The following is a 62,855-nucleotide window of genomic DNA, read 5'->3' as shown; positions in this document are numbered from 1 at the left end:
GTTTTTCTTCTTAAATCCATTAGCTACTTTAAAATATTGAAGAGATCCTATTAGCTCATCAATCTTCATATTGGGGATGTCTTGTGCTTCTTCAATCGCACTCACCTTCATATCAAATCTCTTAGGTAGAGATCTGAGAATCTTTCTTACGAGCTTATCATCAAACATCTTTTCCCCAAGTGAGTCAAAAGAGTTAGCAATATCAAGAATGTTCAAATAATAATCATGTATGTTCTCATCCTCCATCATTTTTAGATTTTCAAACTTGGAAGTTAGAAGTTAAAGCCTTAACATTTTCACTTCATATGTACCTTCGTGTGTAACTTTGAGAATTTCCCAAGCATCCTTATCTATAGTGCATTGCTTGATCAATCTAAACATGTTCTTCTCCACTCCATGGAATAAAGCGTTTAAAGCCTTCGAGTTATCAAGAGCTAATTCATCTTCTTCCTTGGACCACTCTTCTTCTGGTGTCAGATCAGCTGTCTTGTTTCCATCTTTGTCAAGCACAACAGGATGTTCCCAACCCTTGAGAACTTATTTCCATTTCTAGTTATCTATGGATTTGAGGAAAGCACTCATGCATGATTTCCAATCATCACAGTTGGAGCCATCCAACAAAGGTGGTCTGTTCACAAATCTTCCTTCCTTGTCCATAAGGCCAGAAAGTATCTTCCCTGTACCTCACCCTAAAAAAAGGAGAGTTCCTGCTCTGATTCCAATTGAAATTCTGGCACACTAGCAACCAAATGTTCTATGCGATGTTCCAACACCAAAAACAGATTACGGATGTTGAATGTAATGTTTAGAACATTGTGCTAACACTAAATGAAAATTAACAAGGAAATTAAATAACAGAAAAATAAAAGGCACAAGAGAATTGTTAACCTAGTTTGGTGTCGTATGAGGTAAAATTGGTTTAAATCTTGCGAGCAATGAAAACTTGATCTCACCAATGATCCAAATGTATACTTTGACACTTAAATTTCTTTTCGATAGAAGATCGATAGTGGAAATTGAAAGAAGTATAACCTACCAACATAGGAAAGAGTTCCTTATCTGCTAGTATTGTATCTTGTCAAGAGTGTGCTTGATGCTAACACTTGACCAATAGATATTGAGTTAATATTTGATTGGCTTTTAGTGCTAGTGGGAGATTGTTGGAATAAGCCCTAATAGCCAATCTATATTGATTGGGTTTGGCTTTGTATCATGATATTGATATAAATATATATTGTGAATATATAATAACAAGGCATTTCTTTATTGATTTTGTTTTGTTTCAAAATAATAAAGTCCCTAGAATAGTTAGTCCGTTTAATGGAACATTAAGTATAACTTAATTGTGAGACCCCATTAAACATAAGGAAACTATTCTCAAAGTATCCGTAGTCAAGCTTTGTTGAGAAGTGGGATATCATTAAAGCATAGAGACTATTATGTAGGTAGACTGATGATCACATCTCACAGATCATGGATAAAGAGTTATCAAGTCTTCACATAGATATAAATATTAGGAGTAATATTTATATTGGATTGATCCGCCATGAGAATACTACATAGTAAAAGTTATGAAAAGTGTCATAAGATATTCTCATAGTGATAGTGGTGTATTCCACCCTTCGACCTGAAACCACTATGTACCCCAGATGTTGGAGTCGAGTGCTTTGTCACCATTCAAACGTTGTCCGTAACAGGATGACTATAAAGTTGGTTGATGGGTACTCCATGAATCATGCTGAGGGACATGAGTGACCTAGATGGAATTTGCCCCTCCTACATAACAGGAGAAATGTCTACGGGCCCAATATTGAACTAGACAAGGATGACACGGTCTATGCATTGTGTTCAATATAGACATGAGGGCAAAAGGGTAATTATACACATGATCATTATCACAGAAAGGTTTCGTCAGATCACATGTCATTCTCGTCACTTGGGTAGCAGTGATGTGTTGCTAGATACCGCTCACTGTTTATAATATTAAATATGTGATTTAATATTATTGCCAACGTTACGGGAACCTATAGGGTCACACACAAAGGACAGATAGATGAGAGAAATAAATAAGTAAGACTTATTTATAAAATAATAAGTGAGACTTATTTATAAAATAATAAGTGAGACTTATTATTAATTAAATAATTAAATATGACTTTATTATTTAATTTACGAAAAATAGAGAAACGCGGTCCACCGTAAGGTACGGCGTATTTAAGTGTTGTCTTGTTGTCCACACAAGTGATTCTATAAATAGAACCCTTGTGTTGAAACATTACTAACTTTTTGTGAGTGCTTAACCTAATTCACAAAAGTTGTGAAACCCTAGCCGCCGCTCTCTAAACCTTGTTCTCTCTGAATCTCCGTTGGAATTGGCTAGCACCGGTCATCGGAGAAGTTCTGTTCGTGTGGACTGAGTAGAGGCATCGCTGCTTTGCTTTGCTCGTGATCAGAAATATTTCTTCTACAAAGGTTCTGCTCTTCAAGAGGTAAACACATGAATCTTAAAGTGTTTAAGTTTCTGTTTGATTTGTGATTAATGATTTAATCAAGATCCGTTTCAATGGGATTTATTCTATAAAGAGGATTAAAATTTTGAAAAACCCCTCTCAAAATCCCTTCAGGATTGTATTACAGGTTTTGAAAGAAAAGAAGTTGTATGCCAAATTGTCAAAATGTGAGTTTTGGTTAAGTGAAGTAAGTTTCCTTGGTCATATTATTTCTGGTAATGGTATAGCAATTGATCCGTCAAAGGTTGATGCGGTATCACAATGGGAGACTCCGAAGTCGGTGACTGAGATCAGAAGCTTATTGGGTTTGGCTGGTTATTACCGCAGGTTTATTGAGGGGTTTTCGAAGTTCGCACTTCCGTTGACTCAGTTGACCTGCAAGGGTAAGACTTTTGTGTGGGATACTCAGTGTGAGAGTAGTTTCAATGAATTGAAGCAAAGATTGACAACTGCTCCTATTTTGATTTTACCCAAGCCGGAGGAACCGTTTGTTGTTTACTGTGATGCGTCTAAGCTGGGCTTAGGAGGTGTTCTGATGCAAGATGGCAAGGTGGTAGCATATGCTTCTAGGCAGTTAAGAGTTCATGAAAAGAATTATCCTACACAAGATTTGGAGTTGGCTGCGGTGGTGTTTGTTTTGAAAATCTGGAGGCATTATTTGTACGGTTCCAGATTTGAGGTGTTCAGTGATCACAAGAGTCTAAAGTATTTATTTGACCAGAGGTAATTGAATATGAGGCAGAGGAGATGACTTGAGTTGTTAAAAGATTATGATTTTGGTTTGGATTACCATCTTGGTAAAGCCAATGTAGTTGCGGATGCGTTGAGGAGGAAGACCTTACATATGTCTGCGTAGATGGTATGAGAATTTGATTTGCTAGAACAGTTTAGAGACTTGAGTCTTGTTTGTGAATTGTCACCTCAGAGTATACAGTTGGGGATGCTGAAGATTAACAGTAATTTCTTGAATAGTATCCGAGAAGCGCAGCAAGTGGATGTAAAGTTTGTTGATTTAATGGTTGTATGTAGTGAAACACAGGATAGTGACTTCAAAGTTGATGATTAGGGAGTATTGAGATTCAGAGGTAGAATTTGTATTCCTGACAATGAAGAATTGAAAAAGTTGATTTTAGAAGAAAGTCACAAGAGTAGCTTGAGTATTCATCCGGGAGCTACAAAAATGTACCACGATTTGAAAAGCTATTTTGGTGGTCCAGTTTGAAACGTGACGTAGCTCAGTTTGTGTATGCATGTTTGTCTTGTTAGAAGTCTAAAGTTGAATATCAGAAGCCTACAGGGTTGTTGACACCGTTGGATGTACCGGAGTGGAAATGGGATAGCATTTCTATGGATTTTGTGACGAGTTTACCAAACACTCCGAGAGGGCATGATTCTATATGGGTTGTGGTCGATAGGTTGACAAAGTCGACACACTTCATTCCTATTAACATCAGTTATCCGGTAGCTCAGTTGGCTAAGATTTATATTCATAATATTGTGAAGCTACATGGAGTTCCTTCGAGTATTGTGTCGGATAGGGATCTGAGGTTCACTTCTAGGTTCTGGATGAGTTTACAGGACGCTTTGGGTTCGAAGTTGAGGTTGAGTTCGGCTTATCATCCTCAGATAGATGGTCAGTCGGAGAGGACGATCCAATCATTGGAGGATTTGTTGAGAGTGTGTGTGTGCTTGAGCAAGGTGGAGCTTGGGATAGTCACCTACTGCTGATAGAGTTCACATACAATAACAGTTACCATTCGAGTATAGGTATGGCATCGTTCGAAGCTTTGTATGGTCGGAGGTGTAGGACTCCTTTATGCTGGTTTGAGTCAGAAGAGAGTGTGGTGTTGGGACCGGATTTGGTTCATGAGACTACAGAAAAAGTCAAGATGATCAGAGAATTTATTATGGAGTTTAAAACAGTTATTGTTTAATTTCTTTCCTATGTATCAAATTTAGAATATTGTTGTTGTAGCCCTACTTATGTTAGATTTTATGATGTTAAGGCTTTCATGCTAGGAATTTATTATGGAGTTTAAAACAGTTATGAATTGTTGTTTGATGATAATCTTCCGCTGCGGATTTAATGAAAAATTCGAAGGATGTTTAATTAAATAGATTTTTATATTCTATTTAAGATGATTATTATAAATGTGTTGTGACATGCCCGTTTGGGGTTTTACTCTGATATTGAATTATTATTATTTAATTGATTTTGGGAAACGGGGTGTTACATATATTCTCTGAATGTCTATATATGCGTTTATGTGTGCTATTCTGCATTTATTTTGCAAATATGCCTCATTATCTGTTGTTGCATTTATTTTGCAACTAATTATGTGTGTAGATGTTGTCATTGATGTTGCAACATCTTGATGTTGTTATGAGAATCTGTTCTCAGTATGTATGGTTTGTACCTGTTCTATAAAATGTTGGAACATGTCTGTGTAACCTTGATAGGTTTGCTAGCTTAGGTCTAGCTTAGCTCTGCTAGTTGGTGAATATTCCCTGAAAGATTTTTTCCCAGGATCTGAAGTATTCTTTTATATATGCATTAGAAATTTGTGTGTATCTTTCATATTCATGTATTCAGGGGGAGTAATGGAATATTCCTATAAGTTGCCACTCATAGGTTCTTATATTCAGGGGGAGTGATACTTCTATGTGTGCTTGTGCGAGATTAAGCTGGTTGACAAGATACTAATTGTGATGTTTATACATCCAAGTCTGTCACTTATAAGTGTGGGAATTATTTTTCTCTTACTTCTATATGTGGTTGGTGACAGTACTCTGTAGACATCCATGTCTGTCACTTGTAAGTGTGGTAATTGATTTTTTTCCTTTGCTTCTTGGTTGGTTGGTGGCAGTACTCTGTAGGTATAGGAAATTTATTTTTTCCCTTGCTTCTATGTGTGGCAAGAACTCCTGTCTTATGTGGTGAAGGATGTTGGAACATCCAATGTGTAGGGGAACTTATGTTTCCTCTCTGTAGCATAGGAATTTATTTTTCCTTTGCTTTTGTGAGACTATGCTAATATTGTATCCTCTGCTGCATGTCTCTAATAAGTGTAATACCTCTACAACTGAAGCTGTAATTGAAGATTATGTGAGGTATTCTTGTATGCACACTTTTGATATCTCTTTAGTGATACTATCATGTTACTCCTCTTTCTTAAATATTTGTTCGTGATGACATGAGGAAGTGTATCTAAGGTATCCCTTTATATTTTGTGTGCTAGTTGTTTCTTCATACCTATGGGTACATGCTACTTGGAGAAATGGTATTATGTATCCCTCTTCTTTTTGTAATTGTCCTTAATTTGTTTTAGCCAAAAAATTTCCAAAGGGGGAGATTGTTGGGTATTTGTATTGGCTGCATTATTGCTAAAACAAATATCCTTATTTGTGTTGTTGGAACCAATGTTCCAACATGTGTTTAAGCATCTCTATAAGATGTTGCATACGATGTTCGAACATCCCGGCACTGTTCAGTGTGCCTGGGTTCATGCCTATTTGTACGCCCGCTCTTTATTGTTTAAGGAAACAATATTTCCTTATCTTATTGACCAAGCAACGCACATATCTTTATAGAATCAGCTGTGGAATACTTCTAAAGTAGTATTTATATTTTAGGAAATATTTGTTATTGGTTGGGGACGATCCTAAAGATGTTCCGACATTTTAGGACTTTCCATATTTGTTTATGATTGTTGTTATGCAGATTAGCTGAACCGATCTGCTTTGTGCTAAAGTCCAACTAAAGTATTTAGCCCAAGCTGCTTCAGTATATAAGGGAGACTTCAAGACCTAATTGATCATTCAAGCCGACATTCTAAGAGGTTTGGGTTTTTAGGGTTTTGAGTCTACATGTGCTCTACTCTTTTATCATTTGTGATGCAAGTTTAGAACCTTTATTGAGAGCCTTTCTCGTATCGTCTGTGATACATGTTTAGGACTGTATGTTGAGTTTGATACTCATGTGTACTACACCGAAGTTGTGAAACAGACCACCTTTGTTGGATGGCTCCAACTATGATGATTGGAAATCACGCATGAGTGCTTTCCTCAAATCCATAGATAGCAAGACATGGAAATCAGTTCTGAAGGGTTGGGAACATCCTGTTGTGCTTGACAAAGATGGAAACAAGACAGTTGATATGAAACCTGATGAGTCATTTATATGCTATTTTAATATGCTTTTTAGTTTAGTTTTATTTAGATTTTATATAATTTTATATTAGTATTATTTCCTTTTTAGGATAGTTTACTTTAAATTGCAATTTATTATATTTCAGGGAAGAATATTGGATGGATTGAGTCTTGGAGCAAAAGAAAGGGATTTGGAGCAGATTGGACACGAAAATACGAAGATTGGGAAACAAAATATATCTCCCACAAGTCAGAAGCCTGGCACGGCCCGTGCTAGCCTTGGCACGGCCGTGCCACCCTCCAGAGACCTTTTGCTGCTTTTGCTTGGACTCCAAGCTATTCTATTTTGGCGCACAATCTACCGAGGAATATTCTTAGAATATACTTGCTTAGATTTTAAGTCAATTGTGTACTATAAATAGAGTAGCTAGCCATCACAAATATTCATCTTTTCTTGGAATGCAATATGTGACAATTGTTTTCTAATAAAAGTTCATTTACTTTGTTGTTATTTACTTTTATGCTTTCTCTCTTCTTCTCCTTGTCTACGATGAACGTCAGTGAGTAGACTTCTCTTGTCTTGGGATTGTTGGATAAGTCTAATGACATAATCCTAATCAAACCAAGCTCTAAACCTTAATCTTATGTAACCCTAATTTCTTATCTGAATTCACCGTCTTAACTTGGATCAACCATTATCAAACTGTGGAAACGAAAGTGGAGGGTTTGATAATTGTTTATCCATTATTCCAAATATCAATTCATAAAACGAAAGTGGAGCTTTGATATTCGAACAAGTGAATTCAGACAAGGATTGCAAAGTCAGCGAAATAGGCTTTGCAATCTTTGAGACATATAGTTTCGATTTTCAAGGGAACTAATAACAATCAAGTCAGCGAAATAGGCTTGGTTGTTAGAGGAACCAAAATCTAATAGTAATCAAGTCAGCGAAATAGGCTTGGTTGCTAGAGGAACATAAGAGAAACTGTCTTGAGAAATTAGGTCTAACATAAGGTTATAAGTTTAATAGTTTGGTTTGTGAAGGACTTGTCATTAGGATGAACCAATGATTCCAAGGCTTTTATCTTTTCTTTTATTTTCTTATAATTAAAAATCCAAACTTTTAACCTTTGAAACTTTCATCTAATCATTATTGAAAGTTAATTGAATTCATAACTCCCTGTCGGAACGATACTCATATTTTACTACTTCGGTAAGACCGTGCGCTTGCGGTTTTATCTCATCAAGTTTTTGGCGCCGCTGCCGGGGAGTTATTGTAATTTGATTAACTTTTTAATAGTGGTTAGTCTAAAATAATAATAATAATAATAATAATAATAATAATAATAATAAAATAATATAAAAATATATATATAAAATAGTATATATATATATTTATAAAATATTTTATTTCCTTTTTCTTACCTTTTTTATTTTTTTATTTTTTATATATTTATAATATATTTTATTTCCTTATCTTATTTTGTTTTTATTTTATATATATATATCTCTCTCCCTCCCTTTCTCCTTATTTTTTATTTTCTATCTTTAACCGTTTTGATTTCAGGCATGGCTCAAAGACAATAATAACGACATGGATGAGAAACGTGCTCTCAAAGAGTATGCAATCACATCTTCAGATGAGCCGTACGATGCTATTGTGTACCCAACGGTTGAGGGTAGTAAATTTGAAATAAAGCCTGCACTTATTTACCTAGTGCAGCAAAATCAATTTTTCGGATCACCCACTGAGGATCCGAATCTTCATGTTTCAAATTTTTTAAAACTCAGTGGAACTTTGAAGGCAAACCAAGAGGCTGTAAGGCTGCACCTCTTTCCTTTTTCCTTAAGGGATAGAGCTAGTGCTTGGTTTCATTCATTGACTATTGGTTCTATCACTTCATGGGACCAAATGAGGCGAGCTTTCCTTGCCCAATTCTTTCCCCTTTCTCAAACCGCTCAATTCAGGACGAGGCTTTTTCAATACACTCAAAAAGATGGTGAATCTCTTTACGATGCGTGGGAGCGTTTCAAAGAAATGCTTAGGCTTTGCCCCCATCATGGTTTAGAGAAGTGGCTAATTATCCACACCTTTTATAATGGTCTTTCGTATACCACAAAAATCTATGTTGATGCAGCTGCAGGTGGAGCTTTGATGAATAAAACTTACACAGCAGCATATGATTTGATCGAGGGCATGGCACAAAACCACTATCAGTGGACAAGTGAGAGAGTCATCACTGCTTCTTCACTCTCTAAAAAAGAGGCAGGTATGTACAAAATTTCCTCCCTTGATCATCTAACTGCTAAGGTTGACACACTGACACAAAAATTTGATACAATGAATACTAGTGTTGTCACACCTGCTCCTGTATCACCTCCTTGTGAAGTTTGTGGTGTATTTGGCCATATTGGCATTGATTGCCAACTAGGTAGTGTTGTTAGAGGTCCTGAGCAAGTAAACTATGCTCAATATAATCGAGGGTTTAGAAACGACCAATTTTTTTATCAAACCCCTCAAAATCTTTTTGGACAACAAGCAACACCACCCAATTATGCAAACAACCAAAGAGTCCCTCAAAAATCCAGCTTGGAACTTTTAATGGAAAATTATGTTATAAATCAATCCAAGCAGCTCCAAGAGCTTAAAAACCAAACAGGATTTTTGAATGATTCTCTTGCCAAAATCACATCCAAGGTAGACTCCATAGCAACTCACAATAAGATACTTAAAACCCAAATCTCTCAAGTGGCCCAACACGTGACTACTTCCTCTCAAACCATCGGGATCTTTCCAGGTCAAACTGAAACCAACCCCAAAGGCCATATAAGTTCTATTATTCTTAGGGATGGTAACCAATTAGAGGACCCCGTTGTGAAAATTAAGAACAATGAGGGAGAAATAGGAAGTGATGAGCCTCAAAGTGAGAAAACTATAGGAGAAAATGAACAGCCATTTGTTTCACCACCTCATGAGCCTAAAAATCCATTAACACAAGGTTTTGTCAAATCAAAGTTAGATGACGAATTTAGAATTTTAATTGAAATACTTCCAAACAAATTGTCATCTAAACTTAAGAATCTAGAAAGTTTTCTCATACCTTGTGTCATAGGATCCAAAAGCATTGAGAAAGCCATGTGTGATTTGGGAGAGAATGCCAGGTTGACGCCACTATCCCTTTGGGAAAGATTGGGTATAGGGTAGAGAAACCTCTTGAACGTCAAGCTAATGACTATAAAGAAGCGCTTCGTGGGAGGCAACCCACGCTTTTAACTGCTTTTGTTTTGTTTTTGTTTTTTTTTTAAGTTCTTTTGTAGGTAATTGTCCGAAGGTGATTCAAGAAAACGAGAAAATTTTGAGGCCCCATGTCCAGAACCTTGGCACGGCCTGTGCTCACACTGGCACGGCCGTGCCAGACCTTGCTACCCAAAAACTGACCCACAATCCAGAAATTTGGCACGGCCCGTGCTAAGTTTGGCACGGCCGTGCCCGATCCCAGGTTCAGTTTCATCTAACTTTTCATCTTCTTCATCCCCCATTCTCAACCACTCACATCCCTCATCCTCCCATTTTTATCTAAAACCTCCATAACCAAAAAACCTTACAAACTCCATACCTCCCTCAAAACCTCACCAATTCTCAAAATTTCTTCACCCCATCAATCACAAATACCATCCCAATCATAACACACCATTCCAAAACAACTTTCCTCCATCCCTACCAACTATCATCAAACTCGTAGCCCCCATTCACCTACCTAAAAACCCACAAATTCTTCACCAATTCACCCAACCAACCTTTTCCACCAAAAACATTTCCCAAAACCCAACCTTCACCAAAACACAAAAGGTCAACCAAGGTTAAGGATTAATGGTATCTAGGAAAGGTGGAGCAAGCTCTTCCGGAGGACCACAATCAAAGAAGAAAATGCAAGCCAAGAATCATGGCATAATCTTCAAGGACACCAAGCAAAGGGACAGGTACATGAAGAGCATAATCAAGGTGACGAAGAAGGTGCACACATGCACCATGAAGAGGAGCCCCATGACCATAACGACAACAATGAAAGATGGGCATGGATGCAAACCGAGGTACAAAGGATAAGCACCGAGCAACAAAGGCAAGGTGTTGAGTTATCCGGGCTAAGAAATGATGTCCTACGGGGCAACCGCATATCCGAAGAAAATAACCAAATGCTTCGGAACATGATGCAACTCTTCAACCTCCAAGGCCCTCCCTATGGACCTCAATAAAAACGTGAGCTTTCCTCTTCCTCTTTTTCACCTTATCTCTTTAATCTCTATCTCACTCTTCTGCCTCTCCTTCTCTTCTACTTTTCTTTTATCTTGAATCATTGAGGACAATGCTTCTCCTAAGTGTGGGGGGAGCCTAATAAAGTGTCTTTAGTCGTAGTGTTTCCAAACTCCCTTGAACTTTATTCTTTTGTTTTGTTTTATTGTAAAAGGCATGGTTAAGTAGCCAATTTTTATTGAAAATATCATGACACAAAAATTTTCATTGTCTCCTCTTATTTTGTTGCTTCTTGTACATGAAAGCAAACTCTTGTGTTTTAAGTCTTCTTGATATACCCACATCTTGTTTTAAAGTGAATAAAATTCTCCAATGAAAAAAACACAAAGTTGCTTCCCTTGAGTAAATGTATGAATAGGTATTTTAAGGAAACGCGTTTTAATCTTAGTGGTGCATTAACCTTTAAAGATTCTCAAAATGCCAGTAGTATAAGTTAGTATAAGGGAGTTCATAAAAAGCCAAAAAGCCAAATAAATTCCAAGATCTCATCATTGAATCTAGATTGGGGAAGGAGGTAGGCCCTCCGACTTCCTACGTGAAGATGATTGTTATCTTAAGGAAAAACTTTAAAAAGCATCATTGAATCTAGATTGGGGAAGGAGGTAGGCCCTCCGACTTCCTACGTGAAGATGATGTTTTAAGGGATACCATTGAATCTAGATTGGGGAAGGGGGTGGGCCCTCCGACCTCCTACGTGAAGATGTTGTTCCTTAAATAAAGAACTTAAAATGTGCAAATGGCAAAGAACAAAGATTCTCAAATACTCCCATCTCTCTTATATGAATTATAGAAGGAATCTTTCTTGGTTGATTTAGTGCTAGGATTAGACCATGTTTCCTCATAATGCCTATCTTATACAGGAGCAAGAAAAGGGTTGGACTTCACACACACACTCACTTGAAACTTGATCGTTGGGTTGAATAAAAATTACAAGAAATGCTTGAGTTTGTGATTAGTGTACATTTGGGATTTAAGCCCTTGAGGAGACATGTGCTTTAATTGAAATTGTCATTTGATATAACTGTTAGTGCTACTATGTTTATGCCTTTTGCTTGAGGACAAGCAAAGATTCAAGTATGGGGGAGTTTGATGAGTCATTTATATGCTATTTTAATATGCTTTTTAGTTTAGTTTTATTTAGATTTTATATAATTTTATATTAGTATTATTTCCTTTTTAGGATAGTTTACTTTAAATTGCAATTTATTATATTTCAGGGAAGAATATTGGATGGATTGAGTCTTGGAGCAAAAGAAAGGGATTTGGAGCAGATTGGACACGAAAATACGAAGATTGGGAAACAAAATATATCTCCCACAAGTCAGAAGCCTGGCACGGCCCGTGCTAGCCTTGGCACGGCCGTGCCACCCTCCAGAGACCTTTTGCTGCTTTTGCTTGGACTCCAAGCTATTCTATTTTGGCGCACAATCTATCGAGGAATATTCTTAGAATATACTTGCTTAGATTTTAAGTCAATTGTGTACGATAAATAGAGTAGCTAGCCATCACAAATATTCACCTTTTCTTGGAATGCAATATGTGACAATTGTTTTCTAATAAAAGTTCATTTACTTTGTTGTTATTTACTTTTATGCTTTCTCTCCTCTTCTCCTTGTCTACGATGAACGTCAGTGAGTAGACTTCTCTTGTCTTGGGATTGTTGGATAAGTCTAATGACATAATTCTAATCAAACCAAGCTCTAAACCTTAATCTTATGTAACCCTAATTTCTTATCTGAATTCACCGTCTTAACATGGATCAACCATTATCAAACTGTGGAAACGAAAGTGGAGGGTTTGATAATTGTTTATCCATTATTCCAAATATCAATTCATAAAACGAAAGTGGAGCTTTGATATTCGAACAAGTGAATTCAGACAAGGATTGCAAAGTCAGCGAAATAGGCTTTGCAATCTTTGAGACATATAGTTTCGATCTTCAAGGGAACTAATAACAATCAAGTCAGCGAAATAGGTTTGGTTGTTAGAGGAACCAAAATCTAATAGTAATCAAGTCAACGAAATAGGCTTGGTTGCTAGAGGAACATAAGAGAAACTGTCTTGAGAAATTAGGTCTAACATAAGGTTATAAGTTTAATAGTTTGGTTTGTGAAGGACTTGTCATTAGGATGAACCAATGATTCCAAGGCTTTTATCTTTTCTTTTATTTTCTTATGATTAAAAATCCAAACTTTTAACCTTTGAAACTTTCATCTAATCATTATTGAAAGTTAATTGAATTCATAACTCCCTGTCGGAACGATACTCATATTTTACTACTTCGGTAAGACCGTGCACTTGCGGTTTTATCTCATCAAAACCAAAAGAAGACTGGTCCAAGGAAGAAGATGAATTAGCTCTTGAAAACTCGAAGGCTTTGAACGCTTTATTCCATGGACTGGACAAGAACATGTTTAGATTGATCAAGCAATGCACTATAGCTAAGGATGCTTGGGAAATTCTCAAAACTACACATGAAGGTATATCTAAAGTGAAAATGTTAAGGCTTCAACTTCTAACTACAAAGTTTGAAAATATAAAAATGATGGAGGATGAGAACATACATGATTATTATTTAAACATTCTTGATATTGCTAACTCTTTTGACTCACTTGGGGAAAAGATGTTTGATGATAAGCTCGTAAGAAAGATTCTCATATCTCTACCTAAGAGATTTTATATGAAGGTGATTGTGATTAAACAAGCACAAGACATCCTCAATATGAAGGTTGATGAGCTAATAGGATCTCTTCAATCTTTCGAATTAGCTAATGGATTTAAGAAGAAAAACATAGCTTTATTTGCTAATACCGATGAGGAAGACGTTTAATGTGAAATGGAGACTGATGAAAGTGATTTAGATGCAATTATGCGTCTTGGTAGAGAATTTAACAAATTGTTGGAGATGATTGACAAAAATTCAAGGCCAAATGTTCATAACATCTCGTCCAACATCAGCAGAAACAGTGAGTCTCAAAGAAGGGATAGAATTGATGAAAATTCCAATCATGTGACAACATTAACAGGAAGACATGACTCTGACGAAGAATCAAGTGATGAAGAATTAACTTATGAAGAGGTATCTAATTCCTACAAAGAGCTTTGTGCTAGAAGTGTAGAGGTGATTAAGTCATAAATGGAGCATAAGAGAATCACAGCTCAACTGCAGGCTAAAAAGAACAAACTATTGTCAGCTAATTATGACCTTCAAAATGGGGTAACTATTTGATCTTCCAAACTAGAGAATTAGAAGAAAACTATCAATGATTTTTTTTTTTTGGAAAAAGAGAAACTTGTGTCTATCATCACTGATTTGCAAGAGGAAAACACCTTGTTAAATTCCAAATTAGAAAACATGACAAAATTTGTTCGGATGTTGAATAATGGTTCTAATGTGTTAGATGAAATACTGCAACTTGGGAAGACATCTGGAAATATGAAAGGAATAGGCTTTGACAATGGCACTGTGAACAAAGAGATCAAAATTCCCACAAAGAAGTTTTTTTCCTCCAGAAAAGAAGACTGAGTTTTTAACGCTAGATCACATGTGTAACATTCCGTTTTCCCAACTTGAAATTTTTTACATAATAATCAGAGTATTCAACTTAAACAGGATGTCGCACTTCTTTAAAAGATAAATAGAGGAAAATTACTATTTATTTAAACATCTTTCATCAATAACTCAAATTACATCATAGCGGAAAAACATTTCATTATTCAACAAATGGCACTACGGCCTAAACATAAACAACTTCTTAAAAATCCCATCTCAATGGTTCATCAATATAATTCATAATAATATGTAACAAAAGGAAAACAATGCAAAGATCCTCATCCCATTACGTATCAGAGCGACCCGAAGACGACGCGTGAGAGAGTCAACTCACATCAACAGATAATCCTGGTTATCTGCACGTTACCCACGTAGAGGCAACATTCAAACAGAAGGGGTGAGATTTCACATTCAATAATAATAAGCATATAATTCTTTAAAAGAATTTGACAACACATAACAACATCTATTCATCATTAGTAAAACTAATAAACACTAATTTAAGTAAGAGAATTTATCAACATAAACAACAACAATTAAACAATGTTAATGCTTCACATAATTCCAACTATAAATCATCAATTAACTTCAAATCATCATTAACAAAGCTTCACATAAACAACATAAAAAACAACAATAAATAATATTGATACTTCACATAATTCCAACTATAAATCATTAATTATTTCGACAACTTGACAACACGACGACAACACCGACAACTCGACATCAACGACAATGCAATGACAACAACATCAACTTGACAAATGCAATATGCATGTGGTACCAATCAGGGCATCAATCCCTCAACTTAATAGAGCAAATAGGCTCACAGGGCATCAAGCCCTCAAGTTTAATGAGTATGCATGGACTCAGCAACCAACAACTTTAACAACTTCGACAACTTCAGCAACTTATACGACTTCAACAACTTAGACAACTTTAACAACTTATACAACTTTAATGACATTGACGACAACAGCGGAAACGACCTCGCATCATAATATCATAATTCATCAATTATAAACAACATCATGTAACATCATTTTCATCAACATATACCTTCATATAATACTTCAGCAATCATGAACAACATCATATACATTCATATGCATCAACATATGCACTCATATAATAATTCATCAATCACGAACAACATGATATAACATCGTATAATAATTCATCAATCATGAACAACATCATATAACATCATATTCATCAACATATACATTCATATAATAATTCATCAATCAAAGATATTCACGTCAAACCGAGATAGATTCATCACAACATATGTTAAATACTCTTAAACACCTTAATTGAACTCATAGTACACAAGCTTTGAAGTTTGGAGACAATCCATAAGTTTTGGATTGACTTAGAAATAGTTATGCAGAATTTTCATAAGATTTCTCTAAGACTTCCTTGGAGTATTTTCATCATAACTCGAAAAACAAAAACCATTATCAAGTCAAACCAAAGTCACTGGAAAGCTAACACAAATATCTACAACTTTCATGTTTACAGCAAAGGCCAATTCAAAACAGAAATGTGGGAAAAAGACGCAAGAACATGAAACAGGACATGCTGTAAGAGAGCAACTCGGGAAAACCCCATTTTTCACCCCAAATTCCCAAATTTCATCTACCCTAATCAAAAATTTGATAGGAAACTTAACATATGATTATTCTACAACCTGAATAACAATTTTCACCATGATTCATTGGATTACCTACACTTCAACAATCAAATTGAAATTCAAAACCTAATTTCATTACCAACAAAATTATCAACAACTACAAGATTAAACTCTTATTTCTATAACATCAAAACTATCAACAACTACAAGGTTAAACCCTTATTTCTATAACATCAAAACTAATAACAACTACAAGGTTAAACCCTTTTTCAGAATTATACAACTTAGAATTAGAGAAAGTTAGTCCCACCCTTACGTTAGATTAGATCATCGGACTCTACAAGATTGCTCCTCTTCTCACAAGATTCTTCTCTTCTATGACTTCTCACTTTCTCCCTTTTTCTCCCAAAAGTAGTTTCTACGTATTCTCTATTCTGACTTTCTAACCTTTCTTTTTATAAACCTAACACATTCTCCCTTATTCCAAATCTGCCCCTCACACCTCAATATTCTATTTTACCCCAAATAACAAATATATCTCTATAACAAATATATTTCTACACCAGATAACATATATATTTCTACACAAAATAACAAATATATTTCTACAGTAGATAACATATATATTTCTACACCAAATAACAAATATATTTCTACACCAGATAACATATATATTTCTACACCAAATAACAAATATATTTCTACACCAGATAACATATATATTTCTACACCAAATAACAAATATATTATACTAATAAATACCAACATATAACATAACAAAATATCACTCATCAAAATAAATCGACTAAATTATAAAAAGACATCTAAACTCAATAAAATAAATAAATAATAAAATAGGGCGTTACAACATGCCTCAATATTCTATCCAACATCTGAACCCCCAACCAAGAAACAAAAAGAAATCACCTTGGATATGTCATCATTGTGGTTGCTAGTGCGGAAAAATTTCAAACTGTGGATGGGTTACCCTATGGAATGCATCTAACTTCCATTTTTCAAAAGGAAAATGTGCCTCTTGAGGGTTGAAAACGCAAGCTTGATTTCATGAAGTTCACATCAAATACTTTAGGTCAACTACGCATCACCATTTCAAACATGCCATCTTCCACAACCTCTGGAACTTCTAGGTCTGTTAAGAGACCTTCTAATCAGAATGTTCAGAAAACCAGGAAGAAGAGATAGGTAGAGGAGATCAGAGATAAATCTCTTGAGAATGCAGAAGTCAGACCTTCCTCTCCACCAGCTTTGGACCTCTTCTCTCAAGTCTCTAAACTTGCCAAGGAGATTGTTAAAGAAGGAAGCTGTCAATTGAAAGCTTTAATTGGTGAATGAGTGATTGAAGATGATGCTCAGAAGCATAATGATGCATCTCTTCCATGGGAAGCTGAGAATGTTAAGGTTGTTGAGGCTCATGAAGGTATACCTCAAACTGCTGATGAAAACTCTCTTGATCAAGATCAAAGAGTTGAAGAAAGTGTTGAGAAGGATGCTCATAATGTTGTTGACACTCAGGAAATGGCTATCTTTTAGCTTAAAAAATGAATAGGGAAGAAGTTGTTCAAGATGAGAATATGAAGTTCTCAACTGGGTTTGATCTCAACATTGAAGATCTCAACACTGACTTCAAAAATGAAGTGTTTCATGATGGTCAGGAAACAACTCAGCATGTTCAAGAAACAGTTGAAGCTCAAAATGTTAAAATGCCTGATGTTCAGAATGTTGAATATGTTCCAATCATGGCTAATCAGAATGTTCAAGTGTTTGATTATTTGAATGCATCAAATGAACCTGTTCTTTCTCAAGATGGCCAACTGTCAGCAGATCAAGTGCCTTTTGCTTCAGGATCTTTGCACTCTATTGAGGTACAACTCATGGCTCAATGATGAGTCAATAATTAGTGTTTTTAATATAATATTTAAGTTTATTTTATTTAATTTAATATGTTTTTATTTCCTTTTTAGAGCCATTTTACTTCAATTGCAAGTTATTTTATTTCAGGAACAAATATTGGCTTAATTGCACTTTTGGATCCCTATCTTTCCAAAATTTGCGATTATGGCCCCCTAACTAATTTAAATACAAAACAGCCCTCTATGTTTTGATTCTTTGGCAGTTTTGGACCCCCAGTCCATTAGTGAGGTGCCAAGTGTATTATTTAGGGGGCCACGTGGCACCTCACTAATGGACTCGGGGTTCAAAACTGCCAAAGAATCAAAACATAGGGGACTCTTTTGTATTTAAATTAGTTAGGGGGCCATAACCGCAACTTTTGGAAAGATAGGGGTCCAAAAGTGCAATTAAGCCAAATATTTAAAAGATTGAGTCTTGGAGCAAAAGAAAGGAGATTGGAGTTGATTTGTGCCAAAAATATGAAGATCATATACAAAAATATCTTGTGCACAAAGTTTGTAGATCCTTCGCCAAAATATAAGCATGGCGCGCCCCTTATTGTCCTTTTGTGGCTTTTGCTTCTTGGACAAGCTGCCTATTTTAGTATTTCTGACCTAGAACCCATGGTTTCTTGTGCAACACTTTAGTGATTTATTTCTTAGGGCTCAAGTCAATGTTAGACTATAAATTGAGCAGCCATCTAGCTTGTAAAATCATCTTTTGTTCTTTGAATTTAATAGTGACAATTGTTTTCTTTTAATAAAAGTTCATCTTTATTTTATTTTATGTTCTTCTTCTTCTTCTTGGGATTGTTGGATAAATCTAATGACATAATCCTAATCAAACCAAGCCTCGAACCCCAATTTTATGTAAATATATTTTCTAATCTATTTCATCGTTCTTAAAACCAATAACAAATATTAATCGATGAATCGAAAGATAAAGTTTAATACTTGTTATTGATTCATCAAAAATATTAACCGATGGATCGAAAGATGAAGTTTAAATATTGGAACAAGTGAATTTAGACAAGGATTGCTAAACATGAAAATAGTCTAACAAACCTTGAGACAATAAAGTTTCGAGCTTCAAGGATTTCAATAGCAATCAACCATGAAAATAGGCGTGGTTGCTAGAGAAACACACTCACTGAGATCGAAAGGAGACGTGATAGGCTAAAGAGAAAATTGTCTTTCGAAAATAGGTCCAACATAAAGTTCTAGGTTTAGGGTTTGGTTTGTCACCATGATAAACCAACAATCCCAAGACGCTTTTTATTATTCTTTTTAAACCGTTAAAATCCCAAACTTTTCAACTAAACTTTCTTTTTCTAATCATTCATAAAGGTTAATTGAATTAAACAACTCCCTGTCGGAATGATACTCTTATTACTACACCGGTAAACCGTGCACTTATGGATTTACTATATCAAGTTATTGGCGCAATTCCCGGAGAGTTAACAAATTGAATTAACTTTTTAGTAGTGGTTAGAATTTTTATTTTTATTTTTCTTTTCTTCTTCTTCGTTTTTTATTTTTACCATTAAATTCTTGGGTTCTTGCTCTTTTATGTGAAGAAGCAAAAGTCTTGGTGAATTCGTTCCCAAGATCGAACGATATTTGCACAAGAGAAAGAGAGAAGCACGAAATAATATCGCTATGGATGAACGCACTCTTAAAGAGTATGCGACACCTTCTACGGAAGAATCACATGCTATTATTGTGTACCCAACGGTTGAGGGTAACAATTTTGAGATTAAGTCTGCACTACTTAACTTGGTGCAGCAAAATCAGTTTTCTGGATCACCCACTGAGGATCCAAATATGCATATCTCAACTTTCTTAAGACTTAGTGGAACATTCAAGGCGAACCAAAAGGTCGTAAGGCTGCACCTCTTTCCTTTTTCCTAAAGGGATAGAGATAGTGCTTGGTTCCATTCATTGGAAGTTGGTTCCATCACTTCATGGGATCAAATGAGGCAAGCATTTCTTACCCGATTATTTCCCCCTTCTAAGACTGCTAAATTGAGGGACCAAATCACACGGTTCACTCAGAAAGATGGAAAATCTCTTTATGATGCGTGGGAAAGTTTCAAGAAAATGCTTAGACTTTGTCCCCACCATGGTTTAGAGAAGTGGCTTATAGTCCACACTTTTTATAATGGCTTATCATATACCACAAAAATGATTGTTGATGCAGTTGCAGGTGGAGCTTTAATGAACAAGAACTATACCGCAGCATATGCTTTGATTAAGGATATGGCCCAGAATCACTATCAGTGGACTAACGAGAGAGCCATCACTGCTTCTTCACCCTTCAAAAAAGAGGCAGGTATGTACGAAGTCTCTACCCTTGATCATCTTGCTGCTAAGGTTGACGCACTCACCCAAAAGTTTGAAAAAATGAATGTTAATGCTGTCACACCAACTCTTGTATCATCTCCTTGTGAAATTTGTGGTGTATTTGGACATATTGGTGTTGATTGCCAGCTAGGTAGTGCTATTTAAGGTGTTGAGCAAATGAATTACGCTCAATACAACCAAGGAATGAGGCAAAACCAAAACTTTTATAAAACCCCTCAAAATTCCTATGGACAAATGGCACCACCTGGCTATGCAAACAACCAGAGTCCCTCATAAATCTAGTTTGGAAATTTTAATGGAAAGCTATGTCATGAATCAATCTAAATAGCTCCAAGAGCTCAAAAACCAAACCGGATTTCTGAATGATTCTCTTTCCAAACTCAATTCTAAAGTAGACTCTGTTGCTACTAATTCTAAAATGCTTGAAACTCAAATCTCCCAAGTGGCCCAACAGTTGACTACTTCCTCTCAAACATCGGGAGTCTTTCCTAGTCAAACCGAAGCCAACCCCAAATCCTATGCCAATGCTATTTCATTAGGGGGTAGTAAACAATTAGAGGATACCATTTCTAAGGCTGAAAACATTGAGGGAGAGAGTGTTAAGCTTCTATGTGAGAAAGCCATAATAGAGAGTGAAAAACCGCTTGACAAAACCAAAGTTCCTTTCCCATTGAGGCTTTCTAAGCCTAAGTTGGAGGCACCATTTAATAAGTTTGTTGATATGCTTAATAAGATTTGCATTAATATTCCCTTTGGGAAGATTTGTCTCAAATGCCTCTATATGCTAAATTTTTAAAATAAATTTTTTCAAAGAAAAGGAAGATAGAGCATAACGAGACAATAACTTTGACTAGGGAAAGTAGTGCTATCATAAAGAAGTTGCCTCCTAAGCTCAGAGATCCAGGTAGTTTTGTCATCCCTTATGAGATTGGAAGTGAGACCATTGATAAAGTCATGTGCGATCTAGGAGCTAGTGTTAGCTTGTTGCCTTTGTCCACTCTTAAACCCCCATTCTGAACCTCTACAGACTTGAGTGTCAGAGTATCTGCAGGTACACCCCCCCATTCGGTCCAACGCTCACCGGAACACAATCACCACCGCATTAAACCAAGCACCGGCAACCATCTTCTGATCAGGTACGATCAATAATAATATTAATAAACTAATAATAAAAATCAGTCTGTTACAATAAACTTCGAGCTTCAACTTGATTGTAACACCTTGTACCACTCTTGTGTGGCAATATCATTAATATAATTAATAATATTTGCTACTCTCTCTCTCTCTTTCTCTCTATCAACTCGTTGTCCCTTGACTGATGAGCATGTATGAGATGTGAAAATACTTAAAAAAAAATTATGAAGCACCGCTATCGTATTATCAAAGCACGCGTAAAGACGGAAAAATTCTAATTTATGGATTTTATATTGGTCACGCAACTTATAAAATGTGGTCACATAGACCATATATTTGGCTAACTGAATTTTTTTAGGTATACATAATCCCATTTTAGGCGAATCGAACATTGAATCACATTTTATCAATCCACTAAAAGTCTGTCGAAACATAAACAACTTCTATAGAAGTTGCGAGTTTTTCATGCCTAAAGACTAACAAATTCTAATAGTGGTCACACAACTGAAAACATGTGGTCACACAGACTATATATTTGGCTAACTGAAATTTCTCAGGTATAGTTAATCCCGTTTTAGGCGAATCAAACACTGAATCACATTTTACGACTCCACTAAAAGCCTGTCGAACCATAAAAACTTCTTTATAAGCTAAATAGTTTTCACGCCGAAAGACCGACAATTTCTAATTTCTGGAATTAATACTGATCACACAACTTAAAAATTGTGGTCACACAAACCATATCATTGGCTAACTGAAATTCCCCAGGTATAATTAATCCTGTTTTAGGCGAATCAAACACTGAATAACATTTTATCAATCCACTAAAAGCTTGTTGAACCATAAACAACTTTATAAGCTGTGAGTTTTTTACGCCTAAAGACCGAATAATTTTAAATTTTGGAAAAATAGTGGTCATACAACTTTAAAAATGTGGTTATACAGACCATATATTTGGTTAACTAAAATTTTCCATACCCTGTTGTTTATAAAACAGAAATGTGACTATATATGTTTTCTGGATGACCAACTAAGTTATCATATAAATGAAATTAATTATGAGAGGGAGAATTCTTATGTACATCAGTTCAATATGAATTAATTAATCACAGTCTTTTGAACAAATATAATCTTTTTATATATGATCTTTGATAACTGATCGTACCTGATCATAAGGTGGGTGTCGGTGCTATATAATGCGGTGGTTTTAGGTGGTGGAATGCGTTAGTTTGGATACTGGAATGACGTGGGGGGGGGGGGGGGGGGGGGAGGGGGGATGTACCTGCAGACATTCCGACGCTCAAGTCAATAGAGGTCAGAATAAGGGGTTTCGAGAGAAGAGAGATTCTACCTTAGAGACTGCGAGGAGTACCCTTTATATAAAAGTGCGTGTTTGTAGAGCCATTGTAAGGCACGCATGTGTACGGCGGTTACAAATTCGTGGGAAGTGTAACCGCTGGTGAGATAATCGCAGGAACATGGGAAAGAGACGTTAAAGTTCGTTTCAACTGGTCTCTGTTCCTCCAAGCATCTCCTCCCGGGGAAAGGGTGTGTTGCAAGTAATAGCACCAAATGTAGAATTTGGGCTTAGAGGCTTTAGCCAGTCCAGGACAATAGCACCTCAAGTCATTGCCCTTATGAAGAGAATGCCTAGAACTCAGATAAACAGAGTTATGCGAGGGAAATTCTCGCTCGGGTGAAGAAGCTTCTTTCTTAAGCCTCAAAAGCTATCACATCGGCGATTATGTCGACATCATGGTTTAGCATGTTGTTCCCAAGGATGTGCTCGTTGTGATCCTAGATGTGCTCGACAAACATGCGATCTAGATAGGTAGATAACATTAAAGTAATTCAAAACCTATCACATCGGTGATTGTGTCGACATCAGGGTTAACGGTGTTGTTCACAAGGATGTGCTCGACGGACAGTACTAAGCGATATAACACCCTAAACTCTAAAAACGATAAATTATGCTAATGATACGACATATCAAGAATTTAGATGTTACTTCTTCAATAAATCACATGCATGCATAAATAACAACTTTCTAAAACATTGTAGCTGTTTACCCTGCATTTTGGTAAATGATGAGTCGATAATTAGATATTTTAATATAATATTTAAGTCTGTTTTATTTTTATTTGAGTTTATTTTATTTAAGTTTATTTCCATTTTAGAACTCTTTTACTACAATTGCATATTATTATATTTTAGGAACAAATATTCTAAAGATTGAGTCTTGGAGCAAAAGAAAGGAGAATTGGAGTTGATTCGTGCCAAAAATATAAAAGATCTTATACAAAAATATCTGGTGCAAGGATTGAGGACAAAAACATGAATATCTCATACAAAAATATCATGTGCAAAGAATTTGAAGATCTTGTACAAATATATTTAAGAGGCGGCCCTGTAACACCCTACTTCTATTAAAGCAATTAAACATGCGAATAATTCATTTATTCAAGAAATAGAGGCTACGCCACATTCAAAATTCAAAAACCAATAAACATGTATATAAACCTCAACAGTTGCAGCGGAATATAAACCAGAGTAAATTCAAATATACATGTTAAGAATAAATAAATTACATCAACATAGATGCATCTCAAAAATCCCAACAAACGGGTAATCTCCAAACATAACAAAATCGAAAATAAACTAATCTAGACCGACACAACGACGCCTAGATCAGAGCCGACTAATTCTAAACACCGATATCGAAGAAAGCTCCCGATATCCACCAAGCACAAGAACTCACCAAGCAACTAAACCTGCTCAGCGTCTACCCATCCATACAGATAGGCAGGCGGTCCATAACAGATCCATTGGGGGTAAGTATTACATTATCATAATCCAAATAACAGTTATCATGAATATTTCAATTTAAACATCATGCACTTGATCAATAATAATATTCTCATATCAATACTTACATCAAACCCCAATATCTCACATCAATGATCACCAATTACATGTGTCATGAACAAATATCAATTCACAGTTATTCATACACAACCACCAATCATATACATCATGAACAATCACCGATCATATACATCATGAACAATTATCAATTCACAAATATTCATTCACAGTCTCCAATCACATTTCCAAATATGACTCATGTCATGATATGCACTTATTGACACATAAATGCATGTGGTACCAAATCTCCAAAAGGTCGTCACCTCCAAATCCAGATCTCAAAAGATCTCTGCCAGGCCGAAGCCCTATAACGAATAAAACATCGTATCCAGATCTCAAAAGATCTCTGCTAGACCGAAGTCCAAAACTAGATCTCAAAAGATCTCTGCCAGGCCGAAGCCCTATAACGAATAAAACATCGTATCTCAACACGACTATGATGCATGGACATGTAACAAGACTCGATAATGCGACAACAATCACAATTTTCTCCACAATATATAGGACGACACCCAATTATATTGTTCATCTCCACATCATTTGCATTATCAAGAAAACATGTCCATACACAATTAAATCATAGTATTCACCATTCACAAAATAACTTGTTTATCAACAATCAACAATGTCATTCAACATCAACTATCACAAATAGTTCACCAATTCAAGCATTCTCATATTCCAAGTAAGATAGCCTACACATCTCATGATAAACATCATATTCAATACAACTTCACTTAGTCATACAAGAATAATCTCAATAACTCACAAGACAATTTGCTCAAGAAACATTTCCAACAAAAATCCAAATCATGTGGCAAACGACCAACATTGATAATTTTCAAAGTTAGGTAACTTATTCAAATTTGAAATCCTACAATTCAATCTTAATCAATCATGTAGCCAAGTACTTAAGCCACTTACAAACTATTAGAAATTAGTTCAAAGGATAGCTTAAGTTCATATGAGAAAATCCAAGACAAATGACATTTTAGCTCAAAACCCGTTTTCACCGATTCAACTCCGCCCAAAATATTTCTTAAACCATCAACACATTCACATTCTCAAATACATAAATGCATACTCAATTTTTCACTCTAAGTACTTCATTAAACCCTATATTAAGTTTGGAAAAGTTCCACGGCTCATAGAAAAAGTTACGATAAGTTTTCACAAAAATCCACATGACCCATGTGTAGTAATTTGATCATAACTCAAGTTATAAAAATCATTTGGACGTCAAACCAAAGCCATTAGAAAGCTAATAAAATTATCTACAACTTTCATGTTTACACCAAAGTCCAATTCAAAACAGAAATAGGTGAAAAGGACGCAAGAACGCGAAACAGGGGATGCTGGAACTGGCAATTTCGCTTCTTGAGAAGCTTCTGGTCTGCTTCTGAAGAACGCTTCTGAAGGGTGCTTCTGAAGTGTGCTTCTGAAGTATGCTTCTGAAGTGTGCTTCTGGCCTGTTCGCTTACAGCTTTTCCAAAAAGTGCGTTTTTCACCATTTCCGTAAAATGCGAACCGTTAATCGGATTTGATGTCGTTTTCACCTATACGATCCTGACACTTGATTCTAACATAATCTATAAAAATTTCATGTTTCAACCATCCCAAAAGTCATTTTCCAAAACCTCACATAATCACTTATTGGCGAAAACGCTTAAACATCGACATTTCACACGGAAAAACCCGTTTTCTCCCAAACGACTCAACTAACATAACCACAACATGAAAACAGAAATTCTCATAGGTTCAATTCACCCAACAATAACAAAATTTCAGTCAACAACCATATATATATCAAAAAGTTCATTCTGGTCCTTCACATGAACACTTAACTCAACTTCGCCAATTTCACAAAACCACCAACAACAATTTATCTCTCATCATCAATCCACAATTAAGTATACCCAAATCATAATTCACTTAAATAGCATCAGTTAACAATAACCACATCAATGGAATATGAATCACATCTCATTTCAATCAAAACATATCAAATTTCATCAATTAAGCATAATTTCATAACTTAACATTTACACTTACTTTGAAACATGTAATTTCACCCATAAACATACCATAATCATCAATTCATGCACAAGAAAATAGCATCACAGCAAGAGCACGAATTTAACAACAATTGTTCATCAACCCATTTTCATACAACATGAGAAAATGCAAAGATTGTACATGATTATGATAATAACTAACCCCCTTACCTTTGAAGTTGATTATCCTTAATCCTAGCTTCACTTCAGCTCCTAGGTCACCCACTTGATTCCTCAAGCTTCCCCTCCAACACTCTTGTTCTTCTCTTCACTCTTTCTCTCTCTACCTCTCCTTCTCTCTAGGAAAAAGTTTTGTAGTGAATGAATACAATTCTAAGACAACCCTAGTGTTATCCCCCTTAATGGGCTTAACTCAAAATGGTAACGGGCCTAACCCATTCTAACACAATTCAAAAGTTTCTATACACTCAACGGTAATTACTAACAACGGTAAAATATAACCAACGGTCACTAACAGTAAAAACTAATCACTACACTAGTAACTTAGTAAAATAAGGGTTCTCACTAATTATTAAAATAATTCTCACCAAAATTACCATTTTACCCTTACCCGCCAAATGACCAAAATACCCTTCTAATACGGTAATCCATGTAAATGCACCCGATGACAATAAAATATACACAATCACAATTAATCACACAACAACACATAATAAAAGTAATTAAAATAAATCTAGCTAAAAAATCGGGCTGTTAAAACTCTCCCCCCCTAAAAGAATTTCCGCCCTCGAAAATTTACCTGAAGGAAACAACTCCAGATACAAAACTCTCATCCTACTCTCCGGTTCCCAAGTGGCACTCTCACCAGTTGGTCCAACCCAAATCACTTTGACCAAAACAATCTCTTTGCCACGCAAACGCCTCAACTCGCAATCCTCAATCCTAACCGGCCAAGTCTCAACCGTCAAATTATCTCTTATTTCCAACTCATCCACTTGGATCACATGAGACGCATCATGCACATACTTCCTCAACTGAGACACATGAAACACATTATGAAGATTCGACAAAGACGGTGGTAACGCAATCCGATACGCTACAACCCCAGCCTTCTCAATGACATCAAACGGTCCAACAAAACGAGGAGTCAACTTCCTACACTTCAAAGCACGACCAACTCCGGTCACATGATTCACCCTTAAAAACAAATGATCACTAACTTGAAACTCAATATCCTTTCTCCTCTTATCATGATAACTCTTCTGTCTACTCTGAGACGCCTTCATCTTCTCCTGAATCATAACCTTTTCCGTAGTTTCTTGCACAACTTCCGGTCCTAACAAAGCACTCTCTCCGAACTCAAACCAACACAACGGTGTCCTACACCTCCGACCATACAAAGCCTCAAACGGTGCCATTTCGATACTAGCATGTGATGAGTCATTTATATGTTATTTTAATATGCTTTTTAGTTTAGTTTTAATTAGATTTTATATAATTTTATATTAGTATTATTTCCTTTTTAGGATAGTTTACTTTAAAATGCAATTTATTATATTTCAGGGAAGAATATTGGATGGAGAGAGTCTTGGAGCAAAAGAAAGGGATTTGGAGCAGATTGGACACAAAAACATGAAGATTGGGAAACAAAATATATCTCCCACAAGTCAGAAGCTTGGCACGGCCCGTGCTAGCCTTGGCACGGCCGTGCCACCCGCCAGATGCCTTTTGCTGCTTTTGCTTTGACTCCAAGCTATTCTATTTTGGCGCACAATCTACCGAGGAATATTCTAGGAATATACTTGCTTAGATTTTAAGTCAATTGTGTACTATAAATAGAGTAGCTAGCCATCACTAAATATTCATCTTTACTTGGAATACAATAAGTGACAATTGCTTTTCTAAATAAAGTTCTTTTCCTTTCCTTTATTTTCCTGTCTTTTATGCTTTCTCTCTTCTCCCCCATGTCTACGATGAACATGAGTGAGTAGACTTCTTCTTGTCTTGGGATTGTTGGATAAGTCTAAATGACATAATCCTAATCAAACCAAGCCCTAAGCCTTAATCTTATGTAACCCTAGTTTCTTATCTGAATTCACCGTCTTAACATGGATTAACCATTATCAAACTGTGGAAACGAAAGTGGAGGGTTTGATAATTGTTCGTCCATTATTCCAAATATCAATTCATAAAACGAAAGTGGAGCTTTGATATTCGAACAAGTGAATTCAGACAAGGATTGCAAAGTCAGCGAAATAGGCTTTGCAATCTTTGAGACATATAGTTTCGATCTTCAAGGGAACTAATAACAATCAAGTCAGCGAAATAGGCTTGGTTGTTAGAGGAACCAAAATCCAATAGTAATCAAGTCAGCGAAATAGGCTTGGTTGCTAGAGGAACTTAAGAGAAACTGTCTTGAGAAATTAGGTCTAACATAACATTATAAGCTTATGCTTTTGGTTTGAGAAGGACTTGTTATTTAGATGAAACCAACGATCCCAAGGCTCTTTTATTATATTGCTTTTTAACCGTTTAAAAATCCCCAACTTACAATTCTCTTCTCTCTTCTAATCATCTCTAAAGGTTAATTAAATTGAACTACTCCCTGTCGGAACGATACTCTTTTATACTACTTCGTTAAGACCGTGCACTTGCGGTTTTATCTCATCAAGTTTTTGGGGCCGCTGCCGGGGAGTAAACTAATTTAATTAATTCTTTCTTTGTGATTAGAACTCTTTTCTCTCCCCTCTTCTTCCCTTCTTCTTTTTCCTACACTTGATTCGGGTGGCTTAAAGATAATAGATAACATGGCTGACGAACGCACTCTTAAGGAGTATTCGATCCCTTCTTCGGATGAGCCATGCACTATTATAGTCTACCCAACAGTTCAAGGTAGCAACTTCAAAATAAAACCTGCACTACTAATTCTGGTGCAACAAAACCAGTTCTCTGGATCACCTTCTGAGGACCCAAATTTACATATCTCAACCTTTTGGAGACTTAGTGTAACTTGCAAAGACGACCAAGAAACCGTCAGGCTGCATCTCTTCCCTTTTTCTCTAAAAGATAAAGCCAGCAATTGGTTCAATTCTTTGAAGCCTGGTTCCATTACCTCATGGGACCAACTGAGGAGAGAATTCCTTTGTCGTTTCTTTCCCCCATCCAAAACTGCCCAACTTAGGGGAAAGCTTTACCAATTTACTCAAAAGAATGGGGAATCTCTTTTCGATGTGTGGGAACGTTTTAAAGAAATACTTAGACGTTGTCCCCATCACGGTCTAGAAAAATGGTTAATCATCCACACCTTTTATAATGGTCTAACATCTAGCACTAAATTGACTATTGATGCAGCTGCAGGTGGTGCCCTAATGAACAAAGACTTCACAACAGCTTATGCGTTAATTGAGAACATGGCTCTAAACCTCTTCCAATGGAAAGAAGAAAAAGCAACCATCGATCCTTCACCCTCTAAAAAAGAGGCAGGTATGGATGAAACCTCTTCCATTGACTATTTATCTACCAAGGTGAATGCATTATCTCAAAGACTTGATCGCATGAGCACACCTACCTTCTCACCTCCTTGTGAAGCATGTGGCCTGTCTAGTCATTCTAACACCGATTGCAACCTAAGTAGTGTTGAGCAGTTAAATTTTGTTCAGAATGGCCAAAAAGTTGTTCAAAAATCTCACATTGAACTTTTAATGGAAAACTATTTTCTTAAACAATCCGAACAGCTCCAAGAGCTCAAGGACCAAACTAGACTTTTGAACAACTCTCTTGCTACTCTCACAACAAAGATAGACTCTATCTCCTCTCACAACAAAATTTCTGAAACTCAACTCTCCCAGGTAGTTCGTAAGGTTAACCACCCCAATAAAATGAATGCTGTCACACTTAGGAGTGGTAAGCCACTCGAAGACCCCATAAGGAGAACCGAGACCGATAACAGTGAGAAAGAAATCCGCGAACCACCATCTAGGGAAACCAGAGCAGAAAGAGAGGAACCACGAGTTGAGGAAAACACGCCACCTCCCTTTAAGCCAAAAATCCCCTTCCCTCAAAGGTTTGCCAAATCAAAGCTAGATGAGCAATTCAAAAAGTTCATAGAGATGATGAACAAGATATATATTGATGTGCCATTTACCGAGGTCCTAACCCAAATGCCCACATATGCTAAATTTTTGAAAGAAATCCTCTCTAAAAAAAGAAAGATTGAGGAAAGTGAGACGGTTAACCTTACAGAAGAATGTAGTGCCATCATCCAAAATAAATTGCCACCAAAGCTTAAAGATCCAGGGAGTTTTTCCATACCTTGTGTCATAGGGTCGGAAGTTGTAAAGAAAGCTATGTGCGATCTAGGAGCCAGTGTCAGCCTAATGCCCTTATCACTTTATGAGAGGTTGGGAATAGGGGAACTTAAATCAACAAGGATGACCCTACAACTAGCAGACCGTTCTGTTAAATATCCAGCTGGAATCATAGAAGATGTCCCCGTTAAGGTAGGAGAGGTATATATTCCCACCGATTTTGTTGTGATGGAAATGGAAGTAGACAACCAAGTACCAATTCTTTTGGGAAGACCTTTCCTTGCCACTGCAGGAGCTATCATTGATGTAAAAAAGGGTAAGCTTGCCTTCAATGTAGGTAAGGAAACTGTTGAATTTGAACTTGCTAAACTAATGAAAGGTCCCTCCATTAAGGACTCTTGTTGCATGATAGACATAATCGACCATTGCGTGAAAGAATGCTCTTTAGCATCAACTGCACATGATGGTTTGGAAGTATGCTTGGTTAACAATGCAGGTACAAAACTGGAAGGAGAGGCAAAGGCTTATGAAGAACTGTTAGATAGAACTCTTCCAATGAAAGGTCTAAGTGTGGAGGAGTTAGTAAAAGAAGAACCAACACTTCTACCCAAGGAGGCACCGAAAGTAGAACTCAAAACACTTCCATCAAATCTAAGGTATGAATTCTTGGGCCCTAACTCCACTTATCCTGTTATTGTAAATGCAAGTCTCGATGAAGTAGAAACTGAAAAATTGCTTTATGTCCTCAAGAAATATCCTAAAGTAATAGGTTACACCATTGATGACATTAAAGGAATAAATCGTTCATTATGCATGCATAGGATACTTCTTGAAGAAGACTATAAACCCTCCATTGAACACTAAAGAAGACTAAATCCCAATATGAAAGAAGTTGTGAAAAAGGAAGTCTTAAAACTCCTAGATGCAGGTGTTATTTATCCAATTTCTGACTCCAAATGGGTTAGCCCCGTGCAAGTTGTACCAAAGAAGGGTGGTCTCACAGTTATTAAAAATGATAAAAATGAATCCATTGCCACTAGAACCGTCACCGGTTGGAGAATGTGTATTGATTATAGGAAGCTTAATAAAGCAACCCGTAAAGATCACTTCCCTCTCCCTTTTATAGACCAAATGTTAGAAAGGTTAGCTAAGCATTCGCATTTTTGTTACCTAGATGGCTATTCTGGATTTTTCCAAATACCCATTCACGCTAATGACCAAGAAAAGACAACTTTTACATGTCCCTTCGGGACCTTTGCCTATAGAAGAATGCCTTTTGGTCTCTGTAATGCCCCTGCTACTTTTCAAAGATGCATGATGTCTATTTTTTCTGACTTCGTTGAAAAGATAATGGAAGTCTTTATGGATGATTTTTCTGTGCATGGTTCTAATTTTGATGATTGTTTGACTAACCTTGAAAAAGTTTTGGAAAGATGTGAACAGGTGAACCTAGTCTTAAATTGGGAGAAATGTCACTTCATGGTAAGAGAAGGAATTGTCCTAGGACACTTGGTTTCCGACAGAGGTATAGAGGTAGACAAAGCAAAAATCGAAATTATTGAAAAAATGCTACCTCCCACCTCAGTTAAAGAAATTAGAAGTTTCCTAGGACATGCAGGGTTCTACCGTCGTTTCATCAAAGATTTCTCATCAATCACTAAGCCACTAACCAGCCTGCTTCTCAAAGATGCAGACTTTACCTTTGATGATTCTTGTTTGCAGGCGTTTTGCAGGTTGAAGGAAGCACTAATTACCGCCCCAATCATACAACCACCAGATTGGAACTTGCCTTTTGAAATAATGTGTGATGCAAGCGACTATGCGGTTGGGGCAGTATTAGGTCAAAGAAAGGACAAAAAGATGCATGCCATATACTATGCCAGTAAGACCCTAGATGGGGCACAGGTAAACTATGCCACGATAGAAAAAGAATTGCTAGCAGTTGTCTACGCCATTGACAAATTTTGGCAATACTTGGTGGGATCAAAAATCATTGTTTATACAGATCACTCGGCCATAAAATACTTGCTAAACAAAAAAGATGCCAAACCGAGATTGATCCGATGGATTTTGCTCCTCCAAGAATTTGACCTTGAAATAAAAGATAAAAAGGGCGTAGAAAATGTTGTCGCTGACCACTTGTCCCGACTTCGGGAGACCAATAAGGATGAGTTACCCTTGGATGACTCATTCCCGGATGACCAACTACTCTTATTGGCACAAACTGACGCACCTTGGTATGCAGATTTTGTTAACTTTCTTGCAGCAGGAGTACTACCGCCCGAGTTAAACTACCAACAAAAGAAGAAATTCTTCAATGATCTCAAGCACTACTATTGGGACGAGCCCTACCTCTTCAGAAGAGGCTCAGATGGGATTTTCAGGCGATGCATTCCTGAAAACGAGGTAAGTAGTATTCTAACTCATTGTCACTCCTCTTCTTATGGCGGCCACGCCAGTACACAAAAGACTTCTTTCAAAATTCTTCATTCTGGTTTCTGGTGGCCATCACTTTTCAAAGATGTGCATCTCTTTATCTCTAAATGTGACAAATGTCAACGCACCGGTAGCATCACTAAAAGAAATGAAATGCCTTTGAATAACATCCTTGAAGTGGAAATTTTTGATGTTTGGGGTATTGACTTTATGGGACCTTTCCCTTCCTCTTTTGGGAATCAGTACATATTAGTAGCCGTTGACTATGTGTCCAAATGGGTTGAGGCCATTGCTTCCCCCACTAATGATGCACAGGTGGTTATAAAAATGTTTAAGAAAGTCATTTTCCCTAGATTCGGAGTGCCACGAGTTGTGATAAGTGTAACGCCCACTTTCGTTTAATCGTTATTTAATCGAGTTTAGGTGATTATATTATATTTATATAATATATGTATGATTTTGATATGTTTTGATAAATTGTGGTGATTTTGATGATTTGATCGATGACGTGTTAAGTTATGAGTATTGAAGGATTTGATTATGATATGAGATTTATTTTATTGTTAAATAAAATAAAGATTTGAAAAATATTTAGTTGAGGGCTGTTTTGATATTTTAGATAGTTTTGGGGGAGAAAGTGAGATAAGATAAGTTATTAGAAAGAGGTATAAATAGGAGAAGACCTAATATTTTAGAAACTCATTGTACGTGAAAACTTTTGGAAAAGGGAGAAAAAGCCAAGTCTAGAGGAACCAAGGTAGAGTGCTGCGATTTTCTTCATAACCAGGTAAGGGTGAGACTAGTAATTCAATAGCATTGATTGTTGTAATTCTGATGATTAATTGACAAAGTTAGGATTGATTTAGAAAAGTTTTGGAATTAGGTTAAAACCCTAAAAATTGATGATCAAACGGTAAAACTTGTTTAGATTGATGTAGAAACCGTCCTTTAACCTTAGAATATGTTTAGGATGAATTCTGGAATCAAAATTAGGCTTTGAACCATGTTGTGTGTTGGATTTTTGAGAAAAACCCTAGTCTGCCCGTGCTTCTGTTCATCGCTCGCCACGGCGAGTGATGATCCTCGCCTCGCGAGTGATGAACTTCATCGCTCGCCACGCGAGCCCCTTTCCTTCGCCTCGCGAGTTGTTTGGTTCAACTCGCCATGGCGAGCAATCTTCCTCGCCTCGCGAGCTTAGGCAGAGTGCATGTCATATGTTGTATTTTCGACTTTTTAGTTGGACCTTGAGTGCCTTTAAGTGCCTAGACATACCTAGAGATGACTAGGAATGATTTTAGGACAGGATTGAACCCAGAACAACATCAGTTTGGGAGATTAGTGTTACTCGCCATGGCGAGTAAGTACTCTCGCCTCGCGAGTACAACCAGAATGTAGTTGCTTGAGTGTTTGTGCGATCTGTGTCGCATGTGTTGATCAAGAGTGAACCCCTAATTGGTATTGAGACCTAGTGATGACGTTTAATGCAGCCTGTAGAGTTGTCTAGGTTATATTGATATTAATTGAATATGAATTAATGTATCGTATATTCATGCAAGATATGAAGGTTTGATAATAATGCAATTTACGTGCTATTGATATAATAATATCATCTTGATATGTGACTTGTTTATGCTGCTTCCGTTGTTTAACTAAGTGCATAAGTATATGATAAAGTTTAGCTCCAAATTATTGGATGCATGTTGATTACGTTGATTACGTGTTTTGTTGTTAAGAGTCCATGCATAGCATATCATTGAGCTTAGTCCTCACCACGAAAATTAGGAGCTTTGTCCTCCGCACGATTTATAGGAGCTTTGTCCTCCGCACGATTAAAGTATATTAATACTTATGATGACGATTGGTACCACATGCATATAAGGAGTCTAGGAGCATTGTCACATTGTCATGATTAAGATGCCTTGTTGATAATGAATGAATATGTGATTATGTGATAAGTGTTATTTGATTATGTTTCGTTGTTCATAATGAATTGGATATATGATTACGTGATAACTGTTTAGCATTTATGCAAAGTTAATAATGGAATGTTTATGATGTTAATCATGATTCGCAATTACATTGATTAATGTTATTTCATTACGAAATCTCACCCCTTCTGCTTGAAAATGTTGCCCTTCGTATGGGTAACTTGCAGGTGATCGTGCTTAGTGTGCAGTTGCTTCGTGAGTTGGCCTTGCCTTCACTGTGTCGTCTAGGTCGCTCTGATACGTAACGGGATGGGGTTATATGCTATAACATGCTTCATTCTTTTACGTGAACTGCTTATGTTTTGATAAACTCTTTTGAGATACTTATTGGGCCTGCGTGCCAAAATCGTTTTACGAATTATGATTATGATTTTCCGCTGCTATGTTAAAGATAATTTGTGAAGGTTAAATCATTATTTAACTGTTTTGGATTACGATTCTATGTGATATCCCGTTTATGGTTTTTACTCTGATAATTGTTTAAGAAATTTGGATATTGGGAAAACGGGGTGTTACAATTGGTATCAGAGCAGGTCGATCCGTCCGGTCAATTAGAGAGTCGTGTCGAGTCTTAGTAATATTTATATTACTATCTTATGTTGTTGTTGCTACTTTTGTAGAATATCAGAAATGGCTGGAAGGAATGATGTTGCGTTAGCTGCTGCTCTACAAGCTGTTGCCCAAGCTGTGGGACAACAACCTAACGTGAATGCTGGTGCAAATGCTGAAGCTAGGATGTTGGAGACGTTCATGAAGAAGAACCCTCCGACTTTCAAAGGACGTTATGACCCTGATGGAGCCCAGACGTGGCTTAAGGAGATTGAGAGGATTTTTCGAGTTATGCAGTGCACTGAAGATCAGAAGGTGCGGTTTGGTACTCATCAGCTGGCCGATGAAGCTGATGACTGGTGGGTTGCTATTCTGCCTACCCTCGAGCAGGAAGGAGCTGTCGTGACTTGGGCTGTTTTCAGGAGAGAGTTCCTGAGGAGATACTTTCCGGAGGATGTTCGCGGGAAGAAAGAGATCGAATTCCTTGAGCTGAAGCAAGGAAACATGTCCGTGACAGAGTATGCTGCCAAGTTCGTGGAGCTGTCTAAGTTCTATCCGCACTATACTGCAGAGAATGCTGAGTTCTCGAGATGCATCAAGTTCGAGAACGGTTTGAGGCCCGACATCAAGAGGGCGATTGGGTATCAACAGCTGAGAGTTTTTCAGGACTTAGTTAATAGCTGCAGGATCTATGAAGAGGATACAAAGGCTCACTACAAGGTAGTGAATGAGAGGAAGGGTAAGGGACAGCAGAGTCGTCCTAAGCCGTACAGTGCCCCTGCTGATAAAGGGAAACAGAAGATGGTCGATGTTAGGCGGCCTAAGAAGAAGGATGCTGCAGAGATTGTGTGTTTCAATTGTGGTGAGAAAGGCCACAAAAGCAACGTCTGCCCTGAGGAAATCAAGAAGTGTGTCCGGTGTGGCAAGAAAGGTCATGTTGTAGCTGATTGCAATCGTACAGACATTGTTTGCTTTAATTGCAACGGAGAGGGTCACATTAGTTCACAGTGTACTCAGCCTAAGAGGGCGCCGACTACTGGTAGGGTCTTTGCTTTGACTGGGACTCAGACAGAGAATGAGGATCGTTTGATCAGAGGTACTTGCTATATTAATAATACTCCTTTAGTTGCTATTATTGATACTGGTGCTACGCATTGTTTTATTGCTTTCGATTGTGTTTCTGCTTTGGGTCTTGATTTGTCTGATATGAATGGAGAGATGGTTGTCGAAACTCCAGCTAAGGGTTCGGTGACTACTTCTCTCGTATGTTTGAAATGTCCTTTGTCTATGTTTGGTCGCGATTTCGAAATGGATTTAGTTTGTCTACCTTTGAGCGGTATGGATGTGATTTTGGGTATGAACTGGTTAGAGTACAACCACGTTCTTATTAATTGTTTTAGCAAGTCAGTGCATTTCTCTTCCGTCGAAGAGGAAAGTGGTGCAGAGTTTTTATCTACTAAGCAGCTGAAGCAACTGGAACGCGACGGTATCTTGATGTTTACGTTAATGGCTACGTTATCTATTGAGAATCAAGCAGTGATTGACAGGTTACCGGTGGTGTGTGAATTTCCTGAAGTTTTTCCAGATGAGATTCCTGATGTACCTCCAGAGAGAGAAGTTGAGTTTTCTATTGATCTTGTTCCTGGAACGAAGCCGGTCTCGATGGCACCTTATCGTATGTCTGCCTCCGAGTTATCTGAGTTGAAGAAACAGTTAGAAGACTTGCTTGAGAAGAAGTTTGTTAGACCAAGTGTTTCACCTTGGGGAGCGCCGGTTTTGTTAGTAAAGAAGAAAGATGGTAGTATGCGGTTGTGTATTGATTATCGACAGTTGAACAAGGTAACTATCAAGAATAGGTATCCACTTCCGAGAATTGATGATTTGATGGATCAGCTAGTGGGTGCACGAGTTTTCAGCAAGATTGATTTGAGATCAGGTTATCACCAGATTAAAGTAAAAGATGAAGATATGCAGAAGACAGCTTTCAGAACGCGTTATGGTCACTATGAATATAAAGTTATGCCTTTTGGAGTTACCAATGCACCTGGAGTGTTTATGGAGTATATGAATCGCATCTTCCATGCATTTTTGGATCGGTTTGTGGTTGTGTTTATCGACGATATTTTGATTTACTCCAAGACTGAAGAAGAACATGCTGAGCATCTGAAGATTGTTTTGCAAGTGTTGAAAGAGAAGAAACTTTATGCTAAATTGTCTAAGTGTGAATTCTGGTTGAAAGAAGTGAGTTTTCTAGGCCATGTTATTTCTGGTGATGGAATTGCAGTGGATCCGTCTAAAGTTGAAGCGGTATCACAGTGGGAGACTCCTAAGTCAGTTACAGAGATTAGAAGTTTCTTGGGTTTAGCTGGTTACTATAGAAGGTTTATTGAAGGATTTTCTAAGTTAGCTCTTCCGCTAACGCAGTTGACTTGTAAAGGTAAAACTTTTGTGTGGGACGTCCATTGTGAGAAAAGTTTCGGTGAATTGAAGAAGCGTTTGACAACTGCTCCAGTGTTAATTTTGCCGAAGTCAGATGAACCTTTTGTGGTTTATTGTGATGCGTCCAAGTTGGGTTTAGGAGGTGTACTTATGCAAGAAGGTAAAGTGGTAGCTTATGCTTCAAGACAGTTGAGAATTCATGAGAAGAATTATCCTACGCACGATCTCGAGTTGGCAGCCGTAGTCTTTGTATTGAAGATATGGAGACATTACTTGTATGGTTCGAGATTTGAAGTGTTTAGCGATCACAAGAGTTTGAAGTATTTGTTCGATCAGAAGGAATTGAATATGAGACAGCGAAGATGGCTTGAATTGTTGAAGGATTATGACTTTGGTTTGAATTATCATCCAGGTAAAGCTAATGTTGTTGCAGATGCCTTGAGTAGGAAGACATTGCATATGTCCGCCATGATGGTCAGAGAGTTCGAGTTACTTGAACAGTTCCGAGATATGAGTTTGGTTTGCGAATGGTCACCTCAGAGCGTGAAACTGGGTATGCTGAAGATTGATAGTGAATTTCTGAAAATTATCAAGGAAGCACAGAAAGTTGATGTAAAGTTTGTGGACTTGTTGGTTGCTAGAGATCAGACTGAAGACAGTGATTTTAAAATCGATGATCAAGGTGTGTTGAGATTCCGAGGAAGAATTTGTATCCCAGACAATGAAGAGATTAAGAAGATGATTCTTGAAGAGAGTCATAGAAGTAGCTTGAGTATTCATCCGGGAGCTACGAAGATGTATCATGATTTAAAGAAGATTTTCTGGTGGTCTGGTTTGAAACGAGATGTGGCACAGTTTGTGTATTCCTGTTTAGTTTGTCAGAAGTCGAAAGTTGAGCATCAGAAACCTGCTGGAATGATGGTACCTTTAGACGTGCCAGAATGGAAATGGGATAGTATATCGATGGATTTTGTGACGAGTTTGCCGAATACTCCGAGAGGGAGCGACGCAATTTGGGTTATTGTTGATAGGTTGACGAAGTCAGCTCATTTCCTACCTATTAATATTAGTTTCCCTGTTGCCCAGTTGGCAGAGATTTACATTAAAGAGATTGTGAAGTTGCATGGTGTTCCTTCGAGCATTGTATCAGATAGAGATCCAAGATTTACTTCTAGATTTTGGAAAAGTTTGCAAGAGGCTTTGGGTTCGAAGTTGAGATTGAGTTCGGCGTATCATCCACAGACAGATGGTCAGTCGGAGAGGACAATTCAGTCGCTAGAGGATTTGTTGAGGATTTGTGTTCTTGAGCAAGGAGGAACTTGGGATAGTCATCTTCCGTTGATCGAGTTCACTTATAATAATAGTTATCATTCTAGTATTGGAATGGCACCGTTCGAGGCTTTGTATGGTCGGAGATGCAGAACTCCGTTGTGTTGGTTTGAATCAGGAGAAAGAGTGGTCTTAGGACCAGAGATTGTTCAGCAAACTACTGAGAAAGTTCAGATGATCCAAGAGAAAATGAAGGCGTCGCAGAGTCGACAAAAGAGTTATCATGATAAGCGTAGAAAAGATCTTGAGTTCCAAGAAGGAGACCACGTGTTTTTGAGAGTCACTCCTATGACTGGTGTAGGACGTGCTTTGAAGTCAAAGAAGTTGACCCCGAAGTTCATTGGTCCGTATCAGATATTGGAAAGAGTTGGAACGGTGGCTTACCGAGTGGGTTTACTACCGCATCTTGCGAATTTGCACAACGTTTTCCATGTGTCGCAACTTCGGAAGTATGTTCCGGATCCATCTCATGTAATTCAGAGTGACGATGTGCAAGTTAGAGACAACCTTACGGTAGAAACTTTACCATTGAGGATTGATGATCGTAAAGTGAAGACGTTGAGAGGCAAGGAGATACCTCTCGTGAGAGTCGTTTGGTCGGGAGCGACTGGTGAAAGCTTGACGTGGGAGCTTGAGAGTAAGATGCTGGAGTCTTATCCAGAGTTGTTTGCTTGAGGTAAATTTTCGAGGACGAAAATCCTTTAAGTGGGGGAGAGTTGTAACGCCCACTTTCGTTTAATCGTTATTTAATCGAGTTTAGGTGATTATATTATATTTATATAATATATGTATGATTTTGATATGTTTTGATAAATTGTGGTGATTTTGATGATTTGATCGATGACGTGTTAAGTTATGAGTATTGAAGGATTTGATTATGATATGAGATTTATTTTATTGTTAAATAAAATAAAGATTTGAAAAATATTTAGTTGAGGGCTGTTTTGATATTTTAGATAGTTTTGGGGGAGAAAGTGAGATAAGATAAGTTATTAGAAAGAGGTATAAATAGGAGAAGACCTAATATTTTAGAAACTCATTGTACGTGAAAACTTTTGGAAAAGGGAGAAAAAGCCAAGTCTAGAGGAACCAAGGTAGAGTGCTGCGATTTTCTTCATAACCAGGTAAGGGTGAGACTAGTAATTCAATAGCATTGATTGTTGTAATTCTGATGATTAATTGACAAAGTTAGGATTGATTTAGAAAAGTTTTGGAATTAGGTTAAAACCCTAAAAATTGATGATCAAACGGTAAAACTTGTTTAGATTGATGTAGAAACCGTCCTTTAACCTTAGAATATGTTTAGGATGAATTCTGGAATCAAAATTAGGCTTTGAACCATGTTGTGTGTTGGATTTTTGAGAAAAACCCTAGTCTGCCCGTGCTTCTGTTCATCGCTCGCCACGGCGAGTGATGATCCTCGCCTCGCGAGTGATGAACTTCATCGCTCGCCACGCGAGCCCCTTTCCTTCGCCTCGCGAGTTGTTTGGTTCAACTCGCCATGGCGAGCAATCTTCCTCGCCTCGCGAGCTTAGGCAGAGTGCATGTCATATGTTGTATTTTCGACTTTTTAGTTGGACCTTGAGTGCCTTTAAGTGCCTAGACATACCTAGAGATGACTAGGAATGATTTTAGGACAGGATTGAACCCAGAACAACATCAGTTTGGGAGATTAGTGTTACTCGCCATGGCGAGTAAGTACTCTCGCCTCGCGAGTACAACCAGAATGTAGTTGCTTGAGTGTTTGTGCGATCTGTGTCGCATGTGTTGATCAAGAGTGAACCCCTAATTGGTATTGAGACCTAGTGATGACGTTTAATGCAGCCTGTAGAGTTGTCTAGGTTATATTGATATTAATTGAATATGAATTAATGTATCGTATATTCATGCAAGATATGAAGGTTTGATAATAATGCAATTTACGTGCTATTGATATAATAATATCATCTTGATATGTGACTTGTTTATGCTGCTTCCGTTGTTTAACTAAGTGCATAAGTATATGATAAAGTTTAGCTCCAAATTATTGGATGCATGTTGATTACGTTGATTACGTGTTTTGTTGTTAAGAGTCCATGCATAGCATATCATTGAGCTTAGTCCTCACCACGAAAATTAGGAGCTTTGTCCTCCGCACGATTTATAGGAGCTTTGTCCTCCGCACGATTAAAGTATATTAATACTTATGATGACGATTGGTACCACATGCATATAAGGAGTCTAGGAGCATTGTCACATTGTCATGATTAAGATGCCTTGTTGATAATGAATGAATATGTGATTATGTGATAAGTGTTATTTGATTATGTTTCGTTGTTCATAATGAATTGGATATATGATTACGTGATAACTGTTTAGCATTTATGCAAAGTTAATAATGGAATGTTTATGATGTTAATCATGATTCGCAATTACATTGATTAATGTTATTTTATTACGAAATCTCACCCCTTCTGCTTGAAAATGTTGCCCTTCGTATGGGTAACTTGCAGGTGATCGTGCTTAGTGTGCAGTTGCTTCGTGAGTTGGCCTTGCCTTCACTGTGTCGTCTAGGTCGCTCTGATACGTAACGGGATGGGGTTATATGCTATAACATGCTTCATTCTTTTACGTGAACTGCTTATGTTTTGATAAACTCTTTTGAGATACTTATTGGGCCTGCGTGCCAAAATCGTTTTACGAATTATGATTATGATTTTCCGCTGCTATGTTAAAGATAATTTGTGAAGGTTAAATCATTATTTAACTGTTTTGGATTACGATTCTATGTGATATCCCGTTTATGGTTTTTACTCTGATAATTGTTTAAGAAATTTGGATATTGGGAAAACGGGGTGTTACAATAAGCGATGGAGGGTCTCACTTCATTTCAAGACATTTTGAAAAACTTTTGCAAAAACTTGGAGTGAGGCACAAAATTGCGACACCCTATCACCCCCAAACTAGCGGACAAGTGGAGGTCTCAAACAGACAAATTAAAGCTATCCTTGAAAAAACTGTTTCCACCTCTAGAACAGATTGGTCAAATAAGCTTGACAATGCTCTTTGGGCCTATCGAACGGCTTATAAAACCCCCATTGGGATGACCCCTTTTAAACTTGTCTATGGGAAATCGTGTCACCTTCCTGTTGAGCTCGAGCATAAGGCCTATTGGGCAATTAGAAACCTCAACTTAGATCCCAATTTAGCCGGTGACAAAAGAAAACTTCAATTAAACGAGCTAGAAGAACTTAGGATGGATGCCTATGAGAATGCCCGCATTTACAAAGAGAGAACTAAGACCTGGCATGACAAGAAAATCATCAAAAGGCACTTCAAAAGTGGTGACCTTGTTCTGCTCTTTAACTCTAGGCTAAAGCTCTTTCCAGGTAAACTGCGATCACGATGGTCCGGTCCTTTCCAAGTTCGCACAGTCTACCCTTATGGGGCGATTGAAATCTTTTCTGAAGAAACAGGATCCTTCACGGTTAATGGCCAACGGCTTAAAATCTATAATACCGGAGAAGTAAATGAAGTAGTGGCTGATTTCACCCTTAGTGACCCACCTTAAGGATTTTCATCCTCACCTTCGTCAAGCTAGTGACGTTAAAAGAGCGCTTCGTGGGAGGCAACCCACCAATTTAATTGCTTTCTTTGTTTTCTGTTATTTATCTTTATTTTGTAGGTAAGTGTCCAAGATTGATTAAGAAACGCAAGAAAATCAAAGTTCCAAGAACCAGAAAGGTGGCACGGCCGTGCCAAGAAACACAACCACATCTTCAATAAAGTTGGCAGAATGATGGCACGGCCCGTGCTACATCTGGCACGGCCGTGCCAACCTGAAGGCCTCCGGAGTTTAAAATTTCGACAAATTGTGAGCTTTCCGCACCCTTTCTCACTTTTTCCTTATTTCTTTCGTTTCTATCATTTGAATCATTGAGGACAATGCTTCTCCTAAGTGTGGGGGGAGCCTAATAAAGTGTCTTTAGTCGTAGTGTTTCCAAACTCCCTTGAACTTTATTCTTTTGTTTCGTTTTATTGTGAAAGGCATGTTTAAGTAGCTAATTTTTATTGAAAATATCGTGACACAAAAATTTTCATTGTCTCCTCTTATTTTGTTGATTCTTGTACATGAAAGCAAAATCTTGTGTTTTTAGTCTCCTTGATATAACCACATCTTGTTTTAAAGTGAATAAAATTCTCCAATGAGAAAAACACAAAGTTGCTTCCCTTGAGTAAATGTATGAATAGGTATTTTAAGGAAACGCGTTCTAATCTTAGTGGTGCATTAACCTTTAAAAATTCTCAAAGCGCCAGTAGTATAAGTGAGTATAAGGGAGATCATAAAAAGCCAAAAAGCCAAATAATTCCAAGATCTCATCACTGAATCTAGATTGGGGAAGGAGGTAGGCCCTCCGACTTCCTACGTGAAGGTGATTGTTATCTTGAGAAAAACTTTAAAAAGCATTGTTGAAACTAGATTGGGGAAGGAGGTAGGCCCTCCGACTTCCTACGTGAAGACGATGTTTTAAGGAATACCATTGAATCTAGATTGGGGAAGGGGGTAGGCCCTCCGACCTCCTACGTGAAAATGTTGTTCCTTAAATAAAGAACATAAAATGTGCATATGGCAAAAGAACAAAGATTCTCAAAAACTCCCATCTCTCTTATATGAATTGTAGAAGGAATTTTTCTTGGTTAGTTTAGTGCTAGGATTAGACCATGTTTCCTCATTATACCTATCTTATACAGGAGCAAGAAAAGGGTTGGACTTCACACACACACTCACTTAAAACTTGATTGTTGGGTAGAATAAAGATTTCAAGAAATACTTGAGTTTGTGATTAGTGTACATTTTGGGATTTAAGCCCTTGAGGAGACATGTGCTTTAATTAATTGTCATTTGATTTAACTGTTGATGCTACTATGTTTATGCCTTTTGCTTGAGGACAAGCAAAGATTCAAGTATGGGGGAGTTTGATGAGTCATTTATATGTTATTTTAATATGCTTTTTAGTTTAGTTTTAATTAGATTTTATATAATTTTATATTAGTATTATTTCCTTTTTAGGATAGTTTACTTTAAAATGCAATTTATTATATTTCAGGGAAGAATATTGGATGGAGAGAGTCTTGGAGCAAAAGAAAGGAATTTGGAGCAGATTGGACACAAAAACATGAAGATTGGGAAACAAAATATATCTCCCACAAGTCAGAAGCTTGGCACGGCCCGTGCTAGCCTTGGCACGGCCCGTGCTAGCCTTGGCACGGCCGTGCCACCCTCCAGATGCCTTTTGCTGCTTTTGCTTTGACTCCAAGCTATTCTATTTTGGCGCACAATCTACCGAGGAATATTCTAGGAATATACTTGCTTAGATTTTAAGTCAATTGTGTACTATAAATAGAGTAGCTAGCCATCACTAAACATTCATCTTTACTTGGAATACAATAAGTGACAATTGCTTTTCTAAATAAAGTTCTTTTCCTTTCCTTTATTTTCCTGTCTTTTATGCTTTCTCTCTTCTCCCCCATGTCTACGATGAACATGAGTGAGTAGACTTCTTCTTGTCTTGGGATTGTTGGATAAGTCTAAATGACATAATCCTAATCAAACCAAGCCCTAAGCCTTAATCTTATGTAACCCTAGTTTCTTATCTGAATTCACCGTCTTAACATGGATTAACCATTATCAAACTGTGGAAAGGAAAGTGGAGGGTTTGATAATTGTTCGTCCATTATTCCAAATATCAATTCATAAAACGAAAGTGGAGCTTTGATATTCGAACAAGTGAATTCAGACAAGGATTGCAAAGTCAGCGAAATAGGCTTTGCAATCTTTGAGACATATAGTTTCGATCTTCAAGGGAACTAATAACAATCAAGTCAGCGAAATAGGCTTGGTTGTTAGAGGAACCAAAATCCAATAGTAATCAAGTCAGCGAAATAGGCTTGGTTGCTAGAGGAATTTAAGAGAAACTGTCTTGAGAAATTAGGTCTAACATAACATTATAAGCTTATGCTTTTGGTTTGAGAAGGACTTGTTATTTAGATGAAACCAACGATCCCAAGGCTCTTTTATTATATTGCTTTTTAACCGTTTAAAAATCCCCAACTTGCAATTCTCTTCTCTCTTCTAATCATCTCTAAAGGTTAATTAAATTGAACTACTCCCTGTCGGAACGATACTCTTTTATACTACTTCGGTAAGACCGTGCACTTGCGGTTTTATCTCATCAGCATGAAAACTGTTGTTGTAAGTAAACTCAATCAACAGTAAACATTCGTCCCAACTGACACCTTACTCCAAGACACAAGCTCTCAACAAATCCTCCAAACTCTAAATAGTCCTCTCTGTCTGACCATCTGTCTGAGGATGGTAAGCAGAACTCAATCTCAACTTAGTTCCCAAAGCAGCTTGCAAACTCTCCCAAAACTTAGAAGTAAACCTCGGATCCCGATCCGACACAATACTAGAAGGAATACCATGCAATCTAACAATCTGCTCAATGTAGATCTCAGCCAACTTCGCTACAGTTATACCCGTCTTGATAGGAACAAAATGTGCTGACTTCGTCAACCGATCAACAAACACCCAAATCGAATCAAAACCCTTACTAGTCTTAGGCAACGCTCCAACAAAATCCATAGAAATGTTATCCCACTTCCACTCTGGCACAAACAACGGTTGCATCAAACCCGACGGTCTCTGATGTTCAATATTCGATTTCTGACAAACCAAACAAGCATAAACAAACTCAGGGATCTCCTTCTTCATTCCAGGCCACCAAATCAACCTTTTCAAATCTCGATAAATCTTAGTTGCTCCTGGATGAATACTCAAACTACTTCTATGACCTTCGTCCAAAATTTGCCTCTTAAGCTCAAACACATCCGGCACACAAAATCGATCACGAAACATCAAAACACCATTCTCATCCAATCTAAAGTCTGCACCTTTACCTTGATTAACTAACATCACTCGGTCCACAAGTTCCAAATCTTCCTTCTGACCATTCTTGATCTCTTCCAAAATATTGCTTGTTAACTTCAACATACCCAACCTCACACCATCCGGCGTCAACTCACTAACCAAACTCAAGTCTCGAAACTACTCAATCAATTCCAATTCTTTAACCATCAAAGCAGACATATGCAAAGTTTTTCTACTCAAAGCATCCGCAACAACATTAGCCTTTCCGGGATGATAACTCAACTGAAAATCAAAATCCTTAAGATATTCCAACCATCTCATCTGCCTCATATTCAACTCTTTCTGATCAAACAGATACTTCAAACTCTTGTGGTCACTGAACACCTCAAACTTAGAACCATACAGATAGTGCCTCCAAATCTTCAATGTATACACAACAGCCGCCAATTCCAAATCATGAGTCGGATAATTCTTCTCATGCACTTTCAACTGCCTCGAAGCATATGCCACAACCTGACGATTCTGCATAAGCACACCACCAAGACCCATCTTTGAAGCATCACAATACACCACAAACGATTCCTCCAGATTCGGCAAAATCAACACCGGAGCTGAAGTCAACCTCTTCTTCAACTCTTGGAAACTCTTCTCACACTTGGCAACCAAAACATAAGCTTGTCCTTTCCAAGTCAACTGCGTCAATGGCAACGCCAAATTAGAAAATCCCTCAATGAACCTTCGATAATAACCGGCCAAACCAAGAAAGCTTCTAATCTCAAAAACAGACTTAGGAGACTCCCATTGCAACACTGCATCAACCTTAGAAGGATCCACAGAAATACCACCCTTAGAAATCACATGACCAAGGAAACTCACTTCTTTCAACCAAAACTCACACTTAGACAACTTAGCACATAACTGGTTCTCCTTCAAAACTTGCAACACAATCCTCAAATGACAACAACCAATCCATACCAAAAATCACATCCATATGCTTCAACGGAAGACACGCAAGATCCAACTCAAAATCAACACGAACCTTAACACAAAACACAACCAAAAGAGCCTTCGCAACCAAAGATACCTTCCCTTGCTAGACTAACACACTAGAAGCAACCTGCTACTCCCCCACTACGCTCAAACCCACCTAAAAGAACGAAACGACACAACAAGTACCGAAGGTAACTCAATACCATTCGCATACAAACAGGGAAATACAACAAGCATTAGTCTAGACAAGACTGACCACGGCTCTGATACCAACTTGTAACACCCTACTTCTATTAAAGCAATTAAACATGCGAATAATACATTTATTCAAGAAATAGAGGCTACGCCACCTTCAAAATTCAAAAACCAATAAACATGTATATAAACCTCAACAGTTGCAGCGGAATATAAACCAGAGTAAATTCAAATATACATGTTAAGAATAAATAAATTACATCAACATAGATGCATCTCAAAAATCCCAACAAACGGGTAATCTCCAAACATAACAAAATCGAAAATAAACTAATCTAGACCGACACAACGACACCTAGATCAGAGCCGACTAATTCTAAACACCGATATCGAAGAAAGCTCCCGATATCCACCAAGCACAAGAACTCACCAAGCAACTAAACCTGCTCAGCATCTACCCATCCATACAGATAGGCAGGCGGTCCATAACAGATCCACTGGGGGTAAGTATTACATTATCATAATCCAAATAACAGTTATCATGAATATTTCAATTTAAACATCATGCACTTGATCAATAATAATATTCTCATATCAATACTTACATCAAACCCCAATATCTCACATCAATGATCACCAATTACATGTGTCATGAACAAATATCAATTCACAGTTATTCATACACAACCACCAATCATATACATCATGAACAATCACCGATCATATACATCATGAACAATTATCAATTCACAAATATTCATTCACAGTCTCCAATCACATTTCCAAATATGACTCATGTCATGATATGCACTTATTGACACATAAATGCATGTGGTACCAAATCTCCAAAAGGTCGTCACCTCCAAATCCAGATCTCAAAAGATCTCTGCCAGGCCGAAGCCCTATAACGAATAAAACATCGTATCCAGATCTCAAAAGATCTCTGCTCGACCGAAGTCCAAAACTAGATCTCAAAAGATCTCTGCCAGGCCGAAGCCCTATAACGAATAAAACATCGTATCTCAACACGACTATGATGCATGGACATGTAACAAGACTCGATAATGCGACAACAATCACAATTTTCTCCACAATATATAGGACGACACCCAATTATATTGTTCATCTCCACATCATTTGCATTATCAAGAAAACATGTCCATACACAATTAAATCATAGTATTCACCATTCACACAATAACTTATTTATCAATAATCAACAATGTCATTCAACATCAACTATCACAAATAGTTCACCAATTCAAGCATTCTCATATTCCAAGTAAGATAGCATACACATCTCATGATAAACATCATATTCAATACAATCATTCATTCATACAACTTCACTTAGTCATACAAGAATAATCTCAATAACTCACAAGACAATTTGCTCAAAAAACATTTCCAACAAAAATCCAAATCATGTGGCAAACGGCCAACATTGATAATTTTCAAAGTTAGGTAACTTATTCAAATTTGAAATCCTACAATTCAATCTTAATCAATCATGTAGCCAAGTACTTAAGCCACTTACAAACTATTAGAAGTTAGTTCAAAGGATAGCTTAAGTTGATATGAGAAAATCCAAGACAAACGACATTTTAGCTCAAAACCCGTTTTCACCGATTCAACTCCGCCCAAAATATTTCTTAAACCATCAACACATTCACATTCTCAAATACATAAATGCATACTCAATTTTTCACTCTAAGTACTTCATTAAACCCAATATTAAGTTTGGAAAAGTTCCACGGCTCATAGTAAAAGTTACGATAAGTTTTCACAAAAATCCACATGACCCATATGTAGTAATTTGATCATAACTCAAGTTCTAAAAATCATTTGGACGTCAAACCAAAGCCATTAGAAAGCTAATAAAATTATCTACAACTTTCATGTTTACACTAAAGTCCAATTCAAAACAGAAATAGGTGAAAAAGACGCAAGAACGCGAAACAGGGGATGCTGGAGCTGGCAATTTCGCTTCTTGAGAAGTTTCTGGCCTGCTTCTGAAGTATGCTTCAGAAGGACGCTTCTGAAGGGTGCTTCTGAAGTACGCTTCTGAAGGGTGCTTCTGAAGTGTGCTTCTGAAGTACGCTTCTGAAGGGTGCTTCTGAAGTGTGCTTCTGAAGGATGCTTCTGAAGTGTGCTTCTGGCCTGTTCGCTTACAGCTTTTCCAAAAAGTGCGTTTTTCACCATTTCGCGCGTAAAATGCGAACCGTTAATCGGATTTTGATGCCGTTTTCACCTATACGATCCTGACACTTGATTCTAACATAATCTATAAAAATTTCATGTTTCAACCATCCCAAAAGTCATTTTCCAAAACCTCACATAATCACTTATTGGCGAAAACGCTTAAACATCGACATTTCACACGGAAAAACCCGTTTTCTCCCAAACGACTCAACTAACATAACCACAACATGAAAACAGAAATTCTCATAGGTTCAATTCACCCAACAATAACAAAATTTCAGTCAACAACCATATATATATCAAAAAGTTCGTTCTGGTCCTTCACAGGAACACTTAACTCAACTTCACCAATTTCACAAAACCACCAACAACAATTTATCTCTCATCATCAATCCACAATTAAGTATACCCAAATAATAATTCACTTACAATAGCATCAGTTAACAATAACCACATCAATGGAATATGAATCACATCTCATTTCAATCAAAAAATATCAAATTTCATCAATTAAGCATAATTTCATAACTTAACATTTATACTTACTTTGAAACATGTAATTTCACCCATAAACATACCATAATCATCAATTCATGCACAAGAAAATAGCATCACAGCAAGAGCACGAATTTAACAACAATTGTTCATCAACCCATTTTCATACAACATGAGAAAATGCAAAGATTGTACATGATTATGATAATAACTAACCCCCTTACCTTTGAAGTTGATTATCCTTAATCCTAGCTTCACTTCAGCTCCTAGGTCACCCACTTGATCCCTCAAGCTTCCCCTCCAACACTCTTGTTCTTCTCTTCACTCTTTCTCTCTCTACCTCTCCTTCTCTCTAGGAAAAAGTTTTGTAGTGAATGAATACAATTCTAAGACAACCCTAGTGTTATCCCCCTTAATGGGCTTAACTCAAAATGCTAATGGGCCTAACCCATTCTAACACAATTCAAAAGTTTCTATACACTCAACGGTAATTACTAACAACGGTAAAATATAACCAACGGTCACTAACGGTAAAAACTAATCACTACAGTAGTAACTTAGTAAAATAAGGGTTCTCACTAATTATTAAAATAATTCTCACCAAAATTACCATTTTACCCTTACCCGCCAAATGACCAAAATACCCTTCTAATATGGTAATCCATGTAAATGCACCCGATGACAATAAAATATACACAATCACAATTAATCACACAACAACACATAATAAAAGTAATTAAAATAAATCTAGCTAAAAATCGGGCTGTTACAGGCCCCACTTTAGTCCTTTTGCTGCTTTTGCTTAGATTTTAAACTACTCTATTTTAGTTTTGTGATGGAACATTCTAGTGATGTAATTGCTTAGATTCTAAGTCGAATGTAAACTATAAATAGAGTTGCTGACCATCACAAATATTCATCTTTTGTTCTTGGAAATATTAAGTGACAATTGTTTCTTTGAATAAAATTTCAACCTTTATTTTATGTTCTTCTTCTTCTTCTCTTCTATGTCTACAATGAACGTTAGTGAGTAGACTTCTCTTGTCTTGGGATTGTTGGATAATGTGCTCGTGATTTTCGAATATCAAACCATTAATTGATTTGAATCGTCAATCTTTGAACTCTCGATTTTTATTCGTGGTTACCCGAAGGGAAGGTGCTAGCACCCTAAGCGTCTATGGTATTCCATAGGAACCTCTTACCTAGATTATCTTGTGCTAAATTCATTTGCTTACTTGAAAAATTATTACCTAAAAATCTAAGTGAATGAATGGAGGGAGAAGAAGTATGTTTTTGGTTATTTTTATTTGATTTGGAAGGACAAGTGTCCTCTGCCTACGTACCCGTGAGGGATTAAAACCTCGTAGTTCGGGGTAGAAATTGACATTTGATTGGTTTTGTATTTTTTACATGTTTTGAAAAAGGTTTTAAAATGAAAAGCCAAGTGGCAAATGAGAATGTGTTTGTATTTTTTATATTGAAAGATAATAGACTCAAAGTAGAATTAAATTGATTGAAAATTTGATTAAGAAAAATAAAATAAAAAGACGGTTACTTGATTGAAAGTCAAGGTTTGTTATAAAAATATTTTTTGTGATTTTTTTGATATTTGAATGTTTTTGTTGTTTTTGAATAATGAATGAAAATTAAACTAACAAAGCAATGAAAATAAAAACGTGTGGGCGTGAAGAAAAGATTTTTGGTTTTCGTTAGTTCAACAAAATAAATAGTATTTAATATATATATAGGACCAGAACATTATCGAGAATGATTAAATTAAAGAAAGTATAATATTAACAGTTAATCTAAGACCAGAGCACTCTGGATTAATTTAATTAACAAGGACCAGATTGTTCTGGAGAATAATTAAATCAAACAATAATATAATATTAACAGTTAACTTAGAACTAGAGCACTCTAGATTAACAGATAGAAAGAGAATTAAAATGCATGAAAAAGAAACAAAAATTAGATGCTGAGGGGTAAGCAAGAAATAAAGGGGGTGTACGAACAAAACAGAAAGAAAATAGAGAAAAGGAAAGGGCCAAAGCGCAAGGCCCAGTAGAGTATTGGGCTTAGAGCAGACCGGTTTGAGGTCCGGTTTGGTTTGGGAAGAACCGGACCGGTTTTCATCTATATATATGTAGTGCCGGTTTTTTTTTCTCATTTTTTCTTTCCCCCTCTCTCTCTACCTTCTTTTAAGGTGTGTTTGGTTTAGAAGAGAAGTTGTGAAGAGATAAATAGGTAAGAGAGAGTATGAGAAGAGAGAAAAAGGTGAGAAATGGAGTAGATTTGATGGGTTGTTTGATACAAGAGAAAGATAAAAGAAATAGAGAAGAGAGAAGTTTTGATTGAATCAAAAAGTACAAAAATACCCTTGAGATAAAAAATCTCATAAAAATAATTTAATTAATTCAATCACTTGATATGATTTTGAGTTGTTTAAATAACTAGATTAATTTAACTACTTATTATATTACTTATTAATTAAAATTTTAAATTAATTCAATCACTTAGATATAATTTTGAGTAGTTTGAATAATGGGTTAATAGGTCTTTACCCCCTGTAATATAGGTCATTTCCAGTTTTCTCCCCTGTAAAGTTTTTATTTTGATTCACCCCCTTGTAAAATATTTTTGTTTTGATTTACCTAATAGGCCAAACAAAAACGAAAATTTCTTGAAAAAAAAAATAAAATTGGTTTTTGTTTAGCCTATTAGGGGGGTAAATCAAAACAAAAATATTTTACAAGAGGGTGAATCAAAATAAAATTTTTACAGGGGTGAAAACCAGAAATGACCTATATTACAGGGGGGTAAAGACCTATTAACCCTTTAAATAATTAGATTAATTTAACTTATATTACTTATTAATTAAAAGTTTAAATAGTTTAGTTATTTTAATTATTAATTAATTTGATGAATTTAATGTTTTAATTAAAAAAATAACTCACGCCTTAAAAAAATAAGAAAGGAACTTGTAAGAAAAATAATAATAAGGGAGAAGTCACACCTTAAAAATATACTCACGTAAAAAAAGAAGTTTGAAACAATGAATAAGACAAGGAAGGGCAAATATGGAAATCTGAGAAAAGTACCCCTTTCTCAACTCTTTCTTCGCTCATGAGAAGAGAAATAAAAAACATGTGGGTCCCATGTGTTTTAACTCTCTCTCCCCTATTTCTTTGGTTTCCAAACAAGAGAAATTGTCAATAAGAAATCACATCCCGTACGTATCAAAGCCCTAGACACTTGAGCCACCACCTACTACTCAGGATCACCTGCAAGTTACCCATAGGAAGGGCAACATTTTCAAGCAGAAGGGGTGAGATTCACAACAACAATATAGATAATAAATTCATCAATTGAATCTAACACCCTATCATAATATTAATTATTCAATATAAATGTATATTTCAAAATCAACACATCAACAACAATGGTATTTACAACCAACCATAAAGACTCATGCAACAACTCGACAACACCACTAAGACTCCTCGACAATGCACATGCATGTGGTACCAATTTTACAGGGCAGTAGCCCTCACCGGATATTGAATGGTTAAAGCATTCATCAGGGCATAAGCCCTCACCGCTTTGAACAATAAGTGTTCCAGGACATGAGTCCTCCCGCTTTGAACGACAAGGCGTTCCAGGGCCAGAGCCCTCCCGCTTTATATGCTTATACAACTGACTCCACTTGTGTATATCTACATACAACTCGACAAATGCATATATATGTATATGACTCACAAACCACAATTCATCAACATGTATGATTTAATTAAATAAAAGCATACATCACAGTCAACAACAGATCATCATAATCAATCCAACAATCCAGCAAGATACACAATTAATCATAATTATGCTTATACATTCAAGTTCTCCCATTTCTATTCAATTATATAACAATCAGCTTCTGAACTGGGCAACTCGCCTCGCGAGTACATCTACTCGCTATGGCGAGCACAAGAAAACGGGTTGCTCGCCGTGGCGAACTCAAGGCGAATGAAAATATGGTGCTCTCGGGAGTTTTGACATTTTTCTCACTAAATCTTCATTTTTAAGTTCCCTATTCATCTTTTTAATCTAAAAATTGTTCCAGACCTCTCTAAAATCATCTAAGCGCTCAAAACTATCCATCTTACACCTTATAACAACAATTCAAAAATCATGATTTTCTCACAGGTACTCGCCATGGCGAGTTGTCTTGCTCGCGGGGCGAGCTATGAACATTGCTCACTCGCGAGGTGGGAAAGTCCACTCGCCTAGGCGAGCGATGAATGTCAGCACGACCAGAATGCAGGTTTTTACCCAAAAATCCCATTTTCCTCAAATTCACTCCCCAAATTAGTTTACAGATGCAAAACTAAGTGTTGTATGCAACCAGAACCTAATTCTAACATCAGAACAGTAATCTCTACACCCAAAACCCAATAATTCATCATAAACCTAAAATTCCCAATTCCTAACAAAACTTGTTAAACCCAAAATCAAAATCAGACATCTATACTACTGAGCAAACCTCACCCTTACCTTAATTCAGAAGGAAAAATGCATAGCAATCAGATTCTCTTGGCTCTTCTCCCTTGTTCTTGGTTTTCTCTCCCAAAGCTTGGTTTCACGTAAAAGCAGTTCTGACTATTTCTTTTCCTAACTCCTCAAAATATAACTCCCCTTATTTCATTTACTCCCCCTTAATTCTATTAATTCTAATTAACTCCCCAACCTCCAAAATAATATTAATTTCCCACTTATTCTAATTTTTATTAAAATAAACTGTATAATAAAATAATACACACCACATAAATCACAAATATTATTTAAAATCATATAAAAGACTCTAAATAATTCAAAATAAATAAAATAACGACTAGGGCGTTACAAAGAGATCATGCCTATTACCGTGAATTAGGTAAAGACGAATATGCAAGAAAAAGAATCATGCCTATTACCGTGAATTAGGTAAAGACGAATATGCAAGAAAAAGAATCATGTCTGTTACCATGAATTAGGTAAAGAACGAATATGCAAGAAAAATATCATGCCTATTACCGTGAACTAGGTAAAGACGAATATACAAGGAAAAGATCATGCCTATTACCGGGAACTAGGTAAAGACGAATATGCAAGGAAAAGATCATGCCTATTACCGGGAACTAGGTAAAGACGAATATACAAGGAAAAGATCATGCCTATTACCGTGAATTAGGTAAAGACGAATATGCAAGAAAAATAATCATGTCTATTACGGTGAATTAGGTAAAGACGAATATTTAGCGGGACCTGCCCCTTGAAATTAACTAGTGGCAAACTTTGAAACAGACATATTGAGGATGATACTTTTATGAGACACAAGAGAAATAAGACATTGGGTAACAATGCAACCATGTATGAATGGTATTTATATGCATGCTATGTATGCATGAATGAATGAATATGCCTGAGACTCGCATGACGGTATACTGGTAAGACTGTTGAGACAAGGTTCGGCAGGTCCAAAAAGAAGTGGCCCAGCATCACAGCACAAACACTCATAAATCTTCAACGGGAATACCATTACTAGAGATTAGTCAAACATTGTCGGGGTAGAGCCCTTCAAACAAACCACTGGTGGGATAAAGCCCAATAATCTTAACACTGATACGGTTTAGCTCAATAATCAAAACACTAGCCGAAGTCGCCATTCCAGAACTGAAACTGAGGTACTTTTGCAAGCTTATGCTTCAAATAGTCATTGCTTTTTTCTTTTTGTATATTTTTTTGAATTCCCTAACTTTTGCCTGGACTTCCCTTTTGGGTTTTCGATCCACCATGATGCTCATTTTTGCCTAAGCTGCCCTTTCGGGTTTTCAACTTATCGAGCTTTTCTTTTTCTTTTTCTTTTTTTTTTATTTATTTTTTAGCAATGACTATGTTCCATACAAATGAATCTACCTGCTTTCGAATCGAATGTTGACACATGCTTTTATGATACATGAATTAAAGATAATATATTTGTCATCATTTTGTTCTTTTCAAAAAGAAAACATAAAGCTTTTAAAAGAATTTTCAGAGTTTTTACTTCAAATATTAACAATAAAAATGGAAGAAATTTTGCACATAGAATATATAAGAACTTCAAATAAAGAGGCACAGGCTCAATTTGATTTGAAAGAAATGATAACCGGCCAGAGGCATGGCTCCACAGATTACAAACTTGGAACATGGTAATTAATATGGGGAAGGTACATTGAACACCATAACCACTATGTTTCCTAACAACTTTGAATTCCACTACCTATATTGCTTTGATATCGGAGAACTTCTGACAGTTAAGGTGCCCCAAATGAGTGATGTTTCATCTGATGCAGTTACTTATCACAATCCTTAATTTTTACATAGATTTCCCTTGAGGGTTTTCAATCTATTAGGATAATCATAATTTTTTTTATTTTTTATTTTTTTTGTCTCTAATTTTTGCTTGGACCGCCCTTTCGGGTTTTCTGTCCACCGAGACGCTCATTTTTGGTTTAGGCCGCCCTTTCGGGTTTTCGACCTACCGAGCTGTTCTTTTATATATATATCTAGACAAAGTATTTCTTGACTGCATCAGAATTCACAGGACGAGGTAACTCTTCTCCATCCATAGTTGTAAGAATTAAAGCACCACCAGAAAAAGCTCTCTTCACCACATAGGGACCTTCATAATTAGGTGTCTACTTGCCCCTAGGGTCTGGTTGGAAAGACTTGATACTCTTGACCACCAGGTCACCTTCTTTAAATTCACGGGGACGAACATTTTTATCGAACGCTTGTTTCATCCTTGTCTGATATAGTTGTCCATGACACAAAGCAGCCATGTGTTTTTCCTCAATCAAATTCAACTGATCATACCTATTTTGACACCATTCAGCCTCTGACAGCTCAGCTTCCATCAAGACCCTCAATGACGGGATTTCAACTTCTACCGGAAGTATCGCTTCCGTCCCATATACCAAAGAAAAAGGGGTTGTCCCTGTTGAAGTACGTACTGAAGTACGATAACCATACAAAGCGTAGGGCAACATCTCATGCCAGTCTTTATAGGTAACCACCATCTTCTGCACGATCTTCTTAATATTCTTGTTTGCAGCTTTGACCGCACCATTCATCTGAGGTCTATAAGGAGAAGAGTTATGATGCTCGATCTTGAAATCATCACATAATTCCTTCATCATCTTATTGTTCAAATTCGTGCCATTACCTGTGATGATCTTGTTGGGAACGCCATAATGGCATATGATATTGTTCTTGATAAATCGGACTACCACTTGTTTGGTCACATTAGCATAAGATGCCGCTTCGACCCACTTGGTGAAGTAGTCAATAGCCACTAGTATGAAATGATGTCCATTGGAAGCTTTCGGTTCGATTCGACCAATCATATCAATGCCCCACATAGAGAATGGCCATGGAGAAGAGATAACATTGAGCATAGACGGTGGAACATGAATCTTATCAGCATAAATTTGGCACTTGTGGCACTTCTTGGCATAATGATGAAAGTCAGCATGCATCGTTATCCAGTAGTAGCCTGCTCTCAACGCTTTCTTAGCCATTGAATATCCACTAGAATGAGTCCCGAACGAGCCTTCGTGTATCTCATGCATTAATAAATCTTCTTCACGTCGGTCCAGACATCTGAGCAAAACTGAATCAAAGTTTCTTTTGTACAAGACGTCTCCACTCAGGAAGAAATTGCCAGACAATCTTCTTAGAGTTCTCTTATCTTTACGGGATGCCTCTGGAGGGTACTCTTGAGTTTGAAGAAACACTTTAATATCATGAAACCACGACTTATGATCAAAAACTGCTTCGGCTACAAACACATAAGCGGGCCTATCAAGGAACTTGACACTGATTAGAGGCACGTTGTTGCCTCGATTCACCTTGATCATTGAAGATAAAGTTGCTAGGGCATCTGCCAATTGATTCTCATCCCGAGGAATGTGGTGCAACTCCACCTTGTTGAAGAAAGTCAATAAACGTCTTGCATAGTCTCTGTAAGGTATCAATCCAGCATGGTGAGCTTTCCATTTTCCTTTGATCTGGTTAATCACAAGAGCTGAATCTCCATATATTTCAATATTTTTAATCCTCAAGTCAATGGCTTCTTCAATGCCCATGATGCAAGCTTCATATTCTGCAATATTGTTCGTGCAATCAAACCGGAGTCTTGCAGTGAAAGGGATGTGAGTACCCTTAGGAGTAAGGATAACTGCCCCTATTCCATTACCAAAGACATTGACGGCCCATCAAAAATCAAACCCCACTTAGAGTCTGGATCAAGACCTTCACCATACAACGGTTCATCACAATCTTTCATCTTTAAATACACGATCTCTTCATCTGGGAAATCAAACTTGATAGGCTGATAGTCTTCAATTGGTTGATGAGCCAAATGGTCAGCAAGAACACTACCCTTGATGGCTTTATGAGTGCAGTACACAATATCATACTCGGACAATAACATCTGCAAACGAGCAATTCTTCCTGTTAACGCCGGCTTCTCAAAAAGGTACTTGATCGGATCCATTTTGGATATCAACCAAGTAGTGTGGTAAACCATGTAGTGACAGAGACACTTAGCGGCCCATGCCAAAGCGCAACAAGTTTTCTCAAGCATAGAGTATCGGGACTCACAATCAGTAAACTTCTTACTCAAGTAGTAAATGGCATGCTCTTTCTTTCCAGTTTCGTCTTGTTGACCAAGCACGCAGCCCATAGAATCATCCAACACAGTCAAGTACATGATCAAAGGCATTCCTTCAACTAGAGGGACAAGAATCAGAGTTTCTAAAAAATACCCTTTGATGCTATCAAAAGCTTTCTGGCAATCTTTCGTCCAAACGATCCCTTGATCTTTACGGAGTAACTTGAATATCGGTCCACATGTGGCAGTCATATGGGAGATGAATCTGGAGATGTAGTTCAATCTTCCCAGAAAACCTCTAACTTGTTTCTCTGTCTTTGGAGCCGGCATTTCGCTGATAGCTTTGACTTTGTCGGGATCTACTTCAATACCTTTCTGACTGACGATAAAACCCAAGAGCTTGCCAGATCTAACACCGAAGGTACACTTGTTAGGATTCAACTGGAGTTTGTACTTTCTCAACCGTTGAAACATCTTTAACAAATACTCATCATGTTCTTCTTCGGTGCCTAACTTGACAATCATATCATCCACATATACTTCAATCTCTTTATGTATCATATCATGGAATATTTTAGTCATGCCTCTCTGGTAAGTGGTGCCAGCATTTATCAATCCAAATGGCATTATTAAGTAGCAGAAAGCGCCCCATGGCGTGATGAAAGACGTCTTCTCTCTATCTTCCGGAGCCATCTTGATCTGGTTATACCCGGAGAATCCATCCATGAAGGAGAACACCTTGCATCTAGTTGTACTATCAACCATTACATCAATGTGAGGTAAAGGGAAATCATCCTTCGGACTAGCTTTGTTCAAATCCCGATAGTCAACACTTATTCTGACCTTACCATCTTTCTTCGGAACGGGCACTATGTTGGCCAACCATTGAGGATATTCAGAGGTAATCAAGAAACCTGTGTCAATTTGCTTTCACACTTCCTCTTTGATCTTGAGAGCCATATCTGGATGAGATCTTCTTAACTTTTGCTTGACTGGAGGACACTCGGGCTTTAGAGGCAAACCATGTTCAACAACACCAGGTTCTAACCCCGGCATGTCTTTGTAGGACCACGCAAATATATCATCATACTCTTTGAGAAGCTCAATTATCCTATTCTTGACAGATGCTTCTAACGACGCTCCAATCTTAATCTCTTTCTTATCTTCCTCAGTACCCAGGTTGATCAGCTCTATTTCTTCCTTATGAGGCTGAATGGCTTTTCTTTCTTGCTCTAACATCCATCTGAGCTCATCAGGAATCTCTTAAACAGGGAACTCAAAGTTGGGCAGAAGCATAGGGTCACTACGTTCAACGGGCTCACTTATGTTTAGTCTGCATATGATTCATGATTGATTTTTAGCAAAATAGTGGATGCAAACCTTTGAAATTGATTTTTTTTTTTTAAATAAAAAGAGAACAAGTTTTTGGTTTTTTGTATTACCATTTTTTCCAGAAAAAGCACTAAAATAAAATAAAATAACGGCCGTGACAGAAACAACAATTTTTATTAATACTGAAAACAACTTAAAGTAAAAACAAACCCTGCAAGATTTCACTTTCGTCTAGGGCAGGACGAAAGGAGTTTTCTTAAAAAAACAAAAACAAAGACAAACACATTACTTAGAAAAAGGTATCGTAGAGGGGATGTTAACAGCAATCCAGTTGCAGCAGTTTCCATCAGGAGTCACAAAGTCAGGTGCCACCTCTTCTGATTGATCTTCCAAAATTGCATTAGTCTCAGGTGGCGTATTAATGAATCCGGCACTGTGAAAAGTGCCCCTAGTTAGGTCGAACACCACTGGCTTATTGCCAGAGAAACCCAGACGTTTTTTGCGCTTGTTCTCGAGCAACTGTACTAACTGCCCCCAGCCTTCCGCTTTTCCTTCTTGAATTACTCTCTGAGCATCCCTTAGAGAGGCCATGCATGTTTCACCTTTTGTAGTACCTCTTTCAACCGAGAGCCCTTGGAATGACGTTCCATCCGAACTTTCACGACCAATGAAGGAAAAGGCCGACAAATGGCTAACCAAAAGAGCTGACTCCCCACTCACTGTAAGAAGCTTTCCATGACTTACAAACTTTAGCTTTTGGTGAAGAGTGGATGTTACTGCCCCTGCTTCAGGAATCCATGGTCTACCAAGTAAACAGCTGTAGGAAGCATGAATATCCATTATCTGGAATGTAACTTTAAACTCTTGGGGCCCAATAGTGATATGTAAATTTACTTCTCCCCACACGGTCTTCCTGGATCCATCAAATGCCCTTACTGACAGGCAACTAGACCTAATAAATCCGTCTGAATACGTCAGTTTATCGAAGGTAGTCTTCGCCATCACATTGAGGGTAGAACCGGTGTCTATCAAGACATTGGACAGAGAATCTGTTTTGCACATAACAGAGATATGCAAGGCCATGTTATGATTTTTCCCCTCCATTGGGAGGTCTTCATCACTGAAACTTAGATTGTTGCATGCAGTCACATTTCCATCAATGCTCCCAAATTGACACAAAGTCACATCATGGTCTACATAGACCTGATTCAACACTTTCATCAAGGCCTCCCTATGAGCATCAGAGCTTGTCAATAGAGACATGATAGAAATCTTGGATGGAGTCTACAACAACTGGTCCACTATTTTATAATCACTTTTCCTGATCAGCTTCAGAATCTCATCATTATCAGTTCCACTAGGCTGAACCACACTCTTACCTTTGTTAGGATCTTGTACTGGCACTGATTCTATCACCGAAGCCTTGGTCTTTGCTTGCACAACAGCTGGAAGAATACGTCCACTTCTCAGAATTTGACTGCTCTCAGCAATATTATCTAATGAAGTTGAAGGACTCAAAAGTATCCCTTTACCATCCTCCATGCCTGTAGATTCGTAGCTATATGGAATAGCCTTCTGGGAGAAAAACGACTCGGGTCTTGGTACACAAATTACCAGAGGATTGACAATTGTCTTGGCATTGTCTTTGAATATCGGAGTAGCACCGCCGATTGGTTTCACAATATCCTTAAACACAGGGATTACAACACAGATGCTCTTGTCCTCCCTTGTGACAACCAACTCTCCTCGATCCATTAGCTCTTGCATGTCGTCTTGAACATGCACGCAACCACGGGGATCTATAGAACATACCTCACAATTATCATGATTGTGGCTAAACATAGCCGCCTCACACATTTTCACATGTATTGGAACCAACGGGGTTTTGATATCCTGAGCACGGGTGACAAGACCACCTTTTTCAACCATGTTAACAGTAGGCCCATGGGGTGGCAGAGGGTTGTTTTGAGCAACAGGGCCAGGGTCAGTGAAGGATAAGTCTTTGCTGTGAATCAATCTTTGAACTGCGTCCTTGAGAGGGTAACAGTGCTCAATGTCGTGCCCTGGTGCCCCTTGATGGAATTCACAAGTGCGGTCCGGGCGATACCAATGAGGTAGAGGATTCGGCACCGCGGGACGTGGTTTAACCTGAACAAGACCCCTAGCGAGTAGAGAGGGTAACAAATCTCCATAAAACATAGGGATAGGAGGGAATTGGGTTCTCTGACGGCGAGGTTGCTGTTACTGAGGACGATGCTGCTGTTGCTGAGGACGAGGCTGTTGTTGTTAAGGTGGTGGAGGTCAGTATGGTTGCTGGTAAAACTGTTGTGGCTGGTGAGGTTGTGGTTGATATAGTGGTGGATAATATGGAGAAGGTATTTTAGGCTTTTGTGGAGCTGGGATAGGTGATGGAATGTTTGCAACATAAGGGTAGTTAGGGTAGACAGGCAGGGATCCGCCATGGGCCACCATGCCGACCTCTTGGACGTTCT

General features: G+C 37.3%; 1 protein-coding gene and 3 non-coding genes across 4 annotated transcripts; 1 reads left to right on the top strand and 3 right to left on the bottom strand.

Moving 5' to 3' along the window:
* Nucleotides 1-8,619: 8,619 nt before the first annotated feature.
* On the bottom strand, nt 8,620-8,726 carry LOC120579801 (small nucleolar RNA R71). The gene has a single exon (XR_005645546.1). It is a non-coding gene; the product is annotated as a small nucleolar RNA R71 (small nucleolar RNA).
* An 11,369-nt stretch (nt 8,727-20,095) lies between these two features.
* Nucleotides 20,096-20,202, bottom strand: LOC112418165 (small nucleolar RNA R71). Its single transcript, XR_003008423.1, has one exon. It is a non-coding gene; the product is annotated as a small nucleolar RNA R71 (small nucleolar RNA).
* A 9,116-nt stretch (nt 20,203-29,318) lies between these two features.
* On the top strand, nt 29,319-43,169 carry LOC120579533 (uncharacterized). Its single transcript, XM_039831951.1, has 6 exons — nt 29,319-30,182; nt 30,246-31,620; nt 31,993-32,343; nt 32,437-33,141; nt 33,439-33,640; nt 42,407-43,169. Exons 1-6 carry the CDS (start codon nt 29,319-29,321, stop codon nt 43,107-43,109), a joined length of 4,200 nt encoding a protein of 1,399 aa, XP_039687885.1. The 3' UTR covers nt 43,110-43,169.
* Nucleotides 29,685-29,791, bottom strand: LOC120579808 (small nucleolar RNA R71). The gene has a single exon (XR_005645553.1). It is a non-coding gene; the product is annotated as a small nucleolar RNA R71 (small nucleolar RNA).
* Nucleotides 43,170-62,855: the final 19,686 nt, after the last annotated feature.

This window comes from Medicago truncatula, chromosome 3 (assembly GCF_003473485.1).
Source record: "Medicago truncatula cultivar Jemalong A17 chromosome 3, MtrunA17r5.0-ANR, whole genome shotgun sequence".
Taxonomy (NCBI): Eukaryota; Viridiplantae; Streptophyta; class Magnoliopsida; order Fabales; family Fabaceae; genus Medicago; species Medicago truncatula.
The sequence above is the reverse complement of the archived record's forward strand: the minus strand, read 5'-3'. Positions and strand labels throughout refer to the sequence as shown.

Excerpts from the sequence above, each read along its gene's own strand:
- LOC120579533 (XM_039831951.1), top strand. The coding sequence starts at position 29,319 with ATGGCTGACGAACGCACTCTTAAGGAGTATTCGATCCCTTCTTCGGAT. Across the intron at positions 30,183-30,245 it reads TTGTTCAGAATGGCCAAAAA|CTCCAAGAGCTCAAGGACCA; the intron begins GTTGTTCAAAAA and ends CAATCCGAACAG. Across the intron at positions 33,142-33,438 it reads GAAGAAATTCTTCAATGATC|TTTTTGATGTTTGGGGTATT; the intron begins TCAAGCACTACT and ends TTGAAGTGGAAA.